This window comes from Staurois parvus, unplaced genomic scaffold (assembly GCF_062004578.1).
Source record: "Staurois parvus isolate SC_StPar_1 unplaced genomic scaffold, SC_StPar_1.0 ptg000334l, whole genome shotgun sequence".
NCBI classification, from domain to species: domain Eukaryota; kingdom Metazoa; phylum Chordata; class Amphibia; order Anura; family Ranidae; genus Staurois; species Staurois parvus.
In genome coordinates, this window is record NW_028318130.1 from 483,400 (window position 1) to 555,488 (window position 72,089).

Sequence of the window (72,089 nt, forward strand, 5' to 3'; positions counted from 1 at the left end):
CTTATGGTGATCGATCGTTTTTCTAAGATGTGCCATTGCGTTCCGTTCAAGAAATTGCCGACTGCACAGGAACTGGCTACGGTTTTCGCCAAGGAGATCTTTCGCTTGCACGGGTTGCCCAAGGTGATTGTCTCGGACCGTGGGAGCCAGTTTGTGTCCAGGTTCTGGCGCGCCTTCTGCTCCCAGTTGGGTATCGAGCTTTCCTTCTCTTCGGCCTACCACCCTCAGTCCAATGGGGCTGCGGAGCGTTCCAACCAGGCCCTGGAACAATTCCTTCGTTGCTATATATCGGATCATCAGGACAACTGGGTCGATCTCCTGCCATGGGCAGAGTTTGCGAGGAACTCGGCTGTCAACTCCTCCTCTGGGATGTCCCCCTTCATGGCCAACTATGGGTTCCAACCCGCTGTATTGCCTGAGTTGTTCTCTCCACAGGACATTCCGGCTGTGGATAACCACCTGGCTGCTCTGCGCTCCTCATGGGGGCAGATTCAGAGATCCTTGAAGGACTCAGCACAGCGCCAGAAGCTCCAGGCTGATCGTAGACGGTTGCCCGCTCCCTCATACCAGGTCGGAGATCGGGTGTGGTTGTCCACTCGCAACCTCAAGCTTCGGGTGCCCGCACCAAAGCTGGCCCCCCGTTTTGTTGGTCCTTTCCGCATTCTTCGCAGGGTGAACCCGGTTGGCTATGCCCTTGCTCTTCCTCCTGGGATGCACATCTCCAATGTCTTCCACGTATCCCTGTTGAAACCTCTGATCTGTAATCGCTTTACTGCCTCTCCGCCTCGGCCTCGTCCTATCAGGGTCGATGGCCATGAGGAGTATGAGGTCAGCCGCATCTTGGATTCTCGGTTGGTCCGCGGTCGGGTACAGTTTTTGGTCCATTGGCGTGGTTATGGTCCCGAGGAACGTTCCTGGGTTCCTTCCGCGGATGTTCATGCTCCTGCCCTCCTCCGCGCTTTTCACGCCCGATTTCCTCAGAAACCTTTTGTTGAGCCACGGAGGGGGAGGGGCCCTTGAGGAGGAGGTACTGTCAAGGTCCTACCTTTCTTCAGAGCTTGTGCATCTCCATGAGCTGGCATCCATCTTGGTTTTCTGCAAAGCATGGTGGGAACCTTTATGCCTTCAGGCTTCTGCGGCTCCTCCTCAGAAGGGTGTGGTTGAGCACATTTAAACCTGCTGTCTGCAAGTGTGCTCTGCACTTGTGTCCTGTATGTTGCCCTGTTGCAAGCTCTTGTGTTGTTTCCTTTGCTCTCCTGGTAACCGACTCGGCTTGGACAAGACTACTCTCTGCGTTAACCCTTTATCTGACCTCCCGTTGCTGAACCCGGCCCGTGACCTGAGTATTCTTTGCCTACCATAGGCCTGCCTGCCCATTCCAGCGTTCCTGCCCTGACACAGGCCAGATCTGCCATCTGAAGGCCCTCCTGTCCATCCTGCTTCTCAGTCTCTGTTATTCCTACCTTGCTAAAATAAAAAAAAAACCCAATTCCAGGAAGGTCTACTATCATACCTGGAAATCTTTCTTTGCTTGGTGAAAAACACCCGCCCAGTTGTGTATTCAGTCACCTAGTCCTCTGTTCATACTTTCTCAAAATTGTACCAGGGTGGAGGTCCAATATTCTGCCGATGCAATTTTCGTTCACAAGGTTCTTGAAGTAGCTTTCTGAAGTTGGGTTTGATGACCCTTGTTGGGCCTGTTGGGACAACTCTTTGCCCTATTGTTGTCCACCCTTCCTAGTTATTGCATGGCAGCATGCCAAGGTCTACGAATACTTAGCCTGTACTGTATGATTAAGATCAGAGGTGCCCAGTGGGCGTGTGCTCAAAAGCTTGCCAATGTCCAGTCACCTGACGGTACAAGCCTGCAACCCAGGGTCCATGAATACGTTCTGTCCTGTTCAGTGCTGGAAAATATGGACTTTATAACAATAAGCATAAGAAAAAATGGAATTTTGAGTTGTCTGTAAACATTTTTCCTCATTCAGCCAGGCAAAAAGTTATTGCCTGCCAGGCCTCGTGTTAGGGTAATTCAGGATGCAAAGCATTTTAGCTTTGCAGTGTGAAAGGAGTCAAGTATTTTTAATCTGTATGTTTTCACAGTGGGGGTGGTTCAACATCAGTTTATGCAGCTGCATTCCATTTAGTCAAGCTTCTCCTTTGTCAATGCAGACACTTTACCTGCATCTCCATTAGCCTGAGGCATGTGTATTTCAGCCTTAAGGCGATGCACACAGGACATTTTTGCAAACTCTCCTCAAAGTCTTTCCTTCTAACAGCAGCTTTTGGCATAAAAAAGCTTGACACCTGTAAAAGTGTTCAAAGCTTTTAGGCACGCTTACAGGTGGCAAGAGCTTGGATGTTAACTCATTTCATTGGCCAGAATAATAATTTATTCTGGCTATTAAAATGAATAAACCCTCAAGTGCTGAATGCGCCTAGCGTTTAGCAGTGTCAAGCATTTTTTTTCTGCCAAAACGCCGCTGCTCCTGGACACATTGGCAGTGTTTTTTTTTTTTTTTTTTACAATCTCTAAAAGCTACTGCCACTAAATGCTGCTAAAACCTATGTGTGCATGGATGCATAGGCTAACATGCAAGGGAGTATAAAGGTGGAAAAAAAAATGCCTGATCCCCCTAGAAGCAGCTGCAAAAACATCCAGTGTGCATGAGGCCTTAAAAATGGGAAAAATCTCATAGCTCCCTCCCAACGCAGTGCACAATCATAATTAAACAGTTTTTGTAAAAGTATGGTGATGAAAATTCATTTGATGCCACACATGCTGCTTTTATGGTAACATTTGGCTCTTTTTATATGGTATTGAGGTTCTTATAGGTGTAGTTTGGAAAGCTGGAACCATTGCTCTCATTCTTAGTTCACTACATACAGTTATGAGGTTTTGAAGATCATTAGTACAAAAATGAAACCTGAGATAATACGCAGCAGCCAGCCCTTTCCATCCAGTCCAAATAGGTGTCAGTCCCCTTTTGCTCTTTAGAGCAGTGTTTCTCAACCTTATTTCAGTCAAGGCACCATTTGAAATTCTGCACAATCTCGAGGCACCGCATTCTAAAATGTAAAAAACTAAACTAATAGTTTTACATGGTACAGCAACATCCACACACGTAGGACAGCCAGTGTTAGAGTTGATTTATTCTTACAAAGCAAACACACCTTTGTACACTGGTACTGACTAGTATTCCAGCATTTTTCTTCTCTCACAGTTTCTTTCCCTTTGCTAATGTAACCCCAGTGCTGGTGGAGAAGGGCAGGGGAAGGGTAAGCAAGGATACTGTATCAGTGCCCAACGTCTTTCTTTTTATCAGCTGTGACCTTATTGTGTGTTATGATACTGGCTGCTAGAAGGTCATAATGGTGCACAATGAACCTGTGGCTTTGTGTAACTAAAAGGCAGGCTTGATCCACCCACTGGCTTGTATACAATTTTTGGCAATTTGCAGGAATTTTGACAAGGCACACTGGTTGAAAATGCCTGATGTAGAGTAGACCAATGGAGAACTGAAACCTTAAAATTGCAATAGCTGATGAGTTTCAATGATGTGGGGAAGGTGTCCATGATTTGTATCCAACCCCAGAAGCAGTAGATACCTTTTCTGTAAATGTCCCTTTTTATTTTAGTACAGTTTGTATGTATATTTCACTTTAACTGCTTTTTTTATGTACTTTTTTTATACATTCTGTAACCCATTTTCTATGCAAAGTCCTTTGAGTCAGATTTTTTTTCGCCATGTCTCATTGCAGAGATTTCCCTTCACTTCCTGTCCCATAGCCAAACCGGAAGTGAGATAATTTTGCACATTAATGGAATTTCTTTGCGACCCCCAGCTCACCAGAACTAGTGTGCCCATTCAAAGATTTCCCATCTTTCACTTTCCTAGGGACAACACAAAATTTGGTATAATCTTTTACTTCCACTGATAATGGTAAACAGGACAAATAGGGTGAATCTCCCTAATGGGGGCACAGACTGCAATAAAAACTGCAAGTGTTCTAATCCCTTTCCCCTCTATCCAAAACAAGAAAAAAAAGTTTTGCCTTTAGTTATACTTTAAATATAAAAACAATCTTTTTTTAACTGCTGTAAAGAACACGTAAATCTGTAAAGACTATGCCTAGTAAGGTATACTCTACCAATTGTGGAAGTGAATGTGCTTTTGGTTATCAAGCATCTGTTTCCCAGATTTACAAGGCTGCCACCTTGTCTTCTGTGCACATACTGTGTTTGTCATGTTTAATAATCTGATGCCAATTTAGAGTGTAAGGTGGCTGCCTTCTAAGTTTCAAGCCCTATTATAAATGAATCACCTCTAATGTTGGGTGTTCTACATGTGCTGTGATGTGTAAAATGATTAGTTCCATTTTTTTTATTTTTTTTCAATGGGGTCCCTCAAGATTGTGCAGAATATTAAAAGAGCCTTGACTGAAATGTTTGAGAAACACTGGTCTATGATTAGGATCCTGCATTCTACTCCATGAAGAGGATCTTTTTTTTTTTTTTGTTCTCCTGTGTCCCCTACAGAGCACCCCACACAGCACTACAAAAACATTGGAGGTCATAGGTAGCTCTCTGCAAAACCATGGTTGAACTGGATAGACTTTGGTCTTTTTTCAGTTAAACTATGTAACCAAAGCTATTAGCCACCTATGCTGACACAATCACCTTGGTTAAAGTGTGAGCTGATGCTGAAGTCAAAGCCTTACATACCTACCATACCTTACCATACATACAGATGTTTTTAGGGAAATAATCACTCACTGCCCAAAGATTGAGCCTTGACAGGAAAGGGGGGCACTTTATTTTTCAGCAGATGCATCTGAATCATATTTTGTAGTTACACTAAGAAATGGAAGCTGAAACAGTCTTCCAGAATGACAAATAAGGAGTATGATTTCTGGGAAGACCTTATCAGATATACAACTCTCTCCTGAGAACCACTCCTGTCCTGGAAATATGCTGATATGCAACTATGCATCTTGGATGACAATAGGGGCAAGAAATTTCCTTCCACTGAAGAGAAGACAATTCCTGAGAAAAATGGATTCCATTCTGAACTTTTGGAGAGGTAAAAAATGGTCTTGATTATTTTTAGGTCCAGAATGGGCTGAATGCCTCCTTTCTGTTTGGGAACTGTAAATGGACTGAAATAAAATCTTTGGAATCTTTCCAAGTGGGGGAAAGAGGATGGGCCTGAGGTAGAGAGCATGACATCATCTGCCTCTGCATTTCAGCCATACGGAGGAAGCCTTGTATTCATTTTTAAAAAAAAATACAAAGCTTCCTTCTGCACGGCTGAGTAGTACTCTGCCTGACTCTTATTATGTTCTAGAAATTGGATGGAAAGCCTGTCTCACTGATGAAATATAGCACTATGTACTGTATTTAGCTGATGCTGCATATAGTTTATACAGTACTCACAACAAGTGCATGTATTCGGGAAGTAAGTAGTTGTTTGGAGCAGCTTGGTCCAAAGGACCTATTTAAAACTAAATCAAACCTGAAGTTAGGCTTTAAATATCAAGAAAGCAACAATAATAGATGGTGCATACAATACTGATGTGTGTTGAAAGTGATCGTGCAAGAATTTAAGCTGTCAAGAACCTTATGACTAGTATCATGTGGAAGTCGTGCCTTGAAAAAGTATTCAAACCCCTTGACATTTTCCACATTTTGTCATGTTAGAACCAAAAACGTAAATGTAATTTATTGGGATTTCGTGTGATAGACCAACAAAGTGGCACATAATTGTGAATTGGAAGGAAAATGATAAATGGTTTTCAACATTTTTTGCAAGTAAATATGTGAAAAGTGTGGCATGCATTTGTATTCATGCCCCTTTTACTCTGATACCCATAACTAAAATCTAGTGGAACCAATTGCCTTCAGAAGTCACTTAATTAGTAGAGTCCACCTGTGTGTAATTTAATCTAAGTATAAATACAGCTGTTCTGTGAAGCCTTCAGAGGTTTGTTAGAGAACAAATTTCAAGGAGTATGAATACTTAAGGCACTGTACACACAGCAGTACATTTATTGCAAATACAGTGGCATGCAATGTGATCTGATCCTCATGTAAGTCACAACGGCCATATACAATGTGCTTAAGCTGATAATATACAAACATCTGAAATTTATTGTGTTTTTATTGAGCACACCATAAAATATTCGCAGTGCTGGAGTTAAAATTAGGTGAATCCATAGAGTAATTACTTCAACGAAAGCTAATTGGAGTCAGTAGTTTGCACACCTAGAGTCCAATTAATGAAGTTAGTTTGGAGCTGTGGTTTAGCCCTACTATGATAACAGACACTCAAACATTTTAAGACTGCTGTTCATGAAAAGCATGTGCTGATGGGAACCAAGGCACAAAGGAGATCTCGGAAGCCATGTGATCAAGAATAGTTGACCTGCCTAAGGCTGGAAAAGCATACAAAGAAATCTCAAAGTGTTTAGGCATCCATCAGTCGATAGTTAAATTGTCTATAAATAGAGAAAGTTTAGTACTGTGGCTACTCTTCCTAAAAGTGGGTGCCCAGCCAAGATGGCTCCCAAGGCATAATGCAGAATCCTCAGTGAAGTAAAGAAGAACCCACAAGTAACTGCTAAAAGCTTGAAGACCTCACTAGAACTGGAAAACATCTCTGCTGATGAGTCAACCATATTTTTGAACAGTCAGGGTGTCCATGGCAGAACCCCACAGAGGAAGTCGCTGCCCTCCAAAAAAATAAAAAAAATATTGTTGCACACCTGAAGTTTACCAATCCAAACACAATATTCCCAATGCACACGTTCTTGAAAATGGAGGTAAAGAAGAGTGGGTGCTACAGCAACTGGCTGCAAACCAGACGTTCAAAGCAAGATGTGTCACCAGCACACCAGGGTTCTCCAAAATGGGTCCAAATTTTATTCAGCGATCACATCATAGTTATAAAAAGCAATATTTCAGAGCCTTGCAGGACTCCATTGTCACATGCCTGATGAAGGGGTCCAGCGATGTAATCACTCAACTCTACCAACATCATAACATCATCCCGGCACTGAAGTATAATGAAGGGAACATCATGATTTGGGCTTGCTCCACTGCCTCAGGGCCTGGGCCACTTCCTATCACTGGGGATAAAATACATTCCCAAGTTTACTGAAATATTCTACAGGATAATGTCAAGGCAGCTGTCTGCCACCTGAAGCATAGTAGAAGTTGAGTGATGCAGCAGGGCAATGACCCTAGGCACTGAATTAAATCCACCAAAGATTGGCTTCAGAAAATAATATATGCCTTTTTGGGTGTCTCAGTCAGAGCCCAGACCTTAACCCCATATAAATACTGTGGAATGTCCTCGAGAGTCTTTCACCAACAGCCTCCAAATGTGTCTGAGCTAAAGCAGTTTTTTTTTTAAAGAATGGTCAAAAAAATCCTGAACTTTGTTCAGATGTGGTCTAGAGCTACCGAAATTGCTTGCTTGAAGTAATTGCTGATAAAAGAGGTTGAACCAGCTCTTAATTCCAAGGGTTCACTTACTTTTCCTACAGCACCATGAATGTTTAATGCATGTGCTCAATAAAGACATAAATAATTAATATCCTTTGTGTGTTATCAGCTTCAGCATATTGTTTCTGTCTGTTATTGTGATTTAGATGAGGATCAGATCACATTTATGGCAAATACTGCAGAAAAACAAGTTATGCCAAGGGGTTCACATAGGTTTTTCTTGCCACTGTACAACCCATGTTTATTATAATTGGTTATTATTGTTTGCAGGGATTTCCAGAAAACTAGTTCCCACAGTATACGTTTAATTTGTCAAATTCTGTGCTTTTCCTTCAGCTTCCCCATGGTATTGCCGAGCAATTTGGCCCATATCACCTGTGCTTGCAGATAATTGTAATTTCAGAATTCTACACAGCTTTACAAGTCCGGACTTATAATGGATACATTTCTGTGGGAGGCTCATTTGGGTCCTATTGACAAAGTGACCCTGGGAAGAGGTTCTAACCAGCCACTGATTAGTCTACCCTGAAACTTGCTGAAAAGCTGACTCATTTTATACTTAATCATACTTCATAATTGACACCAATTTGGTTAGCAAGATAGCACCCGTCTTAAACCCCAAGTGTCAAGGGGCACCTGGCTATTATTTGCAACCTTCTCTGATCCTGCCCACAGATACAGGCTTACTGGAGGCAATTTATAACTTTTACACATCATGAGTTTCACGGTACAACTAGACCCTTGGCTATCCCTGCTGGGTCCTCCTGAGTCTTTAGAAAAAAACATTTTTCCCTGACCGCTTCATGTTAGCAGAGCTGGGTATGGAGCCCAACCCCCCCCCCCCCCCTTTCAGGACCTAACTCAATTTTAGTCCAGCTGCAGTCTGGGTGTTTCTCCTTTTTTTCCTCCTTTGCGCAGGAACGAGGTATCCTCCTCCACCTGGTTGGTCTAAAGGCCTGTCTGCCTGTCTCTCCATGCATGTGGCTTTAGGCTGGACTCAGTCCCTGGTGTACTGGCTAAATGACCCATAATCCAGAGAGCCCCACTGCTGGGCCGTGGGGCAGCTTTCATCATGGCTAAAAGCCTTGTCTGGGGTCAGCTTGGCCCATGTGAAGTGGGCAGCAGTGTCACCAGAGTCTCCCCTAGGCATGTGCACCTGAGAGTCAAATGGTGGAGGTTGGGTGAGTTAAATTTAAAAATGCTTTGTATCCAAATGAATGCTGTATTGCTCAGTATTGTTATACCTTGCTCCCTGCAGCCGCTGTGCATACCAGAGTAGTACTCTGCATAACAGGTGCACAAAGTAATACTTTGTGCACACATAGCATTAACCTGTTAGTTGCTTCTCATGTTTGCTTCACTATTGTGCCATTATGCCAACCCTCTCAAAAGACCAGCATTCCCAGAGAAGGTAGAGGAGTCACCTGTTGATGACTACTGCCAGCTATTGCCTGGTGGAGTATAGGACATCCTTTTATATTTGTTATGCTCTCCAGTTTCTCAGCCACAGAAAAAAAAGGTCTTTATGATGTCAACAATTCCCTTGGGTGGTTTGTGTACATTGCAAAATATTATTGTAATTTTGTTGCAGATTCCTACCTTTTTGTTGCTCTTCTGAACAAAACTTTGTCATCATATCCTGCTCTCTGGCAGGGCAAGGTTTGGTTCATTAACACCTGGTGACGCTCAGGGCTACAATCTCGGCCTCCCTCTAGCAATAGTTAACCAGTTAACCCTTTAGGGTTTGTTACTAAGCAAGTTATTTTCTACTGCATTAAAATGTTTTTTAGCTGCTTTGCTAAGCAGCAGTCAAAATCCTGGGAAAGGATGATCTATTCTGGCAATGAGCAGTCTCAGAACTTTCCCAAGCAAAACAGCCCTCTTCAGACTTCTCAAAAAAGAAGATGCAGATGAACATGATTATGAATCTTGCTTTGTTCAAGCAACCAGAGCTGAGGATGATGGCACCGAACAGCTTGTCTCATTCATTAAACAAATTGCCAATACACTCAAAAGGAGTGTTTCCACTCACCTTGTGAAGGGGATATATGTTCTAGCAATGACCACTCTCATAACCTTCCCAGGGAAAACAGCCTCTTCAAAGGGAATGATGCAGGTGAACATGACTGTATGAATCTTGCTTTGTTCATGCAACCATAGATGAGGATGGTGACACCTATCAGGTTGTCACATTCATTAAACAAGTGGCCAATCCACTTGAAAGGCGTTGTTTCCACTCACCCTGCAAGAGGGTTATATGTTCTGGCAATGAGCAAGCCTTCCCAGGCAAAGCAGCCCTCTTCAGACTCTATAAAGAGGAAGATGTGGATGAGCATGACTGTATCCTGCTGGTTCAAGCAGTCAAAGATAGAGATGACACCTAACAGGATGTCACATTCAATAAACACGTTGTCAATACTCTGAAGGAGTGGTTTCCACTCACCCTTTTAAAGGGTTATCTGCTATGGCAACGAGAAGCTGCCTAGCCTTCCCAAGTGAAACAGCCTTCTTCAGTTTTCAAAGAGGACAATGCGGATGGACATGACTGCATGAATACTGCGTTTTTCAAGAAACCAAGGATAAAGATGACACCTAACAGGTTGTCACATGAGGCCAATACACTCTAAATGAGTGTTTCCACTCACCCTGTGAAGGGGGTTATCTATTCCAGTGTTTTTCAACCTCTCAGTCAAGGGACACTTCAAAATATTCTATAAAGCAGCAACGTTCAAACACGTAGGACACTCGTTAGAGGTGATTTATTCTTCCAAAGCAAACACGCCTTTGCACGCTGGTACTGAATAATATTCAAATGTTTGTTTCACTCGAATGTGATCCTAGTGCTGACGAAGGGGGCAGGGGAGGGGCAAACAAGGATGCTATGTTGGCTCCTGAAGTCCTTATCAACTGATCATGTCATTGGTTGTTACGATGCTTTGCCTTTTGGCTAAGATCAAGTGTAGTATCTGTTCTTATCAGTGTCCAGTAGGGATGCTCCACCATCATTCTTCCTTTTAGGCGAAGATGGCTGGCCCTGCTGGTAAGATGGGGGCTCTAAAGGTTAGTACTGGCTGGAAGAGAAACAGAGGCGCCCACAGGCTGTTGGGGCCCAGGAGTAATTCCCCGGGAAAACTGGAGGGGCCCAGTTCCTCCTAATTTGAATGTGTCTACCTTGTTTGGCCAAGGGCCGGGTAGGCAGAGAGCCCATGGAGCAGTGCCCCCTGAAAGTGGTCACCTCAGGAGCGCTCTTAGTAACAAATGGAGGTGGGAACCCAAGTGTGAAAAGTGCACATGGTCACTGTTCCAAACACTTTTTCTGCACTGCACCTTTATACATTTATTTTTTCTACCCACTGTTTTGTCATCTTTCACTTTTGTATGGTTTTTTTCCCACTAGGTTGGAGAGTGTGGGTGCTCGAGCCTGCCCTTAAGTCTAGGGGGAGGATGTGTGGCGATTAGGTTCCTTCCTCCCCTGTACCTGAGGGGGTCTCTCTTTGGGAGGGCTCCCTGACCTAGTACTTTGTGGTTGGCTTTGGCTAGCCACAAGGAAAGTGGTCTGCCAGGCATTTTGGCTAGGTGGACAATATGGAAACTTTTGTTCCTGTCAGGAGCCTTGGGCCCTGGGGGGGGTCAGGGTAGAGATCCTACCCCTTCGGGAGGTGAACTAAAGCACACCCCTAAGTGCACTTTTATGTTTGTGTTTTGCACTTGCACATTTTTTTGTTCACTTATGGGTTTTTGTTTTTCGCACCTCCGCGGACTTAAAAAAAATTGGTTGTTAGGATACTGGTGGCCAGAAAGTTGTAATGGTGCATAATTAAAACCTGTGGCTTTGTTTTAACTAAAAGGCAGGCTTGATCCACACACTGGCCTGTATACAATTTGTCAACATGGCCAAGGCACCCCTGAGGCAACCTGGTTGAAAAGGCTGATCTATTCTATTAATGAGCAGTCTCCTAGCTCTTCAAACAATCCTCTTCAGACTCTTCCAATTAATTAGGTTTGTGGTCAAGACATTCTAAGAGCTCGTTCACACCATGGTGCAGAGATGTCAGTTTTTCTGCATACGTTCTGCAAGAGTACAACAAACTCAATTGTTCTCTATGTACCCTGTTCACACCACAACACTAGTATCATGTGCAGACTTTTTATGTGCAGGAATCTGCAACATGTATAAAACTCATTGAAGTGCCCATGAAAACTGATGTCTCTGCAAGTGAAATCTGCGCATCAGTTTCCATCAATTTTTCTGCACATATGGTGTGAAGGAGGCCTAAAGGAATTGCTGACTTTACCTGCTGCAAGGGCCTTCTATTCTGACAATGTCCAGTCTTTCTTTCAGAGCCACTAAAAACTGGTCTCAGAGCCTTCTCAAACCAATCAATCTTCTTCTGTACAAGATGACAACCTTTGTCCAGGTTTTTGATTCCTCCTTTTGTAAGGGTTGTGAAATGCATTTAAATAGAAGCAAAGCTGTGGAAGTACTTCATGCCTCCAGAGGATGGCTTGACTATTCCCTTATGGCAGTGTTTCTCAACTCCAGTCCTCATGGACCCCCAACAGGTCATGTTTTCAGGATTTCCATTATTTTGCACAGGTGATTTGATCAGTTTCACTGCCTTAGTAATTACTATAGCTGTTTCATCTGAGGGAAATCCTGAAAACATTACCTGTGGGGGGTCCATGAGGACTGGAGTTGAGAAACACAGCCTTATGGTGACTGAATCAAGTACTCATTCTACAAGATGATTAGAGCATGTTGTTAAAGTAGGATGTCAAAATATGAACCGGAAGGTGTCCAGGGTTTGAAATCACCCCTTTGGTTGTGTGTCCCTGATGGGATTGGCCAGATACATGACCTTACCATTAGAAGATGCTGTGGCTTTCAAGGACGTACTCAATCACTGCATTGTTGTTGATGTTAGAAGGTGAAGCATCAATAGCAGTCAGTTTGGCTTCCTGCCTCAAAATAAACATCTGTTGAGTTAAAGGAGACCGAAGTACAAGAGTTAGTTTCTACACTTGCTACAGAAAGGTTAGCTTCTGCATTTCTGGGTGGGAGTCCAGTAAAGACTGGTAAGCCAGTACATAAACCAAGTAGTCAATGAAGAGGTCCATGTCAGGATGCTTTCTGGTATTTTTGCAATTGTGCCACCCATCCATGTCTTATGGGCACTTTGTGGCTCTGCTTTTGAAATAGGTACAGCTTTGGTAACAGATGCATGGTCCCTCAAGGCAAGCATTTCAAGCTATATGTGGGAGAACTTTCATCCTTCATGTCTCATATTGAGCTACAGAAATTGCATTGCTCCAGCAGGTCAAGGTTGAACTCTCACCCTCTTTCAAGCTGGGTTTCTGGCCCAGTGGTAGTCAGAAGACCTTAGGTCAGAAGATCTGGATTACACCCTGTATGAAAAGTGAGCCTAAACTTATGTTTGAAGAAGAAGATCCATCTGGTGCTTGTCAGGAAAGGCAAATTATGGTTACATTTTCCATCATTCGCTCCTTCACACCACACAAATCACCAGGCCCAAAACCGGTTCCCAATTCTGTTTGGGTACCCAAAGCATACTTCAAAAAAATCAATAGCCTAATCTGCTCCTTCCTTTGGTCCTCCTCATCATCTTATATCGGTGTGAAGGCATTGCAAGAACTGTGAGGACAAGGGAGCCCACTTTGCCTGATTTCCAGAAATATCTCGCAGGCCAGATGGTGATTGCACACAGATGGCTACAGGATGACGATGGGGATTCCACCAGTGTTAAGAGGACTCGGTTTTGGGCACCTATGAGAGTCTCCAGCTTGCCCTCTATAGAGGGATTCCACTTTTCCCCTCACTGTCTCTATAAAAGCTATCAATTCCTGGGAGCTTAATTAACCACCTCCCACCCGCCATATAGTACAATGACAGGCGCAAGGTGGTTCTCTGGTTCTGGGAGGACGTCATATGATGTCATCCCATTCTAAGCGTGCAGCGAGGCGATCAGTGTTGCGCTGTGTCCCTTGGACACAGCAGATCAACGGAAAGAGCCGAAGATGTCGGCTCGGTCATGTGATCAGCTGTATCCAATCACAGCTGATCACATGTAAATAGGGAAATGCCGGTTAGCGGCATTTCTCTCCTCACGAGCTGTCACGCTGACAGCTCGAGAGGAGAGCAGAGCTGGTAGTCGGCGTCCCTCAGAGGGGACATGTGCACTGATCATTAGGGCACTGATGATCAGTGTGCCCTGATCATCAGTGTAGCCCCAGCAGTGCCACCTGTCAGTGTCCATCAGTGCCAGCTGTCAGTACCACATCAATGCCACATATCAGTGCCTACTAGTGCACATGAATGCCACATATCAGTGCCCATCTGGGCTGCCTTTGTGTCACCCATTAGTGCCAGTCAGTGCCACCTATCAGTGCCGCCTATCAGTGCCAGTCAATGCCGCTTAACAGTGCCATATATGAGTGCTGCCTTTCAGTGCCCATCAGTGATGCCTGTCAATGCCCAACAGTGCCACCTACCGGTGCCTCCTCATCAGTGCCACCTATCAGTGCCCATCATTGCAGCCTCATTAGCACACATCAGTGAGAGACAAATAACTTATTTACAAAATTTTATAACAAAAACTAGGAAAAAACTTTTTTTTTTCAAAATTTTCAGTGGTTTTTGGTTTAAGAAAAAATAAAAACCCAGTGGTGATTAAATACCACCAAAATAAAGCTGTCACAAAAAAAAGATAAAAATTTCATATGGTTACAGTGTCGCATGACTGCACAATTGTCAAAGTGTGACAGCGCTGAAAGCTGGAAAGTGGCCTGGGCAGGAAGGGGGTATAAGTGCTCTGTAGGCTAGTGCTTAAAAATGAATGCAGCCATCTGTGACAGTAGTTTCCCCCCCTCCTCCTCTGTGGATGATGAATTTCCTTTTGCAAAATTCTTTCCACTCCTGGACATGGTGTCGTGGGCTAGTCGAGGCATCAAAATGGGTGGGGGATATGGTTTAGGGGGGCAAAATGTTACCTCCTGAACCAGGCTCAGCTTTTGGCCATTGAATTTTTACTCCTCGACAACTCTTTGGTAAAGACTTTGTCAGGGGTTAATAAGGAATTGTTCCAAGTTACGCCACCTTCCGTAGCCCATTGCAGAGCTAAATGGAATACCAAAATCCCAGATCTCCAAGGGAAGGACCGGGACTTGTAGGATTACCAAAACAGGTGGTCTTTGCCAGGAATAATTTGATCTACTTCAAATTTCTCCATAGAATGTATCTCACCCCAGCTAGATTAGCAGGAATATATCCATCAAGCTCCGGTGAATGGTGGTGGTGTGTTTACTCTCCTGCTAATTTCAACCACATATTCTGGCAACGTTTAAAGCTTTTGGTTAGACGTAACTAACTGTACCTCAGAAGTCCTGACTATGCCAATCCTAATGACAGTGGTTGTATGCTTGCTTGGCTTTGTGGAAGGAGTGGTTCCGACTGATAAGCACAGAACCCTACTTAATATATTACTGTTTTATGCCCACAAGGCCATTACTTTACATTGGAAGAAATACAGCTCCAACGGTGTCTTTCCAGAAAGGCCTGGTAAATTCTATAATCCCCTATTATAAAGCCACATACCTGCCATACCATAAAAAAAAATTTAATGAAGTGATGCATCTCATTCTCAAATTAAATTCTTAAAACTGGGCCGTAAATCACCTTGAAACATAGTTAAAAAGCAGACAAGCTTGCCAAACCCATAATCAGGACCGACAGTCATCAGTGGGTAGCATTCACCTTTTGAGGCTCCCACAAGACTGACAATGATAGTGTCATAGGCAGTTTGCTCATTCAACATCGTACAAATCACAATGGCAGTATAATAACACTAAGTTGGGTTAGCAATGCCAAATATTTGAAAAAGAGAGCTACATGGGATGGGGGCCCAGCGCAGACATGGCGGGTGCTGGCAGGTGGAGTGAAGAGAGGAGAGTGGAAAAACGCCTGTGACCCAGGAAGTGACGTATGACGTCACTTCCAGGTCACCGCTGTCACTAGTCAGGGAGAAATGTATTGCAATGCGAACTTCATTGCAATATATCCAGTGGAGCCCAGAAGAGACACCCAAGCACATAACATCCCCCCAATAAAAAAAAAAAAAAAAAACAGTTCGAGGCCTCCATCCCTACATACACACACGTATAAACGATTGTGTCGGGGTCGCCTATGTATGAAAACATTGATTGCCCATACACATTACATATCGCCGCGCACGCCACAGTGAGAGCAATAATTTTAGCACAAAACCTCCATAAAACACTAAACTGATGACCTGTAGGGGCTTTTAAAGCATTGCCTATAAAAAAATATAAGGTACTGAAGTTTGTTGCCATTTCACAGGTGCACACAAATTTAAGATTTGACATGTTGGGTATCTATTTACGCGCTGCAACCTCATCTTTTATAGTCCCTTGTCATCGGGATAGAAAGATCTTGAAAAATTACTACACCACTTGATGTTAATAGACAAAACTAACATGCTGAGAAAGCGCTCTTTGCTTACCAGAAAATCCTTCCAATCTTGGCCTACATATCTGAGATCTGATCTCACAGCTCAGCTAGTTAAATGTGCTCCCATTGACTGACCAACACTGATCAGTTATTCAAGAATCACAAGTCTATGGGACCCCCCTGGTACAAGTTCATGGTTGCTGAAGCAACCACAAGCTTATAGCCTAAAGGGAATGCAGCAGACGCAAGGGTTACTGAACTGACCAGCTGCAAGCAGCTCTGTTCTGGCATAACCCTTACATTATTGATAGTAAATGGGGTAAGGCCCTATTCACACCTACACTATATATTGCCAAAATTATTGGGACACCCCTCCAAATCATTGAATTCAGGTGTTCCAGTTACCTCCATGGCCACAGGTGTATAAAATCAAGCACCTAGGCATGCAGACTGCTTCTGCAAACATTTGTGAAAGAATGGGTCGCTTGTAGCAGCTCAGTGAATTCAAACGTGGTACCGTGATAGGTTGCCACCTGTGCAACAAGTCCATCCATGAAATCTCCTTACTACTAAATATTTCACAGTCAACTGTTTGTGGTATTCTAGCAAAGCAGAAGCAACTGGGAACAGCAACTCAGCCACGAAGTGGTAGGCCACGTAAAATGACAGAGCGGGGTCAGCACATTCTGAAGCATACAGTGCGCAGAAGTCAATAGCTAAAATACCTACAAACTTTGTGTAGCCTTCAGATTAGCACAACAGTGCATACAGAGCTTCATGGAATGGATTTACATGGCCGAGCAGCTGCGTCCAAGCCTTATAGCACCAAGTGCAATGCAAAGCATTGGATTAAGTGGTGTAATGCACACTGCCACTGGACTCTAGAGCAGTAGAGACATGTTCTCTGGTGTGACAAATCATGCTTCTCTGTCTGGCAATCTTATGGACGTGTCTGGGTTTGGCGGTTGCCAGAACAGTACTTGCCTTACTGCATTGTGCCAAGTGTTACATTTGGTGGAGGGGGGATTGTGGTGTGGGTTGTTTTTCAGGGGTTGGGCTTGACCCCTTAGTTCCAGTGAAGGGAACTCTTAAAGTGTCAGTATACAAAGACATTTTGGACAATGTTATGCTCCCAACTTTGTGGGAACAATTTGTGGATGGCCCCTTCCTGTTCCAACATGACTGCGCACCAGTGCGCAAAGCAAGGTCCATAACAACATGGATGAGCGAGTTTGGGGTGGAAGAACTTGACTGGGCTGCAGAGTGTCCTGACCTCAACGTGATAGAACACCTTTAGGACTAATTAGAGCAGAGACTGCGAGCTAGGACTTCTTGTCTGACATCAGTGCCTGACTTCACAAATGCACTTCTGGAAGAATGGTCAAACATTCCCACAGACACACTCCTAAACCTTGTGGACAGCCTTCCCCAGAAGAGTTGAAGATGTTATAGTTGCAAAGGGTGGACAACTCAATATTGAACCCTAAGGACAAAGACTGGGATGTCATTAAAGTTCATGTGTGTGTAAAGGCAGGTGTCCCTATACTTTTGGAAATATAGTGTACTGGTGTTTCTCAAATTAGAATATGATCAAAAAGTTATTATCAGTAATAAAATTCAAAAAGTGAAACTCATTTTATATAGATTCATTACACACAGATTGATGTGTTTCAAGCATTTCTTTCTTTTAATTTTGATGATTATGGCTTACAGCTAGCGAAAAGCCTAATTTTAATAACGCAGAAAATTAGAATACATAAGACCAAAAAAAAAAAAAAAGATTATCGCAGAAATGTTGCCTTACTGAAAATTATGTCCATGTACAGTGAAATATGCACTCAATACTTGGTCAGGGCTCCTTTGGCATGAATTACTGCATCAATGCAGAGTGGCATGGAGGCAATCAGCCTGTGGTACTGTTGAGGTGTTATGGAAGCCCAGGTTGCTTTGATGGTGGCCTTCAGCTCATCTGCATTGTTGGGTCTAGTGTCTCATCTTGCTCTTGACAATACCCCGCAGATTCTCTATGGGGTTAAGGTTAGGTAAGTTTGCTGGCCCATCAAGCCCAATGATACCTTGATTATTAAACCAGGTACTGGTACTTTTGGCAGTGTAGAAAGGTGCAAAGTCCTGCTGGAAAATAAAGCAGCATCTTCATAAACCTGGTCAGCAGAGGGAAGCATGAAGTGCTCTAGAATGTCCTGGTATAGGGCTGCACTGACTTTAGACTTGGACTTTGGCTCCCCAAATCATCACTGACTGGAAACTTCACACTAGACATCATGCAACTTCTGTGCCTCTCCACTCTTCCTTCAGACTCTGGGACCGCAATTTCCAAATATACTGAATTTTGGGTTTTCACTAGCTGTAAGCCATAATCTTCAAAATTAAAATAAAGAAATGCTTGAAATATATCACGGTGTGTAATGAGCATGTGTGTTTGTGTGTCCCCACCCACACAGTTAATGTGCCTATTTGTAATGGGCCCCATCTACACAGCAAACAATGATCCTCAAAACACTCCTAGACAAACAGCAGTAAAGACCTGAGAGTTTGTACAGACAATAAGAGGTCATTATGAGTTACAAAGTACAAGTTACTTCGCAGAGTACAAACACTTTCATATTTCAGACTCCTAACTACTACACTCTAAGAACATTCCTCCTGAAGTTCTACTTTAAGGTAGGCTGTGTGTAGAAAAAACAAAACAAAAAAACATGTAATGGAACGGTTTCATTTTATGAAAGTGTGTGCTGAGGACTGTACAGCTGATACACTCCTGCTTGTGTGGTGAATATAGGGAAAGTAGACTCAGGTTTTGCTTAAGCATGCCCTATTTAGTACCTCTCACTCTTAGCACAATTTCAGTGTTAAAAAAAAAAAATTATATATATATTTATTTATTAACACTCTCTCTGAGCTCCAGGTGCTAGGTATGGGAACTGTTCATGATTATACTCCAGTGTTAACAAACCCTAGATTTTGCTAGATTAAATTCCTATTCTCCAATATGTTAAAGCATCTTACAACCAATCTAAATACAAAAATATAGATACAAGGCATTTATTACAAAACTAACTTTATAGAATAACACAGATTATTAATAACAGAAGCAAAACACATTAAACTGTGCCTTTAGTCCATATCATGCATCAAGCAGGTTAACATGCTCTTTCCTCCGATTTGCCAGGTGAGATTCAATTATTTCTGCAAATAGATCCCTCTTCAGGAGTTTGTAAGCCAGGGGTAAGAGTTGTCTGGCTACTTTATGAAAGTACTGTGAGGGGGGAAAAAAAAACAAAACAGCTGTTCAAACCCATTACTTCAGATTCATATTGTCCTATGCTGCAATGATAGCGTGCATTGTGTATACAAAGTTATCTCCAGGTTACCGAACTCCTTTCTTCTACACCAACCTTTTTCAACCAGGATACCCTGGCAAAATACCTAAAAATTGCTCACAAATTGTATACAGTCCAGAGGGTGGATGAAGCCTGCATTTTGGTTACACAAAGCCATGGGTTTTCATTGTGTACCATTACAACTTTCGAGCTGCTGGCATCCTAACAACCAATGACAACATCAGTTGATAAAGAGGACATCAGGCGCCTGCATAGCATCATTGTTTGCCCTTCCCCTGCCACTGTCCATCAGCAGTGGGGTTACATTAGCTAATGATGGAGAGAAACAGAGAGAGAGGAGCAAGCGAGTGGGAAGAAAATGTTAGAATACTACTCAATAACAGTGTGCAAATTTGTATTTGCTTTAGAAGAAAAATTCTCTCCAACGTTGGGTGTTCTATGTGTGTGGATGCCACTGTATTTTGTAAATCTACAAGTTTTGATTTTCCATTTTAGAATTGGGTGCCTTGAGATTGTGCAGAAGTTTAGAGTGTGAGTTGGCTGAATAAAGGTTGAGAAACTGTTCTACGCCAAGGCCACATTCACACAGCATTTTATTGCCAGTTGCAGCAAAAATCTAGCGTAATCCTGCAACCGAGTTCCCAGGCGGTTGCAGAAGCTCAGTCTGCGCAAAAACAACAGGCCATCAAGAGTCATGTGTAATCACACAGAGCGATTACTTGTTAAGGAGAGATAGTTGCCCTGGATGCAAGCAGGTTGTGTCCAGGAAAGCTCATCTGTCCCTATATTGAGGAACTACTACATCCAAAACTGGTGGACAGCTGTGGCTGCTGTGAGCCTGTCATAGCTTTGTACAAGCTGAACAACTGCAACTATCTGCATCCACCTGGGAAACGTTCCACAGGAATCTGATGGATTCTTGCTGCAGCCAGCAATAAAATGCAGTGAATGAGGTCCTACAGTGTCGTTTACAGCTAAGAGAGATCCCATAACATATTACCCATGTTGACCTTACATTGTTCATTTACCCCCGCAGTGTTAGCCTAATTTAAACAGTATCTTCAGAATCAGGTAGAATTAGATAGGGTTATATGCTGCCACCTTCAGGTCACTAGACAATGGTTAAAAAAAAAAGGCAGGACGTTCCCCCTTCAGTTTATTTGCTAGTGTCTGGGGTTGATGGTCACAGCTGTGTAGCTATCTTCTCAATGGTTTCATCCCGGATCAGTTGACTGGCTTCATCCAGATCCATTCCTATGACTTTTCTTCACTTTAGGGAATGGTACACAGACCCCACACGGAAAGATGAGTGAACAGCCTGTAATGTTGGTGAGCGGCACTGGATCCAGTGTTATAGAACCTTGTGCAATAATATATTGCCTAGTGATCCCCAGCTGGGGAACTAAGTCCCTGAAGGTCTTTTGTGCCACTGCCTGCCACTAAGGGTGAAGATTCAATCTCCTAGAGGTGCAGCAGCTGGACTATTAAATGCTCTGTGCTAGCCCTGCTGGTGACACTGCCAGTGACATCCTGTCCCCGTCCCTTCCTCAACAGGGAAAGGTAAACGGTGGTCACTTTTTTTTTCTATGGGTTTCTTTATTTGTTCTAGGGACCCTTTGCAGTAGTTTTATTTTTGGTTTAGTTTATTTTTATGAGCCTCCCTGGCCAGCTCACAGTAATAAGGGTGTGCTTATAAGTTGCAGAACTACAAGGCGTAGCGGGACAACGGTCACAGCAAAGCGCAGATCACTTTGGCACCCTCCTTAATGGACAGGTCTCAGCAACTCCTTCCTTGTAGGTACTGCGTTGAGGAACTACTGGTCACAGGAAGCATACCAGGGATGAAATGCACACACACACACTTCCTTTCCTTGTGCAGATGGTGGGGCACTGGCAATTAGAGTCAATCTCCTGGGGTAACCAGCACACTAGTGTGGTTTTGACACTCATGCCCTTTTGGCTGACTGGGACTGCTATGTTCAAAGAGGGTCTCAATACACGGTAGAAAGAAGGTGATGTAGGGGGTGAGGGACCCCAAATACCTTTGTCAGGCAAGAAGGAATCTTGATTTAGCCTCTTTGTGCACTATATACCTTGGGGTTCAGTGTCTTCCTTGCAGCTCTGACTCTCCACATATCAGGAACCTGAAAATTTTCCTTGTGCATTCATTTTCTGAGTGGACGCACTTATGAACTTCAAACAACAATTTTTTCATCTGGGACGTTTGTTCGTACACATACACAGGATTCTATGGCTGAAGTGTTGGTCAGTGGAGCCACACTACAAGAGGCATGTGGAATGTTTACCTTTTCAAGGGGAATTCCCCCCAGTAGGGAGATTTCCTAGCAGCGGTGGATAACAAGGTTGCTTATCTCCAGGTTTTTGCTGTTTGCGGTGGAGAATCACCAGTTTCAATGTAAGGCCCTCCCATTCGGCCTGTCCACACCTCCCAGGGTGTTCACCAAGGTCCCGGCTCTGGTTCTAGGGCTCCCACAGACCCAAGGTATTCCTATTATAGGGGAGCCGCACAACTTACTACTGAGGGAGCAATCCAGAAAAGCGTCTTGTTCTACGGACTCGGTTGCACTTCCTCAGGACACTGACAAATCCCTCAATTTGACTCTGCATGAAAGTTCTCGGAAAGATAGCCTCCTTCGAGGCAGTAACCTTTGCCTATTTTAATTCCAGGCCTCTACAGCTTAATGTTGAGGGCATGGGCAAGACAACACAGTTGTTGGGACTCTTTGATGTCTTTACATACCAGCAAGTTTCTGGCTCTGGACTGGTGGATATCCTTGTGAATGGAACAATCTCCTGGAAGGTTCTGATAAACACCAGTCTGTCAGGATGGGGTGGTAGTTCTGGACAGTCTTTCAGTCTAGGGAACTTGGTCACTGCAGGAGAGGTCAATGCCCATCAACATATTGGACCAGAGGGCGATTTGTCTTGTTCTACATTGGTTGGTAAAGCTGAAGGCTCTAGTCAGACCGTGGCATACATAAATCATCAAGGAGGCAGTTGGGCAGCTCAGGAAAAAGTGGGTCTCATCCGGTCTTGGGCAGAACTTCATGTTCCCACACTGTCCGCCATGCATATTCTAGGGGTGGAGAATTGTCAGGCAGATTTCCTCAGCTGTCAACAACCGGCTCCAGGTAGTGGGCTCTGCACCTGAAGCTGTTTGGGGAACTTGACGGTGGGGCATCTCTGATGTGGATCTTCTGGGATCTAGGTTCAGTGCAAAGCTGGATAGGTTCATGTCCAGGATAAAAGGATTCTCAAGTGTTTGCAGGGGATGCTCTGGTGACATCATGGGACCAGTTCTCCCAGATTTATGCCTTTCCCCCACTGCAACTTTTACCTCATCTGCTTTGTAGGTTTCCAAAGGAAGGACTTCTAGTAATTCTAGCAGTCTGGCTTGGCCCAGAAGAACGTGGTATTCCGACATCATCAGCAGTGGACGGTCCTTGAATCCTTCTAGACTGACATGACCTTCTGTTCCTCGGTCCAATCTTCCATCTTTTACAGTCGCTTGCTTTAAAGGCATGGCTGTTGTAGCCAGAGTCGTGAGAGACAGGAGAGTCTATTAATCATTCATGCCTATCCTTTGAAAGCTAGCAAGGCAACTTCAAGAAGATTTACAATAAGACATGGAAATCTTATACTCCTTTGTATGAGAACACATTTAGGCCTCTCTCTAATTTGGAGTGAATCTGAGATTGGCTGAGTACAAACAAGACGGCAGATTTCAGCCTTGGCAATATTTTTTTCAAAGGCTGATTACTTCACATTCCCTGGTGCATGCCCTTGTGCAGGGTGCCACACGTATTGCTCCACTGGTCAGGACTAATACCTTAACTCTGGGATCTTAACTTGGTACTCTCTGCATCATCTCCAGTTGAATCCATCTGGGATCTTCCTTTTAATGCAGGTGGTTATTTTTCTGGTTGCCATTACTTCGGCTTGTAGAATTGTCTACCCTTTCCTGTAAGGACCTGTTTCTGGTGCTCCACCGTGACAAGGTGGTTCTTCACCCTCAGCCGTCTGTCTTACCAAAGGTGTTTTTTATTTTTATTTTTTTAAATTTCCACTTCAATGAGGAATTTGTGCTGCCGTCTTTTGATCCTAAACCGCATACACCAGGGGACAAGGCTATCCACACTTTGGATGCGGTTCATGCCATTTCCATTTTTGGTGATGGCTCATTCTACCAGTAGTGCTGGTGCTTCCTGGGCTATTCGTTATCAATCTTTCGTAGCTCAAGTTTGTAAAGTTTTACCAGCTGGATGTTACAGCCACTGAGGACTCTACCTTTGGTCAAAGTGTATTGCAGGTGGCTACGAGAGGTTTTACTCTGTTCTGGGTTGTTTGGGACCTATTGCCTTGCTGTTGTGTTGCCCTCCCCTCATATTTAACGCTTTGGGACATCCTGGTTATAAGGGTTCTGAAGGCTCTGTGTCTTGTGATGTATAACAAATTAGGATTCCTGGTTTACCTGTAAAATCCTTTTCTTGGAGTAAACCATGGGATACAGTCCCTTTGTCTTGTGGTTTATAGCTTATTACAAAACTAAAGCCTTGTCCAACAAGGAAGGGGTATGCCTAGAAGGCAACTTCCTGCCTTTTGTGCCAGTGTCCAAACACCTGAAGGTGGCAGCACCTGTCATAAGGATTCTGACAATGCTTTGTGTCCCGTAATGTGCTTAAAGAAAAAGAATTTTACAGGTAAACGTAATATCTTAATTTTTCCATTAATATAATAAAATTCCATTGATCCAAGGCACAAACAACTACTCACATGTGATCCATAACAGAAGAGGTCAATCCCCAGCTCGTAACCCATACCGTAATCGCACTCATCATTTGCAAACTGAACAAAAGTGATCATTTCCTGAATAGGAGCAAAGGCTTTCATTCTCACATCATCAGTAGGCGCTTCCACAATGGCTTTGCAAATTTTCTTAAGATTTCCTAAAAGGAAAAAAAAAACAAACATTTAATATGTTACTTGCAAGTAGACACAAGGTTATACTGCAAGTTAACTATATTGTTTATTTAGAAGCATAGATGGCTTCAAAATAGTGTTTTTCTTTAACCGATACTTTAGTTAGTGTCTATAAAATTTCTTCTTACCTAAAGTTCTAGTGGATTTGACAAGACAATAATTACTGGCTTGCAGATGCAATGGGGGAAATATGTAGGTTAAAAACTGAAAGAAAAAAAAAAAAAAATTGTATACCAACCTTTCCAGAATTTTCCGTTCTGGTTACATCTACATGGCAGCACACAATGGGTTAATGCTCCTCCCCCATTGAAGATATCTATAAAACTTGCATCCATAACTCCCCTCAGTCATTCATGTAAATATTAGGGAACCATTAGCTAAACCCTAAATTGCCACAATACTTTCCTGTTGCAGACTTTGCCTTTTGGGCATAGAAGAGGTCTTGGCCATATACATGAAAAATGCATCTTTTTAACATTTGATAAATTGGAAGAGCAATAGGATCTCCCTAATACTTTTTTTTTTTTTTGGCACAACTTGTCACTCATATTAATTACAGTTTGGTGCAAGAGAGTTCTGGGAGTTAACCAACTTCAAGATCAAGTCACTTTTATGAAGCAAATCACCAACTAAATCTTTCTCTACAATTTACAAGGTCCTGCAACCAAACGTCCACAAGGGCCTGGAAACCTTACGCTCTAGATAGCAGAGATGCATCCCAGGGCTTGATACAGAGGACTAGAAGATGTATGGGACTACCCACCACTTCATCCAGTTTCTGCCATGGAAAGATGAATACAATTAAAATACTTTATAGGATCTATTTAACCCCACAGAGGTTGCACAAGATAAATCCCTTTGCCCCAGCACATGTTGGATATGTCTCCAAGACTCTGCGGGTTATTTTCATAGGTTCTGGGAATGCCCTGCCATACAATTATTCTGGTCTGATATAGCCCATTTTATTATAGAGCTGACCACAATCCAATCCCTTTAAATGTATCCACTTGTCTGTTGGAACCAATGGGTCCCACTCATGCAGTAAGGACAATTTTAGTTCTGTTCTATGCTAGGAAAACTATTGTAATAAACTGGAAGTAAGCCTTAGTGCTTACATTGGTCTAGTCAATGCAGCTCTTCCACTTTATGAGTCTAGCTGTTACCCCCCCAAAAAAAAAAACATTTACCAAAGTATAGGATGACTGGGTTACCTCCAAATAATGCATGGACCACTTTCACATATACCAATGTGATATAAAAGAATTATTGCATGCACCAGGAAAGGAAAATTGGAAAAATGTGAACAAAACATTTTCTGTTTTTCTGGCGCATCATAGCAGCACACAATGGAATATGATAAGCACACAAATAGGAGGGTGCTGCCAACACATAATTTATTTAATATTGGACAAACTGATGCTTCTTATGAATTTCACTATTGCAAGAGCTCCTGGATCAGTTCTGAAGTGGTTCATAAAATGTGCTTCATCATGAAGACCAGATGGAGCCTTGCAGATAGACTTAGCTGAGACCTTTGAGAGTGCTGTCTATGTTGTTGCCATTTCTCTTGCCAGGTGTGCCTTGATCTCCTTTGGTGCAGGAAGGGTTTTGATTTTGTAAGATTTGTTATTTAGCTTCACTAGCCAAGATGCTATGGTTCTTGTCAAGGCTGGCTGGCCTTTTCTGAATTTGAGAAGCATAAGGAAAAAAGAGCCTCAAAAGATCTGATTCCTGCAAATGCTGCAATGTATGATTTCAAGGTGTTTTCAACATCTAACATGAGGTTGGTCTGCTTCTCAGATGGGTTCAACGGTCCAAAATGGAGAAATGGCAGAGGGATCTTGGCGAATACCTAGACATAGCTGACTGGAATAAAATTTGGGTTAAAGCGGCAAGATGCTCGTTTAACATTAGCGCAAGAAAACAAAGTGCTTTCCCGTTAGCTGGTACATGACTCCCAAAGCACAGGGTAAAAGATGTGATGGGCAGCATGATGCACAAGAAACTCACTACAATACTTAACCATACACTACATTTTTTAAAATATGGTATCCATTGCTAGACTATAACAGCCATATGAACCTGGACCTATTCCCTTCTTTCACTTTAACCTCCCTAGCAGTCTGATTACCGTATTTTTCGCTCCATAAGACGCACTTTTTTCCCCCAAAAAAAGGGGGGAAAATGTCAGTGCGTCTTATGGAGCGAATATAAAGCGGCCGGTCCGGTATTTCTGCAGCCACCATGTCAGAATACCGGGCCGGCCGCTCAGCTGTTCTTTCCTGCAGGGCCTTACCTGTTCCCCGCTCCAGCGCTGCACAGTCTTCCCGCGCTGTCTTCTGTGACAGCCGGGTGCCCACTGCGCATGTGCTTTGTGAATGATCCGGTGTCTTCTGGGACACATGACAGGTCCCAGAAGGCGCTGGGCCATTCACAAAGCGCAGAGCTTCTCGCGCATGCGCAGTGGGCACCCGGCTGTCACAGAAGCCGGCCTGGGAAGAAGGAAGGAAGGACAACTCCGCGGAAGTGGGAGCGGGTACCTGTCAAATTCAGGTACCCGCTCCCCCTCCCTCCCCAAAGGTCAGCAGTCTCTGGTCATTCCCTGCACTGTGTCCGCAGTCTCTGGTCATTCCCTGCACTGTGTCCGCAGTCTCTGGTCATTCCCTGCACTGTGTCCGCAGTCTCTGGTCATTCCCTGCACTGTGTCCGCAGTCTCTGGTCATTCCCTGCACTGTGTCCGCAGTCTCTGGTCATTCCCTGCACTGTGTCCGCAGTCTCTGGTCATTCCCTGCACTGTGTCCGCAGTCTCTGGTCATTCCCTGCACTGTGTCCGCAGTCTCTGGTCATTCCCTGCACTGTGTCCGCAGTCTCTGGTCATTCCCTGCACTGTGTCCGCAGTCTCTGGTCATTCCCTGCACTGTGTCCGCAGTCTCTGGTCATCTCCTGCACTGTGTCCGCAGTCTCTGGTCATCTCCTGCACTGTGTCCGCAGTCTCTGGTCATCTCCTGCACTGTGTCCGCAGTCTCTGGTCATCTCCTGCACTGTGTCCGCAGTCTCTGGTCATCTCCTGCACTGTGTCCGCAGTCTCTGGTCATCTCCTGTACTGTGTCCGCAGTCTCTGGTCATCTCCTGTACTGTGTCCGCAGTCTCTGGTCATCTCCTGTACTGAGTCTGCAGTCCATTGGTTCAGAATATTTTTTTTTTCTTGTTTTTCCCCTCTAAAACCTAGGTGCGTCTTATGGAGCGAAAAATACGGTATGTCATTATTTCTGTGCTCAAAGCGGTACTTTTTTTGCATGGAAATATATAGTTTTATTATTGTATGCCTGTAATTCTTAGGAATAACTCACTGAAATCTGTCCGAACAAGAGTCTAGTAAAGATCCCAGGTATGAAAATTTGAAACACAAAATCATAATATAATAAAAAAATAATATAAATTTAATTCAATAATATAATCAAACCAAAAACACTGAAATTTGAAATAGAGCGCCAAGTTCGCACATCATTGAGCTTAGTTGCAAAATTGTTTTCAGTGTCTGATGACGAATTTCCCCACAAATCATTATCACTCAATTCTGCAAGTGGTTCTAATTTATTATCGCTGTTCTCTAGCTGGTCTAAAAGCGCTTTTGACCTAAAGGGATGCTTTTTGGACGCCATGGACTTTTCTCAGTTTCCAGGCAGAAAGAACAAAAAAAATGCAGGCAGGGCACAGGACAAAGCACTAGGGACAAAATGTATATGAAATGGTTTGATATAGTAATGGTATACTATGTGCTTTTAGTGCATTGAGTGAATGTCATTTCTAAAATGTGTGAATTTCCCGCTGGTTCCGTCCCCCGTACGTCCCGATGCTCGCAGGGAACGGAACCCGGAAGACAAATGCCGGCATCGGCCGGAGGAGATGGCGGGGACGTTGCAGGGGGGACATTGCGGAAGCAAAGGACAATGTAAGTGATCGAGGGAATCCCTGAGCAACGCTGCAGGGTAATCCCGAGTGTAGCTCGGGGTTACTGCTTTTGGTACTGAAACTTAACCTCAGGAATACCGTCCGGGAGGTCAAACTCTCTGTGGAAAAATAGGGTGGCCATGCACTTGACCAGACTCCACAGATCTTCCTGCCTTTAACCACTTGCCCTTTTGAGGATTCCCCCCCCCCTTCCTGACCAGGCTTTTTTTTTTTTTTTTAAGGCGCTGCATCACTTTAACTGACAATTGCGTGGTCATGCAATGCTGCGACCAAATGAAATGTACATCCTTTATTTTCCCAGGAATTGAGCTTTCTTTTGGTGGCATTTGATCGCCTGTGCATTTTTTATTTTTTGCGCTATAAAGGAAAAAAAAAAAAAAAGACAATTTTGAGAAAAAAACAATATTTTTGACTATTTGCGATTAAAACATGTCCAGTAAATTTTTTTTAAAAAAAATCAAATTTGTCATAAATTTAGGCCAAATTGTATTCTGCTATATGTCTTTGCTAAAAAAAAAAAAAGAAAAAAGACCAATATGTGTAAATTAATTGGTTTACATTACAGTTATAGTGTTTACAAATGGCGTTTTATATACTGGGATTTTTTATTTTTACCAGTAATGGCAGCAATCAGCGCCTTATAGCGGCACTGCATCGTACATTCTGACACTGGTTGGGGGGGGGGGGGAGCTGACTTGGTGTCACTGACATCCCCAGTGACACCAATACAATGATCAGTGCAAAAAAAAAGTACTGCCACTGTACTAATGGCACTGGGCAGGAAGGGGTTAACACGAGGGTCGATCAAAGGGTTAACTGTGAGCAGGGAGTGTTTTACTAGGGGTTAGTGTGTGTTTCACTGTAATCACACTGCTCTGGATGGCTGTGCTGTTCGATTAGTAAACAAAACAGTCCTCTAATTACCGTCCGGGAACCAGTGATTGACAGCCACAAATTGTAGGCTTTAAGCCTTCATTAAAGATGAAAATTACAGCTTCAGAAATGTCTAGACTTGAGAATTTTTGGAGCCCAATCTTCATACAATCAGGTTGAGCTATCAACACCACATTCAGCCTCTGCAGCAACTTCGAATTCAGGAGGATGAAGATGAAAGTTCTTGCAACATGATCTGCTGCGTGTTCCTCCCTTCTTATGAATGTATGACACCACTGTTCTGTTGTCCATCCTTATCTGAACTCCCTTGCAGCAGGGGAGAGAAAGTCTGAAGATGTATGAAGGCTGTTCAGATTTAAAAAGGTTTGACACCAGAGTGGAAGTTTGGAATTTACATTCTGTCTACATTGCAAGGTGTCATAGTGGACATCCCAGCCCTGGTGCCTGGCATCCGATGTTAATATCGCAATTGGGTCTGGAGCAATGGAGTGGTGCCTGGATAGATTTGATCGGTGTAACCACCACCATGGTGAATCATATCTCATTGTATGAGAATTCCCTAATGAACACTGCCCTCTTGAACCTTATTCACACCCCTTGATGTATATAAAAGTTTCAGTCATGTCTTCTCTTTCCCTTCTCTCCTCCAAACTGTACATATTAAGTTTCTGAAATCGCTCTTGGTATGTTTTATCCCTCAGACCTTTCACCACTTTTGTTACGCATCTCTAGACTCGTTCTATCTTATCAGAATCTTTTTGTAAGTGAGGTCTCCAGAACTGTAAACTTCCGGCTCAGTTAGCCACGCCGAACTGAGCCAGAAGTGGGAGCGGGTACCTGTCAAAACCAGGTACTTGCTCCCCCCTCCCCATCGAAAGGTGCCAAATGAGGCAGCAGAGGGGGTAGGTGAGGCAGATAACTATGCATAAATAGTGTAAATAGAAAAAAAAAAAAAAAAAAAAAAAAAACTTACCGTCTGTTTCAGGAAGTTCCCTGTATCCAACATCATTCTTATCTACAGGGACCACCAGACCAGCACCATGGAATGACTTGGTCACCGCCTGATATAATGAGAATGGGGTGCAGACAAGGTGGACAGAGTTACAGGAAAATAAATCAAAATTGAATATCATACACAAAGATCTGCTCCAAATCAGTTTAGTTATGCTCATAATTTTTTAATGGAACAAAAAAAAAAAAAAAAAAAAAACACAAAAAAGGTAAGTATCCAAACTTCAGACAAAATGCGTTTTGTGTCACTTAGGAGCAAGGGTTATAAACTCGGGTCAGGTTTTTATTGCTGTCTGTGTGCCTGTTGGAAAGACTTTACCTGACTTCCTGTCTAACCAAACAGAAGTAAGGCAATGACCTCCATAGGAACAAAGGATCTACTTACCAAAACATCTAACAGTGTATCCCAAAACAACCAGGCAACATTTGTACTATTTTAATGTTCTGTCAGCAGGAAGTGTTTTCTCCCAGCAACAACCAAACCTGGCTATCAGGTACAATGTGAACTTAGGAAAGGAGACCTAATCCCACCCAAAGCACTACAAAAGCCTCTGGGCTCCAGAACAGGACTTACGGTTCTGAGAATACAAGTTTGCTTTCTCCACATCAGTCAAACCCTGGAGCCCCACAGATGTATGTGATAAACCTAGGTGACACATACACACCAACAATAATCGTACGCCTCTCCTTTGCCCATTCCACATTGCTGCACCTATTTTAGTTATGACAGATAACAGCACAGCCTCTACTGCTTTCACTGGTGCCACTAAAACAAAAAAAAAAGTTTTTTTTTAAAGAGAGAATTACACTAAGGATCTACTTTGCACCTACATCCGATTAAAAAACAAAAACGAAAAAAAAACCATGGAGGTGGACCTGCTGTTCCATGGTCAATGTTTGAGCAAAGACCATCACTAGAAGCGCATTGTCAGAGGTTTAGAATCAAACATCCCAATTGGGAGAACCATTAAAACTTTTGCTGCAAATGTTGTGCTGTACTTAAGAGCAGCTTTTACCGCATCGTGTTTACCACTGAGGTCTTGTGGAACCAAATGAACTTGGTTCATTCTGATCTAGGAAAAGCTCATGGATATAAGATACTGGATGACAATGTTACAAGATATCAACGGATTTCCTCTTTCAAGCAAGAAAAATCAAAAGTCAGCGATGACAGTATTAATAACTGTTTACACATGGACATGCAGACAACTGAGTCTCAATGTTTTCATGCCAATGCAAGATCAATTGTCTGAACATTTGAACTGTGGATGCCAGTTCAGGTAATTCATAATCTGATTCAGAAGCCTCTGCTAATCCACAGATATCTTAAAACATTTCATGTTTTTGTTTTTTATTTTGGACCTTCTCTTACAAAAAGAGAACTTCCTTCAATGTCACTCTCCCATCCTTCATGGGCTCTGCTCAAGGAAATGCAGGGCAAAGAGGGTACCCAATCAAAAGGAAAGAGGTTGCCAACAAATACAGACCAGTGTGTGATACTCAACCTCACAACAGCAGAGATTAGCCCACTCAAAAGGACTATTTGCCTACCAATAAATCTGATACTTCTTTTCACCCACACAGCACTGTTGAAGCTTCTGTAGTACTGACATCTATCAGAGCATACAGAACAACAGTGGACTATGAAATTAACACCAATCCTCCACTTGAGAATCTGCACTACAGCACAATCTTACCAGAGCAAAGAGACCCGCCATCAAATGGCTATCATCTAACTCCCCTAGTAGCACAACAACTATTGTCAGGATGGTGACCAAGAGGAGATCAAGGAACATCTGTTTTATGATCGCCGCTGCTGAGCGTGAACGCAAAATGCGTAGCCCTGAGTTTTTCTAGTGCAGAGCTTTCAAAATCCCTGCTGAAAATCCAGGTATAAAGCAGCTACAGAAGATCAAGTTAAATTAAACAAAAAAATGCAAACACTTGTATATGTAAACAATTGTACCATATTTGGTATTGTTGTATATGCTGGAATGAGAGCAATAATTCCAGTCCCCTCAATTACAGCTAGCTCCAAACTGATCAGCTGCAAAAGGCATCATCTATTAATAAATCTGGGTACTGTAATATTTTGCCATTTTGCAGATGCATGCAGTTTTGAGGATTGACATATTTGGCATATAAACCACCGTATTTATCTGGGCCAAAGAATTGACCCTCAAAACACAAACTGCGCTAAATAAAAAATGCCCCAAAATAAATTAAATCAAAATAATCAGCTGCCACATTCCACCACATAAATTAACAAATCATATTCTGTATTCCCAAAATATTAGTGCGGCGCTCTGTAAATAAAAATGATAATCAACAGAAAAGTCCATAAATTAAAGTTCTTCTGTAATCACCATGTAAATTAAATCAAGGTTGCAAGAAAATCACCACGACTGTTCAAATAATTTCGCCAGTGTGCCGTGCTCCCCCTTCAGGTGTGCACTCACCAGAATTTGCCCTCCATTCTCATGGTCGGCAGATGCGCTTTTGTATATATGAATATTCCTCCAGAGGGAAGATTATTTCCAGGTCACAAAACAATTCCTTCCAGGAATGATTCAAACTCTCCAATATATTATTGCCTCTGATGGTAACTCTCCACTGCTCTCTGCCCAAGAATCTCACTTACAATATAATTGAATAAAACAAGGCCAAGCCTTAAGGGATTGGTTAAGCGGCAACAGGAAGTGACGAGCATTGGAACCGGAAGTGATGCGAGACTGTTCCAGAGCGAGGATCGGCAGTGGTGAGAGCATTGTGCGGTCTTCCCTCTCTGATACTACCGATACATGGATACTTTCATATCTTTGGGTTTGTTTTATTCAATTATCTTGTAAGTGAGATTCTTGGGCAGAGATTAAATGGTTTTAAATGGTACTGCACCATGTCGGGTCTCTTTTTTCTTTTATGTGAGGTTTGTGGAGAGTTACCATAAGAGGCAATAATATATTGGAGAGTTTGAATCATTCCTGGAAGGAATCATTTTGTGACTTGAGAAATCATCTTCCCTCTGGAGAAATATACATACAGCGGGGCAAAAAAGTATTTAGTCAGCCACCAATTGTGCAAGTTCTTCCACTTAAAAATATGAGAGAGGCCTGTAATTGGCATCATGGGTAGACCTCAACTATGAGAGACAAATTGAGAAACAAAATCCAGACAATCACATTGGTTGATTTGGAAAGAATTTATTTGCAAATTATGGTGGAAAATAAGTATTTGGTCACCTGCAAACAAGCAAGATTTCTGGCTCTCACAGACCTGTACCTTCTTCTTTAAGAGGCTCCTCTGTCCTGCACTCATTACCTGTATCAATGGCACCTGTTTGAACTTGTTATCAGTATAAAAGACACCTGTCCACAACCTCAAACAGTCACACTCCAAACTCCACTATGGTGAAGACCAAAGAGCTGTCGAAGGACACCAGAAACAAAATTGTAGACCTGCACCAGGCTGGGAAGACTGAATCTGCAATAGGCAAGCAGCTTGGTGTGAACAAATCAACTGTGGGAGCAATAATTAGAAAATGGAAGACATACAAGACCACTGATAATCTCCCTCAATCTGGGGCTCCACACAAGATCTCACCCCGTGGGGTCAAAATGATCACAAGAACGGTGAGCAAAAATCCCAGGACCACACGGGGGGACCTAGTGAATGACCTGCAGAGAGCTGTGACCAACATAACAAAGGCTACCATCAGTAACACACTACGCTACCAGGGACTCAGATCCTGCACTGCCAGTGTCTCCCTGCTTAAGCCAGTACATGTCCAGGCCCGTCTGAAGTTTGTTAGAGAGCATTTGGATGATCCAGAAGAGGATTGGGAGAATGTCATATGGTCAGATGAAACCAAAATAGAACTGTTTGATAGAAACACAACTCGTCGTGTTTGGAGGAGAGAGAATGCCGAGTTGCATCCAAAGAACACCATACCTACTGTGAAGCATGGGGGTGGCAACATCATGCTTTGGGGCTGTTTCTCCGCAAAGGGACCAGGACGACTGATCCATGTACAGGACAGAATGAATGGGGCCATGTATTGTGAGATTTTGAGTGCAAACCTCCTTCCATCAGCAAGGGCATTGAAGATGAAACGTGGCTGGGTCTTACAACATGACAATGATTCCAAACATACCACCCGGGCAATGAAGAAGTGGCTTTGTAAGAAGCATTTCAATGTCCTGGAGTGGCCTAGTCAGTCTCCAGATCTCAACCCCATAGAAAACCTTTGGAGGGAGTTGAAAGTCTGTGTTGCCCAGCGACAGCCCCAAAACATCACTGCTCTAGAGGAGATCTGCATGGAGGAATGGGCCAACATACCAGCAACAGTGTGTGCCAACCTTGTTAAGACTTACAGGAAACGTTTGACCTCTGTCATTGCCAACAAAGGATATATAACAAAGTATTGAGATGAACCAAATACTTATTTTCCACCATAATTTTCAAATAAATTCTTTCCAAATCAGCCAATGTGATTGTCAGGATTTTTTTTCTCATTTTGTCTCTCATAGTTGAGGTCTACCTATGATGCCAATTACAGGCCTCTCTCATCTTTTTAAGTGGGAGAGCTTGCACAATTGGTGGCTGACTAAATACTTTTTTGCCCCACTGTATATACAAAAAGCGCATTTGCCAACCATGAGAATGGAAGGCAAATAATTCTGGTGAGTGCACACCTGAAGGGGGAGCACGGCACACTGGAGAAATTATTTGAACAGTCACGTGATGATTTTCTTGCAACCTTGATTTAATTCACATGGTGATAACAGAAGGACTTTAATTTATGGACTTTTCTGTTGATTATTACTTTATTATTTAGAGCGTCGCACTAATATTTTGGGAATACAGAATTTACTTTACACTACGTAATCTTTTTTGTACAAAAATTAAACTGAGTACTAAATGCAGATTTCAATGTGTACAAAACCAGAAAAAAAACAAACAAACCAGAAAATAGGAGGTACTAACTTTCTTCTCTCTCCGTTTCATGGAATTTGATTTCTGCTCCAAAGAGTAACCCAATTTATCTGCTGCTGCTGTAAGTTTCTGTATCAATGCTTTTATTGCGGCAACGGTTTTCTTATCAGAAATGTCTTTTAACTTCTTTGTTGCAAATAGCCTAGAAGAAAAAAAGCTTATAAAAATAAAACAAAAAAAAATCACTCCTTAAACAAAAAAAATTCTAAAGTGAGGGGCACTTACTTGACAGAAGAGAACACATTATCTCCAGCTGGAGTGATGAGGCACCCTTTAATGGCTTCATTAGTGCCAACAAAAGCCGGCATCTCCTCTGGAGAATCTCTGAAAAACGTAAATGGACAAAGATCTTTGACATACATAAGATATAGATGCAATAGGAGACTGCACAATGCCAAATGTTTAAAATATATACAAAATTTTGATGCATAGGAAAAGCTCTCTATTGATATAATGACAAACTGCTCCAGACCTGCACTTGTTCAATGTAATATTTGCAGAGAGCCCTTTCATATTTCTTACCTGTAGTATCCCATGTGAAATTGTGTCCTGCTGTCTCCAGCAATAATGGTCTGAAATTCTGGGGGATCATAAAAAAACCTCCAGTGCAGATTATAATTCACATCAGAATTTTTCTTAGATGAGGTGTGTTTACCAGAAAGAATATCATATGGGCCTACGAGCTGAAGACCAAGGGTGTCCTTCAGAACATCTGAAACCAGATAATGTCATCATTAGTCACAAGGAATAATGCTTTCATGCTGGTTTAACTCCAATCCTATGAGTACCGTTCTTCCCAGTCATGACAAGGTAATAGGAATGCAAATCCGTACTTTTAAGAGCAAACAGTTGTGGTTTTTTAAGATTCTGCACATTAATCTGCTTCTTTGCAAGAAAATAATTTACAGAGATAGTTTTCGGGGATATGTTAAACAGCATACAAAAAAAATAAAATTAAAAGAGAAATATCCAAAACAAACTTTGTTTCTGTTTCAGTCACCTTACCTAAGGATCGGTATGCTGCAATTTATTTTTGGGGGGATTTCGGTACGTTTTAAGGGAAACTGTATTTTAGTCTCAGTCCATGCACAACTTGATAAATTGTGAAATTTAGCGGAAAGCACTTTTTGTCCATTTTTTTGAGATGTGAATATTGTACAGCAGACAACAAAAGATATCTAGAGAGCATGTATAGTGATATTATACTGCATGAGTGGGTGACCTCAGTGTTAATAAGGAGCCAGGTTAAAGCAGAACTGAGCTCTTGAAAAATATTTTCTGCCATAAAAGCGATAGCTTTACTTTCCAGCAATTTTCTTCTAATTGTTCACTAAATTGAACCTGGTTTTTTAGCCAATCACAATGGTCAAAAGATGCCAGGTCAGAAGAAAAAGAACAGGAAGGCCAGGCAAAGCTGTAATTGGCAGGGAAGAAGCTACAAGGGATACTGCAGACACTGGATTGCTGAAGGGGGAGCTTGCATACTTGCAGATTATGATAAGTGCCCACCTACTGCAATGTTGACTTTAGTTCCACTTTATGTGGTGGTTGTTCACGGATGACTACATCTGAGATTGACAGACCTTTTACTTATGGTCAGGAGGCGTGGTCTGAAATGGAAAGCCACTATATGTGGATCTACAGATTTTAAGATGCAGGGGAAGGGACAATATACTTGGAGGCAATGGTTGATTGACCAGAAGCTAGGAGGAAAGAAATTGGTTGTGTGGGGTTTTTTTGTATGTTTTTTTTAAAAAAAGACATTTGTAGATAATCTGGTATTTTGTTAATTTTTAACCTCATCCAACAAATTCACAGTTGGATAATAAGTGTTTTGGAAGAGTGTTCTTTAACTGCTTCCTACCCAGCCTATAACAGAATGATGGTTGAGCAGGAGTGTTGCCATCCTGGGTGGATGTCATATGACATCCTCCCAGGATCGGGCCACAATTCGTCACCCACTGTGTCTACCAGACACAGCGGATGACAGATCAGTGTACTAGGCCAATGCTGGTACCAATCACAGCAGATCGCAACCATTGTACACAATAGCCATTCATTGTGTACTATTGTGTTTATTTTTTGGATTGGTCAGTGATCACATGATACAGACAGGGTCAATCACAGTGCACCTGTACCATGTGATATCTGTGGACAATTCCAGCTTCACAATCGCACACACTGGATAAATGGATGCCATTCATTAAAAATTGTTGCTTAAAACAGGGATTTTCATTGCTACAAGCAATCAGTGTGTTAAAAAAAAAAATCCTGATTACCTCCCCAGAGTAGTACAGTGTCACTATGGTAACACTGTATTGCTCTGGTCACACACCTTATTGAACATCTCTGGAGACCTGAAAATGTCTGTCCACCAATGGTCCCTATCAAACCTGACTGAGCTTGAGAGGATTTGCAAAGAAAGGCAGAAAACCCCCCAATACAAGGTGTGTGCATCATGTCCAAAAAGATTTGAGGCTGTAATTGCTGCCAAAGGTGCTTCAACAAAGTACCGAGTAAAGGTACATACTTAGTACATGTGATATTTCAGGTTTTTTTTTTTTTAATAAATTCACCGAACTTTCTAAAATTCTGTTTTCACTTTGTCATTATGGGGTACCGAGTGTAGATTAATGAGAGAGAGAAAAAAAAAATGTAAACTGTAAAATCTGGCTGCAACATAACAAAATTGAAAAAAGTGAAGAGGGTCTGAATACTTTATGAATGCACTGTATATGCTTGTATATTACACAAAAATATCTGGTGAAATGACAGGAGACAATTTTACTACAGGGCTTGACAAATTTGCTTTGAATCTCTGAGCCAGCTAAAAAAGTTAGGAGCCAGTTTTTTTAGCGTAGCGTTGGTTGTCAGCGCTCGGGACTTCACATGATGCGATTTGCCACATGACAATCACAGCAAAACCACACCATGTTTTAGGCGCCATTGAAAATAATTTTCCCGATTTCCCATTGAAGTCAGTGGGTAAACATTGGCGCCAGGACGCAATTTCTAGTCACCAAGGCAACCTGGAGCCTGGGATTTGTCGAGCCCTGTTTTAATGCATGTATTGGGGTGGATTTACCAAAATGCACAAAGACTGAGCATTTTGCAAGTGCCATTGATCCAGAACTTAGTAAATGAGGGGAAGCTCTGCTGACTTCCATCATCCAATCATGTGCAAGGAAAAATGCTTTTTTCTTTACATTTTTTTTTACATGTGATTAGGGAATTATTTTTAAAGTTAAGCTCTATCTCCTTTACTAAGCTCTGGTGAAACTCGCAAAGTGCACAGTCTATTTGCTTTAAAGTAGAACTATGGGCAAACAATTTTTTTGCATTTTGGATAGAGTAAGGGAAGGTTATAATCCTTAATTTTTTTCACCGTGTCCCATTTTACCTACATTTCCTGTATCATAGCCACAACAGGAATCCCTTGGGGTCCCCTCGGTCACCAGAAGCACTGTGCCCATTATAAGATTTCCCCTTATTTTTCTGTGAACAACCCAAAATTTCTTTTACTTTCACTTTCAGTGATAATGGTAAACAGAACAAAAAGTGGGTGAATCTCTCTAAAGGCACAGACAGCAATAAAAGCCCAACAGGTGTTCTAATCCATCTCCACGCTGTCCAAAACTTAAAAAAAAGAATCATTGGGGTTGTTTTAGTTATTGCAGATTTAGGTTTCTTTGCATTACTTGAAAAAAGAAAACATCCTGTGCTAAGCCCAATATCACATGATGAAATCCAAATAAATAAATGAAAATATGTGAATGAATGTAAAGTGAACTGCTGCTACTACCTTCCTGAATACCAGAATGAATAATTGCAACACATATAATAGTGCGCTGTTCACTTAAAAATAAACCATATGAGAACATTTATGAGCAAACTAGAATTCATATGTTATCAAATAATGTGCATATAACAATACAAAAACCTACAAAATATACACCATTAAATAAATGATATACAGTGCAAAAACATATACATACATATATACACACACACACACACAATATGTATATTTTTATTTTTCCCCAATCCAATGTGAAGAAACCGTGCTGCGTGCTGAACTCGGCTTCCAAAAAAGTGCTGCCGCGCTCAAAAGGTGCTCCTTAGAAATAACAGACAAGCCTCTTACTGAACCAAATTGATCTTAAGCTATCTCTTGGGCGGATAGTGTCCAAACTCTCTCACTGGCAAATCCAGGGGGGATGGATAGATAACTGCATTGTCACACCAGGAACCGGTTTACCCACTTCAAACCACTCTCCGCAGTAATATATGGAAGGGTTTAGACAAGAAAAACGTCATAGTACAACCCCATTAAAAAGTAGAAATTTATTGTAGCTAAAATAATGCACTTACATTCGGTTGAGTACAAAGAGAGCAGTGGAAAAAACAAGTCAGCCACGGTGCCAGTCCGTCGGCTGATGCATGCTGACGTCACAGAAAGACACCCCTCCGACACGATTCCCCAAAATTGGCATCCTTTGGGATTGGAGATCATTTCAATCAAAAAGCACAGACACTGTACTAATGACACTGGGCAAGGAAGGGGTTAACATCTGTGGCGATCAACGGGTTAACTGTGTGCTGCTTTACATAATGTGCGGTGTGTATTTTACTATGGAAACGTGACGCTTTGTAAAAAGCAGCATGTCCTTGCTGGCAGGAGAGAGACCCGTGTTGTTTACATATAGGTATCTTCCCTGTCAGCTTTCCCCGAAGATCGCTGGGTGCCAGAGAGGGAAACTCCGTATGGGACCCGGTGATTGACATCGCTAACCACCATTGACGGCGCGCATGATCCCTACCCGGAAATGCAAATCACTTTTTATATATATATATATATATATATATATATATATATATATATACAGTCATGGCCGAAATTGTTGGCACCCTTGATATTTCTCCAGGAAATCATGTATTTCTCACGAAACGTATTGCATTAACACATGTTTTGCTATACACATGTTTATTCCCTTTGTGTGTATTGGGACAAAACAAAAAAAGGGAGGAAAGAAAGCAAATTCGACATAATGTCACACAAACCTCCAAAAATGGGCTGGACAAAAGTATTGGCACCCTTTCACAACTGCGGATAAATAAGAATGTTACAAGCATGTGATGCTCCTGTAAACTCACCTGGGGCAAGTAACAGGTGTGGGCAATATAGAAATCACACCTGAAAGCAGATAAAAAGGAGAGACGTTCACTTAACCTTTGCATTGTGTGTCTGTCTGTGCCACACTAAGCATGGACAACAGAAAGAGGAGACGAGAACTGTCTGAGGACCTGAGAACCAAAATTGTGGCAAAATATCAACAATCTCAAGGTTACAAGTCCATCTCCAGAGAACTAGATTTGCCTTTGTCCACAGTGCGCAACATTATCAAGAAGTTTGCAACCCATGGCACTGTAGCTAATCTCCCTGGTCGTGGACGGATGAGGAAAATTGATGAAAGATTGCAACGCAGAATAGTCCGGATGGTGGATAAGCAGCCCCAAACATGTTCCAAAGACATTCAAGCTGTCCTGCAGGCTCAGGGAGCATCAGTGTCAGCGCGAACTATCCGTCGACATTTAAATGAAATGAAACGCTATGGCAGGAGACCCAGGAGGACCCCACTGCTGACACAGAGACATAAAAAAGCAAGACTACAGTTTGCCAAAATGTACTTGAGTAAGCCAAAAGCCTTCTGGGAAAACGTCTTGTGGACAGATGAGACCAAGATAGAGCTTTTCGGTAAAGCACATCATTCTACTGTTTACCGAAACGGAATGAGGCCTACAAAGAACAAAACACAGTACCTACGGTAAAATATGGTGGAGGTTCAATGATGTTTTGGGGTTGTTTTGCTGCCTCTGGCACTGGGTGCCTTGACTGTGTGCAAGGCATCATGAAATCTGAGGATTACCAAAGGATTTTGGGTCGCACTGTAGGGCCCAGTGTCAGAAAGCTGGGTTTGCGTCCAAGATCCTGGGTCTTCCAGCAGGACAATGACCCCAAACATACGTCAAAAAGCACTCAGAAATGGATGGCAAAGAAGCGCTGGAGAGTTCTGAAGTGGCCAGCAATGAGCCCAGATCTAAATCCCATTGAACACCTGTGGAGAGATCTTAAAATTGCTGTTGGGAAAAGGTGTCCTTCCAATAAGAGAGACCTGGAGCTGTTTGCAAAGGAAGAGTGGTCCAAAATTCCGGGTGAGAGGTGTCAGAAGCTTATTGATGGTTATAGGAAGCGACTGATTTCAGTTATGTTTTCCAAAGGGTGTGCAACCAAATATTAAGTTAAGGGTGCCAATACTTTTGTCCAGCCCATTTTTGGGGTTTTGTGTGACATTATGTCATATTTGCTTTTCTGCCTCTGTTTTATATTTGTTCCAATACATACAAAGGGAATAAACATGTGTATAGCAAAACATGTGTTAATGCAATACCTTTTTTGTGTGAAATACTTGATTTTCAGGAAAAATATCAAGGGTGCCAACAATTTCGGCCATGACTGTATATATATATATATATATATATATATATATAAATAAACACACATACATGATTTTGCGCAGCCCTGCAGCAGTAGATGTACTATAGGGCGGTGGGAAATCTGTTAATGAGCGGTTTTGCTTTTTGAGGCATATACCACAGAAGGTGATAGTGAATTGACGTTTTCAGTATTGCATGCGATATTTGGGAAAAATGTGTCAGATGACCTAAATACCACATACAATCTGCTTAAGTGAATAAAAAAAAAAAAAAATTTTGAAAAATGTATTTATTTTAATTCATACTGTCACCAACCAGTATCCCCAACGTTGTACTGCACTGCTGAAAGTATGTAAAAAAACAAAAAAAAACACACACACCATCGGTACCGTCAGGACTGATCAATTTACACACACACACACTTTGTAGACTAACTTATAACTTACACAGACTAAATAATATACACCGATTTGTTTTGGGTTTTTTTAACCAATGAAATGTAGTAAAATACATTTTGGCCTACATTTATGACGAAAGATTTATTTGCAAAAACTGATCTATAGCACCGAATGCACGCGTGTTTTAACACACCACCTAAACAACAACATACAGTCAGGTCCATAAATATTGGGACATCGACACAATTCTAACATTTTTGGCTCTCTTCACCACCACAATGGATTTGAAATGAAACGAACAAGATGTGCTTTAACTGCAGACTGTCAGCTTTAATTTGAGGGTATTTACATCCAAATCAGGTGAACGGTGTAGGAATTACAACAGTTTGCATATGTGCCTCCCACTTGTTAAGGGAACAAACGTAATGGGACAATTTGCTTCTCAGATGTTCCATGGCCAGGTGTGTGTTATTCCCTCATTATCCTAATTACAATGAGCAGATAAAAGGTCCAGAGTCCATTTCAAGTGTGCTATTTGCATTTGGAATCTGTTGCTGTCAACTCTCAAGATGAGATTCAAAGAGCTGTCACTATCAGTGAAGCAAGCCATCATTAGGCTGAAAAAACAAAACAAACCCATCAGAGAGATAGCAAAAACATTAGGCGTGGCCAAAACAACTGTTTGGAACATTCTTAAAAAGAAGGAACGCACCGGTGAGCTCAGCAACACCAAAAGACCCGGAAGGCCACGGAAAACAACTGTGGCGGATGACCGAAGAATTCTTTCCCTGGTGAAGAAACACCCTTCACAACAGTTGGCCAGATCAAGAACACTCTCCAGGAGGTAGGTGTATGTGTGTCAAAGTCAACAATCAAGAGAAGACTTCACCAGAGTGAATACAGAGGGTTCACCACAAGATGGAAACCATTGGTGAGCCTCAAAAATAGGAAGGCCAGATTAGAGTTTGCCAAACGACATCTAAAAAAGCCTTCACAGTTCTGGAACAACATCCTATGGACAGATGAGACCAAGATCAACTTGTACCAGAGTGATGGGAAGAGAAGAGTATGGAGAAGGAAAGGAACTGCTCATGATCCTAAGCATACCACCTCATCAGTGAAGCATGGTGGTGGTAGTGTCATGGCGTGGGCATATATGGCTGCCAGTGGAACTGGTTCTCTTGTATTTATTGATGATGTGACTGCTGACAAAAGCAGCAGGATGAATTCTGAAGTGTTTCGGGCAATATTATCTGCTCATATTCAGCCAAATGCTTCACAACTCATTGGACGCCGCTTCACAGTACATATGGACAATGACCCAAAGCATACTGCAAAAGCAAACAAAGAGTTTTTTAAGGAAAAGAAGTGGAATGTTATGCAATGGCCAAGTCAATCACCTGACCTGAATCCGATTGAGCATGCATTTCACTTGCTGAAGACAAAACTGAAGGGAAAATGCCCTAAGAACAAGCGGGAACTGAAGACAGTTGCAGTAGAGGCCTGGCAGAGTATCACCAGGGATGAAACCCAGCATCTGGTGATGTCTATGCGTTCCAGACTTCAGGCTGTAAATGATTGCAAAGGATTTGCAACCAAGTATTAAAAAGTGAAAGTTTGATTTATGATTATTATTCTGTCCTATTACTTTTGGTCCCTTAACAAGTGGGAGGCACATATGCAAACTGTTGTAATTCCTACACCGTTCACCTGATTTGGATGTAAATACCCTCAAATTAAAGCTGACAGTCTGCAGTTAAAGCACAGCTTGTTCGTTTCATTTCAAATCCATTGTGGTGGTGTATAGAGCCGAAAATGTTAGAATTGTGTTGATGTCCCAATATTTATGGACCTGACTGTAGGTCGCCAGCACATCACAAGGATGATGAAGAGATCCCATGTGGCCTTGAAACATTGCACTGACGCAATTTGTGATTTCTACCTTTATATTGGGAAAGAAATATGCTAATCGTCTTACATACTACTAGAGAAATAGGCTACCAATGCTGTCCTTGTTCTGAAAATGCTAAGTTTTCCAGCTGTTTATGACTTCAATACTCTATAGGGGTATCAGAAAAATGTTGGAATTTCTTAGCTCTGTACTTGTCCACCTGAAAGCAGAATATCTAGGTTACTAGCATCTTCAGAAGAAAAGGTCCTAAATTCAGGTTAACATATTTCTCTTTTGAGAATTCAAATTAAATAAGTTTCCCCAACTCCACATTTAGATGCAATCTCACTGGACTCCTGACTATATTTAGAGATATACTTGCCCTTAGCACAAGATCTCTTAAAGCTGATCTCCAGCTGTTGGTACTTTACATAGTTTGTTTGGGCCAAGCTGGCCGAAACGAACTATGTCTCTTACTAACATGTGAGGCCGCTGGATGTACTGTATGCAGCTGAGGCTACACACAGCACTGTGTTCTGGGTGCAAGACGAGATCTTCCTGTCTCATACTCGGAACTCAATCAGATCCGTCTGAGCGGGGCTCAGCTATTCATAGAAAGCAATTACTGGCTGAGTCAGAGAGGCGGGATGGTTACACACCCTTTATACATGTGCAGGTCCAATATCAAAGGACTACCTTTTGTTGCTAGTCTATCATTCTTTACTGATCTCCTCTATAAAAAGGCCTGTTCAAACACAGTCTACAAATATGCTATATTGGTCCTATAAAATAACCACACTTTTCCTAACAAATAGCTATATTTCTTCACTCTGGTGATGTCTTCCACACAAGCATACCAAAACAAACATTTTTACTTGTTCGCTTTCTCTGTCTTATGGATAGCTTAAGATATTACAAAATTTAAAAAGCAACACCGATAGTTATTGCATTGTAGTGTGCAACTGCTTTAGCTGTAAAAGACTATTTATTATTCTGCATGTGCCTTCTCTTTGACATTTATGTTTATAATAAACCCTGAATAAACAGAAAACCGGACTGCAGAACTGAAGGTACAGAAGTGAGTAAATATTTATTATACTTAAATTAGGTGGATTTCACCTTTTCAAACAAGGCAAAATAAAAAACAGAGCCTGTTATTACCAGAGGGTGTCTTTGGGTCAATCTCTGTGCAAAACGTCCAGAACGTATAGAAATCTTCTGGCATGGTAAGCTTATACAAGAATTCCACCTCCTGTCGTAAGCTTGTGGGTACATCAGACTGATCTGACCGTCTCTTCTTGACATCTTCCTTTACTTTGTCACTATTCTGCAAACCAAAGAGAAACAAATGCAGATAATTATTACTGAATACTGTAAACCATACCCTTGATCCTTGTCCAGATTTTCCAAAATTTTCCTCTTCCAAAATTTCAGACTGCAAGTATCTGTGCTACAAATCATGTCTGATTTCTTACATGACTGGATTACATAGGCAACACACTGGTAATTTTTTACAAGATTAAAAGAAAAAAAAAAAAAATTTTTCACTATACTCAAAGTAACAGTAACTGTCCAGAATGTTTTGCATATTTTTATGAACAACACTACTGATAATGTAACACATATTCACAATTGTGGATGAGATCAGGTGTGTTTGGACCTGCCTGAACGATCCCTCCAGGAAGCTGTCACTGTGGACAGCCAATCATAAGCAGCAGTCACAGTGCACACTGCGCAGTCGCATGTATACGTGCAAATGTGGTGTGGGGGTATGCCTCCGCCCCTCAGATTATTGGCTGATTGAACTGAGTGTTCAGTGTTTCCTTACAAGATAAATCAGGTAGGATTGGACTAGTGTCCCAAAAACCCTTAGCTCATCCTTGCCCCAACCTTTAAACAAACCAGTCATCAAGTACTTATAACTTAGTGGCTTGTTCACACTGGGTGCGTTATCAATGCGGGTTTAACACAGGGACACATGAAAAATAATTGTTCCCATGTGTCCTGTTTACATCATACATGTGCGTTACTGTATGCTGCATACAAGTGCAACATGTCTACATGTTACACAGCAAAACACATGTAGCAGCATGTTGCAATGGGCTGTTGTCAAAAGCTGACTGAAATGCAATTGTGGTATTAAAGGAGGGGAAAAAAACAAATAAACAGTGCAGTGTATGGTAACAACACATTGATCCGTGATACATGCCCGCTGGCTTGAACATACCTTTAAAACAAGCCTGACGCATCTGAGAGTTATGCAGGCCATAGACGGGTCGAAAATCGGCCGATTTTTCGGCCGAAAATAAAATCGGCCGATTTTCGGATCGTTAGTGGGCGATTTGGTCGGCCGTTTTTCGGTATTTTGGCCGTTTTTGTTTTTCGGTAAAGTTGGAAACAAAATCGGCCGATTTTGCCGATCGGCAATTAGTGGGCAAATCGGCCGATTTTTTACCGATAAAAAATCTGCGCATGAGCAGTGACCTGCAAGAGGAAGACAAAAAGAAGAAAAAGAAGAGGAAGAGGATGAAGAAGAAGAAGAGGAAGAAGAAGAAGAAGAGGATGAAGAAGAAGAAGAGGATGAAGAAGAAGAAGAGGATGAAGAAGAAGAAGAGGAGGAAGAGGAAGAGGAAGAGGAAGGGGAAGGGGAAGAAGAGGAAGAAGAAGAAGAAGAAGAAGAAGAAGGAGGAGGAGGAGGAGGAGGAGGAGGAAGAAGAAGAAGAGGATGAGGAAGAAGAAGAAGAGGATGAGGAAGAAGAAGAAGAAGAGGATGAGGATGAAGAAGAAGAAGAGGAGGAGGATGATGATGAAGAAGAGGATGAGGATGAAGAAAAAGAAGAAGAAGATGAGGATGAAGAAGAAGAAGAGGATGAGGAAGAAGAAGAAGAGGATGAGGAAGAAGAAGATGAGGATGAAGAGGATGAGGATGATGATGAAGAAGAGGATGAGGAAGAAGGAGGAGGAGGAGGATGAAGAAGAAGAAGAAGAAGAGGATGAGTATGAAGAAGAAGAGGATGGGGATGAAGAAGAGGATGAGGATGAAGATGAAGAAGAGGATGAGGATGAAGATGAAGAAGAGGATGAGGATGAAGAAGAAGAAGAGGATGAGGATGAAGAAGAAGAAGAAGAGGATGAGGATGAAGAAGAAGAATAAGAATAAGAATAAGAAGAAGTAGGATGAAAATAAGAAGAATTCCAGTCCAGCAAAAAGTGTCTCTGCAGAGAGCTCCGCTATTTCTGACAGTTCTCTGACAGTTCCTTGACATTTACAGCGGTTGAAACATTGTATCTATTTGTTTCCGAATAAAAACATCTGTATCCTAAATGGAAACAAATAGATACATTGTTGCAACTTCTATAAATGTCAAGGAACTGTCAGAGAACTGTCAAAGAAATAGCAGAGCTCTCTGCAGGGACACTTTTTGCCGGCTCTAGACGGGTAGAAAATCGGCCGATTTTTTTTTACCATTGATGGTAACGTCGGCCACTTGAACAACCGATTTTTCGTTTTTTAAAAGAAAAATCTGCAGTTTTTCTCCCCATCTATGGCCTGCATTAGGAGCTGTAATGGTCAAATTAATACTGCACATACACGGAGTCCACAAATCTTTCCTTTAACCATTTGCTCTCCAAAGGATTTACCCCCCTTCCTGACCAGGCCATTTTTTGCGATACAGCGCTGCGTTAATTTAACTCACAATTGCGCGGTCATGCAATGGTGTACATAAATTCAATGTCCTTTTTTCCCCCACAAATAGAACTTTCTTTCGGTGGTATTTGATCACATGTGCGTTTTTATTTGTTTGCGCTATGAACAAAAAAATGCCCACAATTTTGGAAAAAAAAAAACTTTTTTTTCCTTTTGATATAAAATATGTCCAGTAAAATAAAAAACGCAGTTATTTACCTGTTAACTGTATTTCCAGGAATCTTCTAGGACAGCTCACTTGAGAGATAGGGCTCCTCCCAGGAAACACCCGCTCCACCTTTTTTTCCCCTTTATAGGCGTCCTCTCTCCCATTGGCCCCCAGTATAAGAATATGACCGAAGGCCTAGGAGAAAAACAAAGAAGAAAACCAGTAATAAAGATATCCCCCATAGGTTCGCAACATACCTGCACATAATCGTGTGATCAAACAGTAATCGGGGGGGGAGTTACGCTGTCCTAGAAGATTCCTGGAAATACAGTTAACAGGTAAATAACTGCGTTTTCCCGAGTCATCTTCTAGGACAGCTCACTTGAGAGGAGTAGAACAGAAATACGTACATTAGGGCGGGCACCCTGCTTGTAGGACCTTCCTGCCAAATGCCTGGTCCTTGCTGCCGATCAGATCCAGCCTGTAATGTTTAGTGAAGGTGGCGAAACTGGACCACGTCGCGGCTCTGCAGATCTGTCCGGGGGAGGCCCCCCCTTTTTCCGCCCAGGAGGCCGCAGTGGCCCTTGTGGAGTGGGCTTTTAGGCCGGGCGGTGGTGACAGGCCTGCCGACTTGTAACCTTCCGAAACTGCCTCTCTGATCCATCTGGCGATGGTGCCCTTGGAGGCACCGTCCCCCTTCCTTGGTCCCTGGAATAGGACGAAAAGCCGGGACGAGCGTCTCCATGTCTTTGTGCGTTCGATGTACGTGATCAAACACCGTCTTACGTCTAACCTGCTACAGTCCTCCGCGCTGCCCGGATCGGCCTCCAGGGAAGGTATCACTATTTCCTGAGATCTATGGAAGTGTGACGCGACCTTAGGTAGGAAGGCCGCGTCCGTGCGGAGGATGATTCTATCCAATAAGATGGTGCAGTACGGCTCGATCACTGAAAGGGCATGCAACTCGCTGACCCTGCGGGCAGAAACTAGTGCCGTGAGGAGGATGGTTTTAAGAGTCAAAGATCTGAGCGAACATTCATCCAGCGGTTCGAAAGGCCCCCGCTGAAAGCTCTTCAGGACTGTGCCCAGGTCCCATGATGGAAGTTTTGGCAAGGACGGGGCACGGCGCCTGGAGATAGCCCTCAGGAATCTGATTACTAATGGGTCTGCCGCCAACCTCAGCTCGAGAAAGTTCGACAGAGCCGCTACCTGTACTTTGAGGGTATTGGCGGCCAGACTCTTATCCGCCCCGGCTTGAAGGAATTCAAGAACTGTATGCAAAATGGGCGTGCCCGGTGCTTCGTTTCTGACCTTCCAGGCGGAAAACTTCTTCCAGACCTTGTCGTACAAGGCGTTCGTCGACCTCTTCCGGCCATCCAAAAGGGTAGCGACCACTCTTGCCGAGAGCCCCTTTTCCGCTAGCCTGTCCCGCTCAGAAGCCACGCCGCTAAGGACAGCCTTTCTGGATGAGGATGCATCACCCTCCCTTGGTTGAGTAAATCGCGCGTGGGTGGTATCATCCAAGGGTCTGCTAAACTGAGCTCCTTCAGCCGGGAGAACCAAGATCTCTTGGGCCAGAATGGCGCGATCAGAATAACTTTGGCCTGAGACACCCGGATCTTCTGAATCACCTTCGGCAGTAGTCTGAATGGGGGGAAGGCATAAAGGAGGTCTCCTTCCCACTGCTGGGCTAGCGCATCTATCCCCTCGCTTTTGGGGTCTTTCTGCAGGCAGAAGTACCTTTCCCGCTTTGTGTTCTGGCCGTTGGCAAATAGATCGATAGAGGGGGAGCCCCACCTGGCGCAAATCTGATCGAACGCTGACTGGCTGAGGCACCATTCTGTCTGGATGACCTCTCTTCGGCTCAGTTGATCCGCCAACTGGTTCAGGTCCCCTTTCAGATGTACTGCCGTGATGAACTCCAGGTTTTCCTCCGCCCAGCTCAGGAGGGATCCGGCCAAATCCATCAGCCTTGGGGACCTTGTGCCTCCCTGCCTGTTCAAATACGCCACTGCAGTGGTATTGTCGGAGAGAATCTGGACACCTCTCCCCCTTATCCTTTCCTGAAAGGTCGTAAGTGCCTTGAAAACTGCCAGCAGCTCCCTGTAATTTGACGACCTGCTGGAGTCTACTGCACTCCACGTGCCCTGGGCCAGGCCGTCTTCCATATGGGCGCCCCAACCAGTCATGCTTGCATCCGTGGTGATCCGCAGTGGGTTGGCCAGCCTCCAACTTCTTCCTCGTTCCAAGGTGAGGCTGCTTCCCCACCACCTTAGCGATTCCTTCACTTCGTGCGTGATGCGGATCCTGGAACTCAGACCTGCTCGGCTGCCGTCCCAGTGGGAAAGGGTGTGATTTTGCAGCACCCTGGAGTGAAGTTGCGCCCATTGCACCCCTGGAATTGCCGCTGTCATCCGCCCGATTATTCTCATCGCGGTCCTGACCGTGCAGGTCGACATCCTCCGGAGGGCCCTTGTGTCCTGCCGCAGGTTGAGGGCTTTTTCTGATGTTAGGTACGATCGGGCCTGTGCGGAGTCCAGGACGTACCCCAAGTACGTAATCCTCTTGGAGGGGGTTAGCTGTGACTTCTCCTTGTTGATAAGCCACCCCAGACTTTCCAGAAAAGATATCGTACGTTCGATGTGCGATCTCAGGCCTCCCTCTGTGTCCGCAAATACAAGCAGGTCGTCCAAATAGGGGATAATGTTTATCCCTTCCAGTCTCAAAACTCTTAAAGGCTCCGCTAAAATCTTGGTGAATATCCTCGGGGCCGACGACAGGCCGAAGGGGAGTGTGTTGAACTGAAATAGCACCGGACCCTTTTCTCCTTCCAGCGCAAACCTCAGGAATCTCCTGGAATCTTCTCTTATCGGGACATGTAGGTATGTGTCTTGCAGATCTATCGAGGCCATGAACACCCCAGGTGAAAGGAGTTCCTTCACCGTGTATATGGATTCCATACGGAATTTGCTGGGCCTCACGAACTCGTTCACCTTCCGCAGATTCAATATCATCCTGTAAGTACCTGACGGTTTTTTCCTTAGAAAAAAATGGGAGAAGAATCCACTTCCCCTTTCCTCTTCTCTCAACTGGCAGATAACCTAGCTTCCCTTGACGCGTATCGCCTGGATGGGCGAAACCCCTTCCGTCCAACCTGCCTGCTGGGGACCGGGAAGCTCTTTTTCCTGTCGGCCGACCTTTCCAGGACTGAATTCAGCTCCGGGCCGAAAAGGAGTTTACCTTCAAACGGCAGGCCACAGAGTTTAGATTTGGAGGCCAGATCCCCCTGCCACGATTTCAGCCAGATAGCCCTCCTTGCCGTGTTTATGAGCGCTGTAGATCTAGCAGAGAGTCTGATGGTCTCTGCTGATGCGTCCGCGATGAAGGCTACCGCTTTCTCCAGCACCGGAAGGGACTTCAGAATCTCTTCCCCCGGAGTGCCTTGTTCCAGATGCGAACGGAGCTGCCCCAACCACACATCCAGGGTTCTGGACACGCAGGTCGTTGCCACTGCAGGTTTAAAATTCACTGCGGACGCTTCCCATGCCCTCTTCAGGAAGGCGTCCGCTTTCCGATCCATCGGGTCTTTTAGGGACCCACCGTCTTCAAAGGACAGATCCGTGTCCTTCGAGATCCTCGAGAGAGGGGCGTCTGGCTTTGGGCAAGTCTCCCAAACCGAGGCATCTTTCTCCTTAAAGGGGAAACGTCTCTTGAGGTTCTTGGGAAGGAAAGCCTTCTTCTCTGGTTCTTCCCATTCTCTCCTGATCGTGGACCATAGGGCAGGGTGTACTGGGAATGTACGGCTGCTTTTTGCCTGTAGCCCTGCGTACAGTTGGTCGTGGAGGGAAAGGTCCTGCTGTTCTTCCTCCAGATCCAGGGTCTCATAGATCACCTTTAACAGGTCCTCCGTGTCTTCCACCTGAAAAAGGAACCTGTCTGCCTTTGGGCCCTGAGCCTCAATCTCACCCTCCTCCGAGTCTGAGGTGTCCGACTGTTCGTCCTCCCAGTCCCTTACCGGCACTACCAGCTTCCTCTTTTTCCCCCCTTGGGTGCCAGAAGTACCCGGTTGGGGCTCATCCTGGGCCGGTCCCGGCTTCTGTTCTCTGAAGCTTTGAAATGTCTTGGACATCTCTTGCGTCATATTCTGTAGGAAGTCTTTAAAAAGAGATCCAGACTCCTTCTTGATGAGCTTGTCTATGCACCCCTGGCAGAGCTGCTTCCTCCAGGAGCTCGCCAGTTTCTTCCTACAAGTGGCACACTTCTTTTTCTGCTCACAAGGAGCTTCTTTCTCCCCTCTATCCTCCTCCTGTGGGCCCATCTGGGGACAAGGAGATACACGCGTTCATGCGTCTGTAACAGCAACGCCTCCCCCCCTGTGCCACTGTGCAAGCTCCAGCTGTGGGCCTGGGGGGGGGGGGGGGGAGAGGGGGGCTGTGTGTGCGTGGGGGGTACCCAATCATCCCGGGGAGGGGGGGGGGGGGAGGAGGGGGGTAAAAACAAAAGGAAGTTTGCCAAACAAGGCCCTTACCTTACTGCAGGCCTCCCCCGCTCCTGACAGATCTGCCTCCATGCCGCCGCAGACTCTGCCTCGGTGCGACGGTTTTTCAGGGGCAGGTGGGCTCCGCCCCCCCCTGCGATCCCCCCTCGCCGACCCCCCTCTCACGGCCGCCGGTGGAGAAGCGGCCGTGGCACGGGTTCCTTCCACGGCCCGCCGCCCATTTCCAAGATGGCGGCGGCCGTTCCCTGCTCCTGCGCCGGAAGTGACGACACCCGGCGACCGGAAGTGACGACACCCGGCGCCCGGAAGTGACGCGATCGCAGCGTCCAGACCCACCGCAGCCGAGCCTCCTGGCCATGCTGCACGGGATCCAGGAGCAGGTAAGACTTACCTGAACCCCCAGGGAAAGGCACCAATGCCTCGGTCGGCGGAGCGGGCTCTACCCCCCTGGAGAGCCCCGCTGGGACCATCTGGGGCCGACGCCCCCATCCCACAACGGGCATCCCTGGTGAAACTGGCTGAAAGGTCCCCCTCCCCTCACAAGGACCCTGCCTTGCTTGGAGGAAGGGGGGGGCCCCAGCCAGGGACCCTCTGTACTCCGCCAGAGAGCCCAGATAAAAAATAAAAAACGGGCGTAGCTCCTTCCTGGCCGGAGGAAACACTAAAACTGGGGGCCAATGGGAGAGAGGACGCCTATAAAGGGGAAAAAAAGGTGGAGCGGGTGTTTCCTGGGAGGAGCCCTATCTCTCAAGTGAGCTGTCCTAGAAGATGACTCGGGAAAGATCAAATTTCTTCATAAATATATGCCAAAATGTATTCTGCTACATTTTTGCTAAAAAAAAAAAAAAAAAAGAAAAATTCCAATACATGTAATTTAATTGGTTTACGTGAAAGTTATAGGGTCTACATATGGCGGTATATATACACTGGAATTCTTATTTGTATTTTTTTTACACTAGTAATGGCAGCGATCAGCAACTTATAGTGGGACTGCGGCAGGCATTCTGACACTGGGGGGGGGACTGATTAACTGCTTAACATCCCAAGCTGCAGAAATCCAAAGCTCAGGTGGGAGAATCTGTCCACAGGACGACTATTAGTCCTGCACTCCACAAATCTGGCCTTTATGGAAGAGTGGCAAGAAGAAAGCCATTGTTGACAGAAAGCCATAAGAAGTCCCATTTGCAGTTTGCGATAAGCCATGTGAGGGACACAGCAAACATGTGGAAGAAGATGCTCTGGCCAGATGAAATCAAAATTGAACTTTTTGGCCTAAAAGCAAAATGCTGTGTGTGGTGGAAAAAAGGTACAGTAGCAAGAAACGCTCCCCCTAGACTGATGATAGCAAAATTGGGGAGAGTCCCTTTATGAGGAAGATGAAGGCAAGAACTGTTCAAGTTGAGAAAGGGGCAGGAGTAGACTTCAGTGGAATTGAATTCTTATAGGTGGCGAATTGGCCTGATGAAGCAAGTTCCTTTACAGCTGGAATAGATTTGATATGAGATACTAACAGTATTCCTGCCTGCAAGGACACGTGCAGTAGCAAGAGTCCTCCTTTCAGAGCAATGGGGGAGACACTAAAACAGTAGACTGCGGTACTGAATGGGCTAGTAATGCAGGCCATAGATGGGGAGAAAACTGGATGATTTTTCTTTAAAAAAACAAAAATTGGTCGTTCAAGCGGCCGACGTTACCAGGAATGGTAAAAAAAAAATAAAAAATTCGGCCGATTTTCATCCCGTCTACAGCCAGCAAAAAGTGTCCCTGCAGAGAGCTCCGCTATTTCTTTGACAGTGCTTTGACATTTATAGTGGCTGCAACAATGTATCTATTTGTATCCATTTAGGATACAGATGTTTTTATTCAGAAACAAATAGATACATTGTTGCAACCGCTATAAATGTCAAAGCACTGTCACAGAAATAGCGGAGCTCTCTGCAGGGACACTTTTTGCAGGACTGGAATTCTTCTTCATCCTCTTCTTCTGCTTCCTCATCCTCTTCTTCTGCTTCCTCATCCTCTTCTTCTGCTTCCTCATCCTCTTCTTCTGCTTCCTCATCCTCTTCTTCTGCTTCCTCATCCTCTTCTTCTGCTTCCTCATCATCATCCTTTTGTCTTCCTCTTGCAGGTCACTGCTCATGCGCAGATATTTTATCGGTAAAAAGATCGGCTGATTTGCCCATAATTGCTGCGAAAATCGGCCGATCGGCAAAATCGGCCGATCTTTTTCCAACTTTACCGATAAAAAAAAAAATCTGCCAAAATACCAAAAAATGTTCGAACAATTAACCCACTAACGATCCGAAAATCGGCCAATTTTGTTTTCGGACGAAAAATCGGCTGATTTTCGACCCATCTATGGCCTGCATGAGTCTATGTCTCAAAGTGGCAAACTGTGATAAGGTGTACTGAACTAAAGCAACTGAAAACAACAGACTCTCTTGTAACAGGAGACGATTTGGGTTGTGGAACCCTCTCACCCTATCTGTAGTCTTAGCAAAGTGAAGGCTGACCTCACAGTTGGGGGGCCACCTTGCTCTCTTGGTCACACTCAAGCACTTAAAATCCCCCCCTTCAAAAAAAATAAAATTTTGGAGCCACCACATACACAAATGTACAAACATAAATATGCGTCAGGGGAGCCTATGCTTGAAAAGAATGATTGCATTTTACGATACATACCGCCGCACATGCCAGAGAGTGACAGCAATAATTATAGACCCCTTATTCACAGTTATAGTAAACCCTCCTATCCTTTTCAGCCAAGGAAGCTGCCATCTTAGCCTGTTTGATCTGCAACTGCCATGATGTGATCAGTTAGGACATCAGCCACTTGATGGTTTGATAGTTTGTTTGAGAGCTAAAGCCAATGTGACAGCTAGAATTGCATGCCAGGAACAAAACAGTTTTTTGAAACTGTTAAAATTGATGGGTTTGGTTCCTCTTTAACCCTATAATGATGACCTGTAGGAATTTTCAGTTGTCGCCTATGGAAAATATAGGGTACCAAAGTTTGTCACTGTTTCACAGGCACATGCAATTTTAAAGTAGAACTTCAAACTAAGGCATTAAAATGGATGGACAGACAGGATTTTTAATGCAGAGAAACGCTTAGGTTATTCTGCATTAAAGCCACTTACCTGTCTGGCCTTGTACAGTGAGCAGCGCACGCACAGCTCACTGTACAATTCAGCAATGCCGAATCTGACTCAACTCCCACACATGTACAGGAGTGACGTCATCCCCGCCTGGCCAATGGCAGCAGTTAGCAATCGAGACCCCGGAAGCCTCACACCAGAAGATGTCACCAGCTGGGCAGGGAGCTGGAGGATGCCGCATCGCTGGAGCTGAGGTGAGTATTGCTCCACTTTATGGTTTGACATGTTGAGTAACTATTTAGGCCTGGTTCACATCTATGCAGGTTGGTGGCCCTTGTGTGCGCAGGCACAGCAGCTCATTCATTTGAATAGGTTGCCATGCCCGCTTTTCATGCAGGAATAAGGTTCCTGCACCATTCTAAAAACACAGCAGCCGCGAACTCACATGGTGCAATTTCCCTGAGGTTACCACACTCACAATGTATTTTTAAATTCAGAATGAATGGCAGCACCGTGCGTTTTTAAACAGCAGATTTTACTGCGGATGCCGGAATTGCTGCGATTCCAACATCCGCAACAACCTGCATAGATGTGAACCAGGCTATACTCAGCACACCCTGATAATTTATATTCTATATTGGGTGATTGACTATGCTTATAATTAACTTTAGTGTATTTATTTATACTGAGATTGTGTGTTTCCTAAACCGTTGCGCTAAGATTGTGTCAAAAAAAAGAAAAAGGAACTATCACTATTTTATTCTCCAGGGTGTCTGCTTTCAGAAAATATATAATGTTTTGGGGGTTTTTCCACTTGCCAACAGTGCTATAGCCGAATGACGGCTACAGTGAGGTTGTCCAGTTCTGGGAGGACGTCCTACGGACGCAGCTGATCACGTGATGCGGTAAAAGGCCAATCACAGTGGCCTTTTACCACATGATCAGCATTGTCCAACAACACAGCAGATCACCAGGTAAATACAGTTGCTGGATATCAGCTGCACTTTCCTCACACTGACACAGCATGAGGGAAGCACTGCGATAACCAGCAGCTGTCACAGAGCACATCGGCACTGATCATCAGGGTATGCCCAGCAGTGCCACCACTCAGTGCAGCCTAATCAACGTATGTCAGCGAAGGAGAAAAATTACCTGTTTGCAAAATTTTATAATAGAAAGACATTTTTTCCACATTTTTTGCTCTTTTTTTGTTTATAGCGCAAAAAATAAAACACCCAGCGGCGAGTACACACCACCAAAAGACAGCTCTATCTGTGTGAAAAAAAATGATAAAAATGTCATGGGTGCAGTGTTGCATGACCGCGCAACTGTCATTCAAAGTGCGACAGCGCTGAAAGCTGAAAATTGGCGTGGGCAGGAAGGGGGGTATAAGTGTCTGATAGGCAAATGGTTGAATGATCTTCCGATTTTTTATTTTTTTTTGTACCGTGTAAACGGTATGCAGGACTGCCCAGAACTTCCCCTTAATTGTGGATTATATGGCTTTTATTAATAGAAGTCCTGCTCCATCCTGACTCATATACTTCTATACACCCCAACGGTGAGGTATGGTAGAATTGCATGCATTCAGCCATCCGTGTGTATGGCCAGCTGTAGGAAGTGGATGAAGCCGCTATGTCAGGCGATATGTACAGGATACAACCGCAGCCTCGACTATAGCCGGGATAGGTAGCGAGGAGCCTGTGGCCCCTGTACGCTCCGCGGGTCCCCTCACCTGTTGCGTATCTTGTGTTGTTCTTTTCCCGCCTCCCGCCATGTCAGAATTTAGCCTTACCGCGCCAGTTCGCCGTGACATCATCCCCTCGGCTCCACCTCCACTGCCTTCGCCTCAGACTGTGCACGTCAAGCTTACGATCAGCGTTACGTACACAAGTCACGTATTCCTCTGCAAAACGGAAAAACAATAACGAAACCTCAGACACAGTAACCTGTAGATAGAGCGCTCTATAAAATGCCTGTTGTTCTGTCATCAAGTGTCAGTATGCTTTTCACATAATGTCATTTGCCACTAATAAACATGGCGCGCCAGGCTTCAGAATTTTGAACGTCTTCTGTTCCTGGATTTATGACCAATCCTTCAAACTGATATCTAGCGTGTAGTGCCGAAGTTCAGCCATTAGAGGGCAGAGAAGTTTGGGAAACTGGAACATTTCATTGACGTCATCGTTTATGTGTTCCAGTGAATCCTTTGAAGGGCTTCAGTTTTCTCCAAAGAAAACACTAATCCTTCTAGACACAATTTATTCCAAAACTATTGTATCTATGTATAGAATATCTGATTACACAGGAGGTACGAGTCAATGTGTACTCTGTACGGATTGGGACTACGGAAACAGCAATGTCAGTTGCTCAGATAAATTTAAAAGTAGCAAAAAGGAGAAATGAGATGTTTGTGCTTCCAGTAAAATCGATTTCTCTGAGTCTATTGAGGAATAAAGGAACAGTATATTACCAAAAATGTATCAGAACCATGGTCAGGTGGAACTAGGCAAAATAAACTTTAGCCCCTAGGGCCCAATGGCTATACACACATACAGAAGCTGTATCCTTCTATGGACGCCAAAAAAGGTATTGTACATGTAGCGCTACCCCCTTGAGAAACACTGGTTTTGGGTTCCTCTATTTTCCTGTATGGCCAGGCAACACACATTTTCCACCGTTCATTCAGAGTCAGTAATGAGTTCACGGGCTTGTTTTTGTTGTTTTATTTGGAGATAAACAACTTGGATAGGGTCTACTCTAGAGCACATGTGTCAAACACAAGGCCCATGGGCCAAATCCAACCCACCAGGTCATTTCATCTGGCCCTTGCACCTCTCCTGTAGCTGCAGCACCCTTTTCGTCTTTGCCCCACCTTGTCTCAGCAATCAACAGCAGAGAGGAAGACAGATCCTGCACTTCTCCATGCAGCCACAGATACAACTGGCCCTATAAGGACAACCATAAGGCTGATGCAGCTCACAATGAAATTGAGTTTGACACCCCTGATCTTGGGATATATGGGATGCTCAACTCGACTTGAAACGAATAACTCTTGGACTTTCTAATACCTCTGGAGTGGCATCAGTCTCTGTGAGGAGCTCTTGGTCCCCTCTAAGTGAACTTCTTCAGTCCCCAGCTAGAAACTACCCATCCATCTGACTGTCTTTTGAAGAGTGTCCTAGAGCAAGAGATTCTAGTACAAGCTTACAGCACTGTCCCAGGGAGAACTGGTTGGGTATAGCACCTAGCAGCCCTCTCTCCTGTAGACCCCAGGGGTGTAGAGGTATTCACAATGTCCTTGTGTCCTGCAGCTTTGGAAAACTTCTTTCAGGCTTTTGCTGGCTTGTTTCCTTCCAGGCTAACAGGCTGTCCTTCCTCAGTGGACTGTAGGGTAGAGCTCCCTCTGCCAGCTTCCTTTCCTTTCTGCCTCCAGCCTGGAGGCAGAACCCCCTCTTCTCTGTAGTCCCCTCTCAGGCTACACAGCAGCACACCTAAGCACTTCATTTTCTTCCTGATTCTATTGTTGGCCAGGCTCGCTTATATTTTTGGGCCATTCTCCCACACTGCCAAGCCTCCTGCCTGGGATTGGTCATAATTCTATGAAAATGCAGATCAGCTCCTCCTGGCCTCCACCTAGTGGCTTCTAGAAACTTCTCCAAGCTTCTAGAACCAGGGGGAGGTACCAGAGGACTGACCTGTAGAGCCCTCCAGCCTACACATCAGCACTCCATCTTCTTCCTGATTCTATTGCTGGCCAAGCTCGGTCATATTTTTAGGCCAGTCTCCCATATTGCCAAGCCTCTTGCCTGGGATTGGTCATAATTCCATGAATATGCAGATCAGCTCCTTTTGGCCTCCACCTAGTTGCTTCTAGAAACTTCTCTAAGCTTCTAGAACCAGGGGGAGGTACCAGAGGACTGACCTGTAGAGCCCTACAGACTACACAGCAGCCCACCTCAGCACTCTCTCTTCTGCCTGATTCTCTTGCTGGCCAGGCTGTCTCATATATTTGGGCCAGTCTCCCACACTGCTAATCCTCCTGCCTGGGATTGGTCATACTGCCATGAATATGCAAATCAGCTCCTCCTGGCCTCCACCCAGTGGCTTCTAGAAACTTCTCCAAGCTTCTAGAACCAGGGGGAGGTACCAGGGGACTGACCTGTAGATACCTCCAGGCTGACCTGAAGTAAACCATCTGACTCACACCCAGGCTTCCAACTACACTCTAAAACTAGAACACTCCCTCCCTGTGCTATTAGTACTCTACAACAGCAACTATAAATAAATAAATAAATCTGTAATATAAATCAGATTAAACACTTGCCCTCCTGAGGATTTACCCCCCTTCCTGACCAGGCCATTTTTTGCGTTACGGCGCTGCGTTATTTTAACTGACGATTGCACAGTCATGCAACACTGCACCCAAATTAAATTTATGTCCTTTTTTCTCCATGAATTGAGCTTTCTTTCTGTGGTATTTGATCGCCTGTGCATTTTTAATTTTTTGCACTATAAAAAAAAGCCGACAATTTCGAAAAAAAAAACAATATTTTTAACTTTTTGCTATTAAACCTGTCCAGTATAAAAATTTAAAAAATCTAATTTCATCATAAATGTAGGCCAAAACATATTCTGCTACATGTCTTTGCTAAGAAAAATCCCAATACGTGTAAATGAATTGGTTTACATGAAAGTTATAGTGTTTACAAATGGTGGTATAGATACTAGAATTTTTTTTTTTAACTAGTAATGGCGGCGATCAGCGACTTATAGCAGGACTGTGGCGGACATTCGTGGGGGGCGATCAAAGGGTTAGCTGTGTGTAGGGAGTGTTTTACTAGGGGGCGGTGTCTGTGTGCTTCACTGTAAGCACACTGCTTTTGATGGCTGTGCTGTGCGAAGCCATCCAAAGTAATGTGTCCGAGCTGACAGGGAGGAGAACTGGTAGTAAACAAAACAGTCCTCCTCCCTGTCGGAGATTCTCGGTAATCACCAGGCGCCAGCGGGTAATCACCGGCCGAGATCCGATGATTAACAGCTGCAGCCGCAAATGGCGGTGCACGGCTCGCGCATGCCCCCTACCTGAAAATGCAAAATCACGTGCATATATATGTGATTTTGCGCACCCATGCTGCCCTTTAGCAGTATTTCTGCTATAGGGTGGTCAGGAAGCTGTTAAATCAGGAAAGCAGCTGCAACCCAACTGTGCAATCGCTTCACTCTGTTAATGAATCTATCTTAAATACTGGTGAAGTGCTTCCAATTTGACATATTTTATTTATTTCAGGTACTTATATAGTGCCATCAATTTACGCAGCGCTTTACATATATATTGTACTTTTACGTCAGTCCCTAACCCTCAAGGGGTGTACAATCTAATTTACATTCATACTTACACATATTAGGGCCAATTTAGACAGGAGCCAATTCACCTATCAGCATGTCTTTGGAGTGCAAGAGGAAACCGGAGTACCCAGAGGGAACCCACGCAGGCACAGAGAGAACATGCAAACTCCAGGCAGGTGGTATTGTGGTTGGGATTTGAACAAACAACCCTAGTACTGCCAGGTGGAAATGCTAACCATTTAGCCACTGTGCTAAAAATAAAATAAAATATATATCCTCATACCATAACCCTTTATTATAAACAGATCACCCCAGTATTCAGTATCATTTTGTGAATGTGCAAAAAAAAAAAAATATAGCTCTTAAAGCATAAAAAACAAAAAAACATGTAGTCCAATATAAGAGTCCCGTACACCAATCAATCTTCGTGCAATCCTCAATCAATATATCAATTCTTGTCAGAACAACAATATGACTTCCTGCAGTGTGAATAAACACCACTGTGCCCTTCACCACACCTCATGGGTGTCTCCTCACCATATATCATGGACCCCACTGCAAAAGGAGGGTCATCTTCTTCAGCATTCACCTGGTCATTACCAATCTCCCAGGGATAGATATACTAAAAGGAAGCAAAGAGACATCCAACAGTGCAGACCACTACTTTATTTCCATAAGAAAGTTGCTTGAGGTGATTGTAGCCGTATTAGTGCATTTGCGACAGAAACAATTGAGTACTGTCCGTGATACTTTTTTTATTTGCACTAACATACAATTTTGAGGACAAGCTTTCGGGGTATGTCCCCTTCTTCAAGGTCTAAGCAGTACTATTAAAAATCACAAAGTTTAAGCAGAATGTTAGAATGGATTGAGAGAAAAAAAGAAAGTTAAAATTCCACTCACATGTTAAAAATTTCATAGAAGTATGTAACAGGCTATTAGCACAGGGCTCGACAAATCCCAAGCACCAGGTCGCCATGGCGACTGTAAATTGCGTCCTAGCGCCTAGGATACATGCCTAGGGCCCCCCCGGTAATTGAGGCCTGCTGAAGCTGGATTCAGCGCTTTTTTGTGGGAACCAGCGTCTTCCTCTGGTGGGCGGGGCTGTGATGAGCGCGGAGAGCCTTCCACCCTGACTGAGGGCTTCCCCTTACTTGCTTTCACTGCCTGCCCACCTCCGACATCTCCTTTCCAGTTTGACATCTAGGCGCTGGGATTGCAGTTGTTGGCACCAGATTTAGCCAGTGAGTGGACAGGGAGTGTGGAGCAGATGGCTATAGCTTCAGTTCCTTTTATCCACCCCCTCCCCCACTAAGAGGGAAACACAGGTTGAGTTAGGTAACAGAACATACCCAAGCTGATTATCAGTACAGCCTCATCAGTGCTTTCTATCAGTGCCTCCATATCAGTGCCGCCTATCAGTACCCAACAGTGCCACTTATCAGTGACTCCTCATCAGTGCTGCCTATCAGTACCCATCAGTGCCACTTATCAGTGACTTATCATCAGTGCTGCCTATCAGTACCCATCAGTGCCACTTATCAGTGACTCCTCATCAGTGCTGCCTATCAGTATCCATCAGTGCCACTTATCAGTGACTCATCATCAGTGCTGCCTATCAGTACCCATCAGTGCCACTTATCAGTGACTCCTCATCAGTGCTGCCTATCAGTACCTATCAGTGCCACATATTTGTGCAGCCTAATCAGTGCCTACTCATTAGTGTCACCTATTAGTGCCTATCAGTGCCTCCTCATCAGTGCTGCCTATCAGTGCTACTCATCAGGGCCACAAATCAGTGCCCATCAGTGTCACCTATCAGTGCAGCCTAATCAGTACCTACTCATCAGTTCTCATCAGTGCCTCTTCATCAGTGTATCCTAATCAGTGCCCATCAGTGATACCCATTGGTGATACCTATTAGTACCCATCAGTGCTGCCTATCACTGCCCATGAGTACCGCATATCAGTGCAGCCTAATCAGTGCCGCCTATTAGCGCCTATCACTGCCTCCTCATCACTGCTGCCTATCAGTGCCCACCAGTGCTACACATCAGTGCTGCCTATCAGTTCCACCTATCAGTGCCTCCTCATCATTGCTGCATATCAGTGCTGCCTATTAGTGCCCATCATTGCCACCTCATCAGTGCTGCATATAAATGCCCATCAGTGCCACCTATTAGTGCCCAGCAGTACCGCCTATCAGTGCCTCCTCATCAATGCCGCCTATCATTGCCCATCAGTGCTGCATATCATTGCCCATAAGTGCAGCCTATCAGTGCAGCCTCATCAGTGAAGGAGAAAAATTACTTTTTTGCAAAACATTATACTATAAACTATACAAAAAACTTTGGCACCAGGCGTGAGCAATTCCTATTGCCCGATCCCCCAGACATGCAGTTTCAGGCACCGGGCAGCTGATTTAAAAAACTAGCTCCTAGATTTAAAGCAAATTTGTCAAGCCCTGTATTAGCATATTCGACTTTCCAAAATGGCATCTAAGCTTCACCCAGCATGATGGGGTCAGTGCCCTCCTGATGCATTGCATCCCAGTTGACTTTCTCAAAGGCTCAGGCTAGTCAACAACACCATGCTCTTAAATATGTACTGCATCCTGATTGTCATAGCACCCCTTTACCACACTCCCACCACCATCTTTTTGGAGCTAAAAAGATGGATGACTCCTCCAAAAAGATGGTGGCGGGAGTGTGGTAAAGGGGTGCTATGACAATCAGGATTCAGTAGAAGTGTGCTAGTGACTAGCCTGAGTCTTTTAGAAAGCAGACTGAGGCGCAATGCATCAGGCAGGCAGTGACCTCATCATGCAGGGTAAAGCTTAGATGTCATTTTGGAAAGTCAAGTATGCTAATAGTCTGTTACAAGCTTGTGAACGTTTTAACATGTTCCAAAGTCAACCATGTTTTTTCAGGCAGCCGCTGTCCACAGTGAAAGCTGCGGCCCACACTGCAAGGGTTAATTGCTAGTTTTGCCTTAGGTGAGTGTAAAAACACTTTTACTTACCTGATCTTCTGCTCCCGGGGCAGGCGGTGCTCCCCCACATTCTACTAGTGATCTGTCCCTCATTATCATATTGTAACAGCTAAGCCCCCAACAGCAAAGGTGCCTATGGATTTGCTGCTATGCAGTGTTGACTCCCCCCCCCATGGAGATTATAATCTCTGAATAGTAAGGTTATACCCCTGAAAAGTAGATGATGCAAGGTCTTGTATGATCCCGGGCATGCTGCTTTCAATATTGTGATTGTATCCCATTGTCTTGAAGCAACCATCTACAGGCAACTATCATCTGGAAAAAGAAAAAAGACAAACACCGTATTTGCCGGCGTATAAGACGACTGGGCGTATAAGACGACCCCCCTACTTTTCCTGCTAAAATGTAGGGTTTGGGCTATACTCGCCGTATAAGACTACCCCTCTTCCAATGCACACCAGTGGGAGGAATAGTGCCCCATCATTGATGTCAGTGGGAGGAATAGTGCCCCATCATTGGTGTCAGTGGGAGGAATAGTGCCCCATCATTGGTATCAGTGGGAGGAATAGTGCCCCATCATTGGTATCAGTGGGAGGAATAGTGTCCCATCATTGGTATCAGTGGGGGGAATAGTGCCCCATCATTGGTGTCAGTGGGAGGAATAGTGCCCCATCATTGATGTCAGTGGGAGGAATGGTGTCCCATCATTGGTGTCAGTGAGGGGTGGAATAGTGCCCCATCATTGGTGTCAGTGGGGGGTGGAATAGTGCCCCATCGTTGGTGTCAGTGGGGGGGGGGGAATAGTGCCCCATCGTTGGTGTCAGTGGGGGGGAGGAATAGTGCCCCATCATTGGTGTCAGTGGGAGGAATAGTGCCCCATCGTTGGTATCAGTGGGAGGAATAGTGCCCCATCATTGGTATCAGTGACACCAATGATGGGGCACTATTCCTCCCACTGAGACTTGCTGACCCTGTTCTTGTATGGTGCTGCTGCAGCCAGCATATGTGGTTGCAGCAGCACCTCTACACAGAACACTTACCTGCTGCTCCGGCACTCAATTTTCGTGGGGCCGCTCGGCTCCGCCCCCTCGCCGGTGATTGGCCGCCTGTGTGCCTTTCCTGAGCTACAGTTCTGGCGGCCAATCACCGGTGAGGAGGCGGAGCCGAGCAGCCGCACGAACATCCAGTGGCCGAACTGAAGGAGACGCCGCGCTTCCTGGACCGGATCGTCGTGGGACTGGATCCAGGTAAGAGACATCAGCCCCTGCAAACCCCTGTACTTAATGCCGCAGCCCCCCTAACATGTGTACCGGCGTATAAGATGACCCCCGACTTTTGAGAAGATTTTCAAGGGTCAAAAAGTCGTCTTATACGCCGGCAAATACGGTAGTTTAATTCTTTTGTAGTCTAGGTTCACACCTAAGCATTTTCTGCAGCATTTTGCAGAAAAGCACTACAGTCTATTTAACATGATTTCCTATGGGACACATGCACATCTCCGCATTTTCACCTGGTGCGTCTTTTGGAAAGGGTCAGGGATTTTTTTAAAGCAAAAAGTTGTGTTTTTGGTTCTTTAGACTTCAATGGAGACGCTGCAGAAAAGCATGTACAGTAGTGCGTTTTTGCTACGTTTTTGCCGTGTTTTAATCTGCCTAGCAACAAAAAAAAAAGCATAAAAAATGCAGCAAATATGCAAAACGCTCTGCAATAAGCACTGCAGAAATGGATCAAACACAAACTACATAGGTGTGAACCTAGCCTCAAGTATGATTTGGTATTGGCACAAGGAAACCCCTTCGAAAGTACAGAACCATCATCAGAATTTTCATTTTAAGGAGATTTACCCTGCCAATCAAGGATGAGGGCAGGTGTTTCCAAGCCTCAGTTTTTTGCTGAGAGTAAATAATGGAGTATGGTTAAGAGGGATAAAGACAGCTATTCTGGCAGAAATTTTAACACTCAAGTAGTGCATCTGTGTGACTCATTGGAATGGGAGAGATCAGAGTCTGCCATGGCCATCGTTCTGGGAGCTAATGGGGGAATGTGTGATTTGGTCCAGTTAACTTCCAGGCCAAAAAAGGTGATAAACTCCTTAAAGTGTCACTAGACCCACAACAGTAAAATCAGTCTGTATATGCAGTAAAGCATGCTTGTTATACTCACCCTGGAACTTAAGAGGTTAATCCTCTGCATTGTATAAAAAGGATGTTTGATCCTGACTTCTATGATCCTCCCCTTCTTCCAGTGTCCCCCTCTTATCACCTGGTAAGACATATCGTGTGGAGACACTCTGTACATGCTCGGTTTGGTGTGTATTGCTAGAGAGGTTTTTTTCCTTGGGAGAGTACAGGTGATCAGCACAGGGCCAATCAGCATTGTCCAGACAGAGGTCAGGGGTTCTGCATCCTCCTAGAGCAAAATGTAAACTCTTCCTGCAAGCTTTAACCAGTGCTTGGCTGGACACTGGTAGTCACAAGACTGTTCTAACTGCTGATGAGAAAAGGTATTTAGAAGTTTATATTTACTAAAATAATTGAATTTCCATGTTCTGCGTACTGAGGGAGACCAGATAGAGTGAATGCAGGGTCCTGGGTTTAGTAACACTTTAAGAGGACTGCCTGCAGTGATAGGTTTTGCTGAAATAGGATCAGATCATCCACATAAAGTGCCAGGGGTCCATTAACACTAACCATTCTCAGGCCCTTGATGGCAACTTAGGTACGGAGGGCAATGGCCATAGGCTTTGTCAATAATTTAAGAAGGAAGAGGTACCCCTCTGCTGCATGGTGGGTCACGTTTATCCATTGGAGAGTGAAAAAAATGACTTTATGGGTCCCAGAGAGCAACGAAGCTGTCTCATAAGGGGCCTGTGTATATAGTTATATACAGTCAGGTCCATAAATATTGGGACATCTACACAATTCTAACATTTTTGTCTCTATACACCACCACAATGGATTTGAAATGAAACAAACAAGATGCGCTTTAACTGCAGACTGTCAGCTTTAATTTGAGGGTATTTACATCCAAATCAGGTGAACGGTGTAGGAATTACAACAGTTTGCATATGTGCCTCCCACTTGTTAAGGGACCAAAAGTAATGGGACAATTGGCTTCTCAGCTGTTCCATGGCCAGGTGTGTGTTATTCCCTCATTATCCTAATTACAATGAGCAGATAAAAAGTCCAGAGTTCATTTCAAGTGTGCTATTTGCATTTGGAATCTGTTGCTGTCAACTCTCAAGATGAGATCCAAAGAGCCGTCACTATCAGTGAAGCAAGCCATCATCAGGCTGAAAAAACAAAACAAACCCATCAGAGAGATAGCAAAAACATTAGGCGTGGCCAAACAACTATTTGGAACATTCTTAAAAAGAAGGAATGCACCAGTGAGCTCAGCAACACCAAAAGACCCGGAAGACTGCGGAAAACAACTGTGGTGAATGACCGAAGAATTCTTTCCCTGGTGAAGAAAACACCCTTCACAACAGTTGGCCAGATCAAGAACACTCTCCAGGAGGTAGATGTATGTGTGTCAAAGTCAACAATCAAGAGAAGACTTCACCAGAGTGAATACAGAGGGTTCACCACAAGATGTAAACCATTGGTGAGCCTCAAAAACAGGAAGGCCAGATTAGAGTTTGCCAAACGACATCTAAAAAAGCCTTCACAGTTCTGGAACAACATCCTATGGACAGATGAGACCGAGATCAACTTGTACCAGAGTGATGGGAAGAGACGAGTATGGACAAGGAAAGGAACTGCTCATGATCCTAAGCATACCACCTCATCAGTGAAGCATGGTGGTGGTAGTGTCATGGCGTGGGCATGTATGGCTGCCAATGGAACTGGTACTCTTGTATTTATTGATGATCTGACTGCTGACAAAAGCAGCAGGATGAATTCTGAAGTGTTTCGGGCAATATTATCTGCTCATATTCAGCCAAATGCTTCAGAACTCATTGGACGCCGCTTCACAGTGCAGATGGAAAATGACCCAAAGCATACTGCAAAAGCAACCAAAGAGTTTTTTAAGGGAAAGAAGTGGAATGTTATGCAATGGCCAAGTCAATCATCTGACCTGAATCCGATTGAGCATGCATTTCACTTGCTGAAGACAAAACTGAAGGGAAAATGCCCCAAGAACAAGCAGGAACTGAAGACAGTTGCAGTAGAGGCCTGGCAGAGCATCACCAGGGATGAAACCCAGCGTCTGGTGATGTCTATGCATTCCAGACTTCAGGCTGTAATTGTCTGCAAATTTGCAACCAAGTATTAAAAAGTGAAAGTTTGATTTATGATTATTATTCTGTCCCATTACTTTTGGTCCCTTAACAAGTGGGAGGCACATATGCAAACTGTTGTAATTCCTACACCATTCACCTGATTTGTATGTAAATACCCTCAAATTAAAGCTGACAGTCTGCAGTTAAAGCACATCTTGTTCGTTTCATTTCAAATCCATTGTGGTGGTGCATAGAGCCAAAAATGTTAGAATTGTGTCGATGTCCCAATATTTATGGACCTGACTGTAGGTATAAATTTAAAAAACACATAGCCTACATAAAATGTACACACAAACATACAATAAAAACCCTACTACTAATCATACCAGGTATTCCTGGTAGTTGGAGGTTTCACAGAAAGTCAAAATTTACACAGGGGTTTCTGAAGAATCTGGAAGCAGATTGGAGCAGCTGGAGACAGTGGTGAAAGTACATACAGAAAGCCTTTTGTGCCTCATATAAAGCATATCATTTACTTTCTGTATTATGTCAGTACATACCATCCACATTTACAGTATGTTTCAAGCAAGGCCCAGAGCATTTTCTGTCCTTTCTCCACTTTCAGGTAGTGGAGAACACACATGACCTCTGCTAATACCAACCCACAGTGCAATGACATGGTCATGGGTGACCATTGTATGTTCAATTAAGGAGGACGCTGGGTAGAGCTGGAAAGACAGTGTAAAGGTAGGTGGTATGTGCTAGTAGTTTTATACTCACTGTCACCACTACAACATTCATGGGTATAGTGCAGGGGTGGGCAACTGTGGCCCTCCAGCTGTTGGTGAACTACAAGTCCCATCATGCCTCTACCTTTGGGAGTCATGCTTTTAACTGTCAGTTTTGCAATGCCTCATGGGACTTATAGTTCTACAACAGCTGGAGGGCCACAGTTGCCCACCCCTGGTATAGTGGAAGATAAAGTTCTTGCTGAAAACAATCAGGGGAAATCAATAAAGCAGTAATGTCACTTTTCTGGTGGTTTTATCATTGCCTGTGTCTAATTCATGAAACCTTTGGAATTAAAGACAAGTTGGACCTGATGGGAAACTAATCTCAGAGTGGGCTCTGGCCACTCGACAACTCAAATTCCTGGCAGCTGTGCCTGTTGGGTGGGCAGAGCCTGATGGGGAATTCAGATTAGTTCCCCATCAGGTCCATCTTGCCTGTGATTGGTAAGTGCACAGCAGTGAGCAGATTCAAAAGCTTAGTGCATGAATCAAGTGCAAGCACTAATACGTTTGTCTACGACACGCTTTATGAATGAAGAATATCCAACTAAATGTGTAACTTTCAGTTTCAAAATAAAAAGTTTTACCTCCTTAGGTGTAGATTCTATACATTCTATACATGTTCCGGATTTTTTCAATGTTTATGCAAAACTTTATGCAGCACTGGACCCCTCATCAAAGGACAGGGTAGATCACTTCTTCACGTTTATTCCCCTCCCCAAACTTAATAGAGAACATAAAGATTTTATGGAGGAAGGATTTTCAGAGGGGAAAGTTAAGATGGCTATCAATCAACTAAATCTGACGAAAGTGCCAAGTCCAGACAGGCTTTCAAGACATTTTGGTTCCCCAGCTCTGCACCCTTTTCAATTGTATCAGGAGGGGCACTTGTTTACCCCTGCATAAAAATAAAGCTTTTATACATGTCATCTGAAAACCTGATGAAGACCATGGAGACTACAAATTACCACCCTATGCCCTTAATAAATGTAGATCTCAAAATTATGACAAAAATTTTAGCCACAAGGATTTATTCCTTTTGTCACAGTACACTCAATCAGACCAAGAAGGCTTCATCCCTTGAAGATAAGCATTTGATCAAATGAGAATGATTATAGGCATTATTTTCTCTATTAACTCAGATTGGTATGCGGGAAAAAAGTGGTATGCTGCTCTTCCTAGACCGACAGAAAGCCTTTGACTCTGTATCTTGGATTATCTGCTTTGTGTTTTACAAAGGTATGGATTTGGTCACAAAGGTTAAAGTGGTTGTAAAGGCCAAAGGTTTTTTACAATTAATGCATTCTCTGTATTAAAGCAAAAAGCTTCAAATAACACTGCCCCCAGCCCCTCCTTAAACACTTACTTTAGTCCTGTATCAATCCAGCCCTGTGCCCGGCTTCCATTCTGCAATCCCCTCTTTGTGCTCTCACAAACTTGGCTGAGAGCAGCGGGAGCCATTGGCTCCTGCTGCTGTCAATCAAATCATGTGAGGAGAGAACAGGGGCGCACAAGTACTCCCATAGCAATTGGCTTGCTATGGGGTACTCAGAGAAAAGTAGGAGCAGACAGCGCTGTCCGGGGGCCACAGAAAAGGAGGTTTGGGGTCGCTCTGTGCAAAACCATTGAACAAAGCAGGTAAGTATAACATGATTGTTATTTTAAGAAAAAAAAAAAACAGCCTTTACAACCACTTTAAAGCGGAGCTCCACCGAAAAGGGGAAGTTCCGCTTAAGGACTGCTCCCCTGCTCCCCATTAAGTTTTGGCACCTTTTGGGGGCGGGGGGGAGCAGGTACTCGAATTTGACAGGTACCCACTCCCACTTCCAGTCCGATCGCCTAGGCCCAGGCCCACACTGAAGATGCCAGCCTTCTGGAATACATGACGGCCGGTGAAATGGGCTGCAGGGGACACACCGCGGGACCGAGGGACAGGTAAGTGGCTGTTTTTTAAAAGTCAGCAGTTACAGTTTTTGTAGCTGCTGACTTTTATTTTTTGACAGGGTGATTGGAACTCCGCTTTAACTACCTTACTAACCCTATATAGCGATTCTATAGCATTGATAACAAATCAAAGTTTTAATATGTTTTGAGGCAGCAAGGATGTCTTCTATCTATCCCCTTGATTTTCTTGGCCCTTGAACCTGTAGCAATCAAGATGAGGGAAAATCCTGATATAAGAGACATTCTGAGTGGGGGGCAGGAGCATAAATGCGCCTTATTTACAGATGACATACTCATGTTGTTTTCTCCCTGATTACATCCATCCCAAATGTACTTAGTGTCCTGCGGCAATTTTGTTTATACGAAGGTATAAAAGCATTCTTAAGATGGTACATGTTCTCCACCAGATAAGCATCCTATGTCTCTGGTGCCTCCCGCAGTTGCTTCAAGGGTTGTTGGCAGAAGGGAATGGCTTTCCATATATGGTATGTCCGAAAGTAAAGAGATTCTGGATCCACATACACAATTTTATATACTACCAGACCAATCTCAGAAAATCACCCTTACAAGCCCTACTAAATCAACCAATTGAGGGTGCACCAGGCCATATTTAAAGACAAATTTCATAGCCTTGAGGATAGCATTCACCAGGTCCTGGAAGTGTTCATTCATCCTTTTTGCACTAGTAGATACCAAACTTTTATGGTGAATGGTAAATGAAAAACTCTTGGCCACATTGAGCGATAAGATGAATTTATTTGAAAACACATTGGACCCATGGATAAAGTATATCACTGGAAAAATGTAGATTTATGCTCTAGGCTTGTGGGACAGATGGTGTGTTGAAGTCTGTTTTGCTTTGATTGTTCCTATTTTTTTCTTTACTAACTCCTCTCTATCCTCTCTATTTTTTTACATATATATTTTGGTTATAAAACCGCAAAAATTGTAAACTGCTATGTCCAAAATAGAAAGGTGTCCCACAAGGGATGTGCATTGATATGACTCACATTGTCAGGATACCCATGATACTCTTTGTGAGGATGGGGGGGGGGTGAGGGGGGAGTGGGTTACAAAAATGTATCCAGATTGCAGAGACTTATGCTTATCGAGGGCACAATAGAAACAGAATTTTTAAGAAAATATATGTTTACATTTACTTGTTAAAAATATCAATAAAAACAATACTGTAAAAGAAAAAACTTTTAATTCAGCTTTAAAAAAGCCGTACATGCTCAACCTCAATTGTTGCAATACTTTGTGGGTCAAAGTCAAATATAGAAAGTTACAATATAAGGGCAGTGAGATGTATAAAGAAAAGAACACTG

The 72,089-nt window shown here is 43.7% G+C and overlaps 1 protein-coding gene across 2 annotated transcripts; it reads right to left on the reverse strand.

Annotated features, from left to right (window-relative positions):
• Nucleotides 1-19,054: 19,054 nt before the first annotated feature.
• On the reverse strand, nt 19,055-57,404 carry HPF1 (histone PARylation factor 1). Of its 2 annotated transcripts, none has more exons than XM_089684029.1 (8): nt 57,257-57,404; nt 45,170-45,335; nt 35,747-35,936; nt 35,450-35,548; nt 35,216-35,366; nt 30,195-30,282; nt 24,149-24,321; nt 19,055-19,269 (listed from the first exon to the last, which is right to left on the reverse strand). In XM_089684029.1, the coding sequence occupies exons 1-8, from the start codon at nt 57,278-57,280 to the stop codon at nt 19,138-19,140; spliced, it is 1,023 nt and encodes a 340-aa protein (XP_089540155.1). In that variant the 5' UTR covers nt 57,281-57,404; the 3' UTR covers nt 19,055-19,137. The 2 variants fall into 2 exon arrangements, with proteins under 2 accessions (XP_089540155.1, XP_089540154.1); XM_089684028.1 differs by having other exon boundaries at nt 57,197-57,333.
• Between the last annotated feature and the right edge of the window lie 14,685 nt (nt 57,405-72,089).

Coding starts and splice junctions, on each gene's coding strand:
- HPF1 (XM_089684028.1), bottom strand. CDS start 57,280: ATGATGTCACGGCGAACTGGCGCGGTAAGGCTAAATTCTGACATGGCG. Junction 24,322..30,194: donor GGAACTTCCTGAAACAGACG/GTAAGTTTTTTT, acceptor TTTTCCTTTTAG/GAAATCTTAAGAAAATTTGC. Junction 19,270..24,148: donor TCTTCTGTTATGGATCACAT/GTGAGTAGTTGT, acceptor CCCCCCTCACAG/TACTTTCATAAAGTAGCCAG.